The sequence below is a fragment of the Scyliorhinus torazame genome, chromosome 14 (assembly GCF_047496885.1).
Source record: "Scyliorhinus torazame isolate Kashiwa2021f chromosome 14, sScyTor2.1, whole genome shotgun sequence".
Classification (NCBI taxonomy): Eukaryota; Metazoa; Chordata; class Chondrichthyes; order Carcharhiniformes; family Scyliorhinidae; genus Scyliorhinus; species Scyliorhinus torazame.
Window position 1 is genome coordinate 123391405 of NC_092720.1, and position 72089 is coordinate 123463493.

Here is a 72089-nt window from a genome sequence, read left to right on the forward strand (position 1 = left end):
ACAACTCACAATTGCTTTAACTCTCAATCCCCAGACTGTATTAAAATTACATTAAACGTTTCATCTACCTCTGAAGTCTACTGTCCACTTTAAATCTAGTTACTGCAATTGTCTCTTTAACTCAAAACACTTTGTTTACTCTTCCTTAAATTCTTCTGAACAATATCTTGATCTCTGTTCTCTTAACTTCAGGTGCCTTAAATGTTCTTCTGTCCCTATTCCCTGGTTATCTGGATTGTATCTTGTTCTTTAGGAAGCTTGTATCTTTGCAACTCCCATGTCCTATCCAGCTTCTCCTGGCAGAGTTGAGAGATGTTCACTCCTCAGTGTCCTGTCTTCAGCTTCCCCCAAATTCAGCTAAAATTAAAACTTAAACGTTTTTATTTACAATGGCCCTGTTGCACCTCATAATTATGACTTCTAATAATTCTTCACGCCATAGCCCTCTCTAGGCATAATAGAAACACAGGTGGAACTTAATCAGCCCCCACACATACAAATATCTTTCTCCAGCATAAATCTAACTATAGGTTTTACCCTTCCAGGCACAGAAACATTAAATTAAACCCACTTAAAACTATACCTTATTTCTAATGTTTGCCAAAATAAATATAAATCCCTTTGTTTTCCTAACACAATGTCAATGGCTACATACACTTGCTAGAAGCTACAGAAATACATATGTAGGGAACTGTCCTCTGCAGGCACCTTTTTTGAATTAAACAAAAGCTTAGTGGACAGTACCCCCTGGTGCATTCGCCAAGGCAACACCTTGACCAAGTAGAGCTGACTTGCCAACTAATCAGCACACTTTTCTCATGCAGCATAAATTGCCCCCTTTGAAATTTGTATTCTTGCATGTCACGATGAGTGCAATATGAAAAGCTTCAATAGCATGTATCTTTTCTCAGCAATCCTCAAGTTCTGTACTGCCAAATGACTGATCTTGAACATATTAATGGGTGGCAAAGTCAGATTACAGCAAATTTCCCCACACCATTTCCATCTTCTATATGTACAATTGCTGATGTGAAGTGGGGTCAGAAGGAGCTCACCTTGTATGGAGTGTGTCTTTAACCCGTACACGGTGGACAAATGACTGTAAGTCTATTTGTATAAATCAAACAGTAATTATTCACATTCATACAATGTTATAGTTATACAATCACACCATCAATGTAAGTTATTATACAGAGTACTACAAGTTCATACGAGACCTTAACTTAACTTCAGAGTGACTAGCAAGTAACAGATATTGGCCCCTTTATCTGTGTGCTGAATCCTGTAGTCCTCAATGTCTGGTCCTTGGTCTGCTCTGTTCCTGGCTCTGGTCTTCCTTCTGTTGGTAGCGTGATGGTCCTCTTCGTGTTGGCCCGTGAAGGTCACTGTTGTTTCCTTGCTGCTGTACAGAGAGATTCTAAGGTGGTGCAACATCTTTTAACCTGCTTGGATTTTGTACCCCTTTTGGGCAGTCTCGGGGTCATTGCCAATCAATTGATCAGGGCTTGATCACCCTGATCGATCAAGTCCAATCAGGGGCTTCACATCGATTTTGAGGTGGGCACTCATTGGCCATGCCTGCAAGTGATGGGAACAGGTAGACCCTGCCAAATAAGGTGTTTAGGTGCCGCTGTGTCTGGTAAACAAGTGTGATTGACAGGATAGTTCCATTGTTCCTGGAATGGCCTTTTCCCTGTGTATTGTAAAGTCTAGGCTGCAGCCTGCTCATCAATGTTTATTTGAGCTGCAGCATGCTTGTCCTTAAACTTGGCCAATTCTCCCAGCATCCTATGCAGGACACCATCTTAGGTGGCCGTTTGGCCATAGAATCTTGCTGGTGCATGCCTATACCACTAGACATGTGCCTTGAGAGTCCACCTGGCCCCTTAGGGAACCAAAACTCACCAAATCTTTCATCAATTAATGCTATGCATTAATGCGTAACTGGGGCGATGGTGTAACAAAGGCTTTGATTCCCGCTGTACAATTAAATTAAGGAATCTGAATAAGCTGAGGTCACAGGAAGTATATCACAGATATCATTAAAACATGGTTTGAAGAAGTTTAGGAATGATGGTCCCAGCTCCTTGATTTCAGGGTTTTCGGATGGGATAGAGAGTGGGGTTAAAAAGGAGGAGTGGTCACGAATGTTTCCCTTTGCTATTCCGGAGTCTGTTTCTTGCACTTACTGTGGGGTAGACTGCAGCCCGGACACATAACAGCCTCAGTTGGCCGCCAGGTCGTAAGTCTGTCCTCGACCTTCTCACCAATGACTTAATCAGAGGGAGTCAGAAAGGTGAAAGGCACTAATAATAATCTTTATTAGTTTTCTTTACTTCTTCTTTCATAGAGTGGTGAATTTTTGGAATTCTTTACCCCAACAAGCTGTGGAGGCCGGGTCCTTGAACAGTAATAATAATCGTTATTAGTGTCACATGTAGACTTACATTAATACTGCAATGAAGTTACTGTGCAAATCCCCTAGTCGCCACATTCCAGCACCTGTTCGGGTACACAGGGAATGTCCAATTCACATAACAAGCCCGTCTTTCGGGACTTGTGGGAGGAAACTGCAGCACCCGGGGGAAACCCACGCAGCCACAGGGAGAACGTGCAGACTCCGCACAGACAGTGACCCAAGCCGGGAATCGAACCTGGGACCCTGGCGCAGTGAAGCAACAGTGATAACCACTGTGCTACCATGCCACCCTTTCCTTCTTGATTCTGCTACATCAGCTCCTGCCTTCCAGTCATCTCTGAGGTGGGGGTGTGAATTCAATTCTACCTATTTATAGGGTACAGCACATTGACACCAACGAACAGCATAGAACAAATAGCTTGATGAGAACAGAACTTTTATTAAAAGTCACTAATCTAAATCACATACATACAGTAAAAAGTAACTTACGTGTAACAATCATTATTATTACATGCAATCAGAGTTGGTACTGCCATCTTAACACTCAACGAGAGCTGCTGTTTGCTGAACAAGTGGGCTAGCCCTCCACCCAACTCTCCTTCTTCTGGGTTCAGAGAAGGACGCTCCCACAAAAAACAACTTAAGAAGGAAAAAAAGGTTTACGCAAGTTGAAAAATCCACCTTGTGTCAATCATTTCAGGAAAAGAGAAAAAGACCAGACATTGACAGAGGGGAGGACAAATTTGGAAATTCTCGTGAATTCGATTGAACATTACAATCTTTTTCTGCTTTCTCTCCTGCCCCAGTTGGGTCACTTGCAGTACAGCTGTAGCCCACCCAAGTTGGCCAGGACAGGGGCAGACAGGGTTCTGCCTGGAGTCATTCAAGAGTTTCATGGGGTTGATGCAACTATCATTGTTCTCTCTCCATAAGGAAGCTCCTTGTTTTCACTCATTAAAATGCACAGAATCACCAAAGGATGCCAATTGAGTATGGCTTCCTTTCTAAGAGCTCTCTAAATGGTCTCATTCCCATTCCATATCCTGTAACCTTGCAAACATTCCCTTTGGAAGCTACTACTGAAAGTGCTTCCACCCCCTTTTATGATGTGGAGATGCCGGCGTTGGACATGAGGAAGGAGCGATGCTCCAAAAGCTAGTGATTCGAAACAAACCTGTTGGACTTTAACCTGGTGTTGTATACTTCTTATTGTGACCACCCTTTTAGACAGTGCTATCCAGTACATAACCATCCACATGATAAAAAGAACATAACTCCTCCCATATCCTGGTTGTTTTGCTAACTATCTTAAATCTGCCTGTGAATTAATGACCCTCCTGCCAATGGAAGATGCTTCATCTTATATGGTCACCCAAATCCCCTCGTAATTTTGAAGTGCAGTGTTCGTTTTAAAGTAATATTTTTTTTAAATGTAGAATACCCAATTAAGTTTTTCCAATTAAGGGGCAATTTAGCGTGGCCAATTCACCTATCCTGCACATCTTTGGGCTGTGGGAGCGAAACCCACCCAAACACGGGGAGAATGTGCAAATTCCACATGGACAGTGACCCAGAGCCGGGACCTCGGTGCCGTGAGGCAGCAGGGCACCATGCTGCCCCTTAAAGTAATATTTTAAAATGAAGGTCAAATGTACTGACATCAACCATCCTCACTACATTCCATACAAGAGCTCCCATAGTGCACACTGTCTCCAGAGACCGGTTTGTCGGGCTGCAAATTGTGTCTCAGGACCCAATGTCTGGTATCACTGATGCTCAAAGGCAACAACTGCAACATGCGTTTGTATAGTACCATAGTAAAACGCCCCAAGGTGCTTCATAGGAGCATAATCAAACAAAGAGTTGACACTGAGCTAAAGGCAAAAACATTAGGTGGTCAAATGCTTGATCAAAGATGTTGGTTTTAAGTCGAGTCTTAAAAGGAGGAGAGAGAGAAATGAAGAGGTGGAGAGATTGAGAGAGGAAATTCTGAAGTTTAAAGAACAATGGAAGCCACACAGTTGGACAGCTCATCTCACCATAACTCTCAAGACATCCAGGATCACTGTCAGAATTCTATTATTAAACCAAACTGTCTATACATTTCATTGCTGTGATCAAGTTTTTAAAATGCTACACCAACTTGGATTCAAATACAGTTTGTTTATATTCAGCTCGCACTGTACAACGTAAGCATAAAACAAAAGTAAAGCATTTTTCTGTCTCCAGGACAACCCAAATATTACAAAAATAACACAACCACTTTACAATCATTTAATTACAAAAAAGGTATGCCAGCTATTTACAGTATTAAAAATGTCTCATCTAGAGTGGAAACCATTCACTCACTGCTCCTCACGTACAAACTCCAAAACCATGAATGCACATCAAACAACCACACTCAGTGTACAGGTCTCTCACATTCCATGGAGAGAATACTATTTGGGTGCTGGGTGGTTTACAGATTAAAATCTAACCAAAGGGTTCAGGTAATTTATATAAAATGGATATTTGGCAGCAGGCTACAGGCCGGGATCTAATTGACGGGTCCCGGTTTTGCGATAAATCCACATAACATTGGGTTGGAGCGTTTCTGAACCTCTTTGATGGGGGAGCGGGATCGCATCTTTTAAAGCAGCTGGCATCAACAATGGCTGCGACACGCACTTTTAACTCCGTGTTTTCAAATAACGTACTGAAGGGTCTGCTCATGGGTGTAGTGACTCCTGGAGTGTGTGTTTGCTACAGCTGTGCCATGCGTCAATCGCTGCAAGGTGATTTAACTTTAAATTATGCATTAGTCAGGCAGACTGGACACAGCAATGTACTGTTCACCTGCCAACAATGGTGATCAAAAGAGACCCCCCCCCACTACATCCTCTCTTCCTGTATGGCTGGTGCAGGGCAAACCTCAAAAATGTGGCAACATTCATTCAGCATGATAGTTTTGAAGAAGATACTTAAAAGAATAAATAGATTAGTTAATAAAGGCACAGTTTACAACAACCGAAAACTTATAAATACTTAATAATCCCATGCAATCCTGAGTTGGCGGTGAGAATGACTGCTCATACCAAGGCCATTTTCTCCATGAGCCATGGTCGGTCTGTTTTCAGTTCAGGGTTCCAGCGGTCCTGGGTGACTGCAGTCATTAGTCGAGACTCCAAGTATCTTCGAGTCCATGAGTAAAATCTCTTCTGTGCCATATCTCACCGACTGGTGAAGAAGTTGCAGCGAGATGCCAGTAATACTTCTCTGTCGCACCGCTCTGTGGGAAGTTTAACCACAGCAAAGTTCTCGCTTTTACCTTGGCTTCTGCTCCGTCATTGGTGGATGTGAGAAACACTGGGAGCCACCTTGCTGTCAGACCTTCAGCTGAGCCTTTGGGTTACGCCAGGAACATAAACATGACATAAAAACAACTCTGTGTCCACCACAAGGGCTGATGTGATGACTCAGTGGCATTAATGTTGCCCTTTTGCCATCCATTTTCTTTCTGTCCATCTTCCCTTCCCTGTCTTGCCCTATTTCTCTTTCACCTCAGCAGTTATTTGGCTACGGGAATTAAAAGAGATTCTCCTCACTGGTAAGGAAGAAAAATCAATGCCTTTGTTGAGGCAGGCCCATCCCAGTATCCCAGCCATGAAAGTCCCTCATTAAATGCATGGGGTCTCGTTTGAGTTATGATTGTATCTATCCTTGGTTGAGCTCAGAAATGAAGATGACCCTGACGTGTGAATAACATCACAGCATTTCCTTCTCTGCCTCTCATGACTATTGCTTTTAGTGCCCTAGTCTTGACCTAACTGGCCCCCTATTTCCTCTATGTTCTGTCACAGCTAAAGGTCCCAGACCCTGTCCAACTTCTCATTGGCATTGAGGGGGTCATCCCTCTGTTTGGCTGAGTGCCTGGGCTAAGGAATCCATCTCACTGATAGGCTGATCATCTGGGCTGGGGAGCCAACCCCACTGATTGGCTCTTTGTTTGGACCAAAGGCCCCTCCCACTAGATGGGCATTTTATTCCTGTTCAGGAATTGCTTCCTCGCATGGTAGATTGTCTATGTTGAACGGATAGAAAACTGAGGCCAGACTGGCTGCTTGCCATGGTTGCTATTTCCTAGGGATGACATTTCTATTTGGCCCTCGTGTCTTTTCCACTCGTACTCTATTCTTTACACACCGATGCAATGCTCACACTGAAGCCAGGTCTCAGAATCTCAGCATTTCCTCAGTGGAGAACTTTGGATTGTTTCAATTCTCTGACCTCTGCTCCCTCAGCAAGCAGTGCTCGCTGATACAGTGAAACATAGAAATAGACAGTGAGATGTATTATTCACAACAAATCAGCCCTTTAACTTATCACAAAAATTATTTCAAACTGGTAATTCACATGAAGAGCAATAAAAACTCAAGTCGCCAACAGCCCCAACAAAGTGCATTCTGGGTGTTTCTTTGACACCCAGAACGGGAGGGCTGAGGGAAAAGGCAGAAGGATTTGGGGTCACAGAGTGAAGGTCGGGGCACACATATCCCATTTGTTGCAGGAACAAGGTAATCCACTCAGATAAACACAGACGTTAACTTGGCGAGGTTTCTGCCACAGGTAAAACTGGGTGCCTTGCATATTTTAGATTGGCGGTGGACACCCTAAATGCCTTATGGTCGGGGTGAATGTGCAGGAGCTACAACAAGCTCTCTGGGCTGATTGGGACGGGCACACTGACTGGATCACCATGATTTTGTTGACCTTTTTCCGAATCAGAACTCTTTGGCACATCCTTGCTTAATAATGTGGAATTAATCTCATTTAACAGAATAAAGCGCTTGCAAAATACTGATTTTCTCCTCTTAAAAATAGATCTGTGCACAAACCAGAGTTCCAGTGTCCATTTCATTGATTATTCACCCCATCCCGATGGCTTTGGACTCCACCTATTTTCATCCAACCTTCAACCCCACAGGCCACTCACTTTTCAACCTGTAACGTCCTGGTTTTACAAATCTAATCTGCAACCATCCGCAAGTTCACAGTGCTGCAAGATTTTAGCTAACCTTATTGCAATTACAATTTTCTTTCCCAAAAAGTCTCCCTTGCAGGATCAGAGGATAGATCACAATAATTGAGTGATTCACAGCAAATTGAAATGAGTTAGTTCGGATTGAGATACCCTAGGTTAGATCACCGAACTCCGGAAAGTAGTGATCAACCCTTTGATTTCCTGAAACCTCTAAAACAATGAGACATTGTGGCTGCTATGATGATAGATTGCTGGGAGGTTCACGTGATAGTGAATCAGTAGCTTGCTTCACATTGCTCTTCACTTTTATTTTCCTTGACTACATTGGAGATAAAACAATGGGAGTTTTAGGAAGAAAAGATATGCCATTTAGAAGTGCTACAATGGCATGTTCTTCTCTAAGGGGCATTGACATCTTCCACTAACTTGGCAGAGGGTTACACCTCATTTATGCAGTGACACAGGGGGTGGAATTATTTCATCTGGGGACTAAGTCCTGTGGCGGAGGTGGGAACACGCCAAATCTTCCGGCCCTGACCTCGTTGGATCTACAACCCGGTGTTTTGCACCATTTTCCATGACGGGGCATACCCGATGGTGAGTAGTCCACCCTCCTATCCTGACGCTATATTGTAAAGGCGCCTAACCTCACTGACCCACTATTGAAGGAAGAAGATGGATCTCCTGAAAATGAAGCTGGATCTCCGGGAACATCCGCTGGCTGGAAAATGGATCTCGTGCAGGACAACAAATCTGGAAGGTCCAAGTGCAGATACTTCATCTGCATCTCATAAGCGGGATGCAAATGAGTTTCATGCTGGACTCCAGCGTGTTTCCTGATCTGACATAGCGGGTACCAACAGGAGATCCCACTGTAAATTGACACTGGCGTAAAACCGATTCTTGGATCTCCTGCCGAATTCAAACCACCCCACCTCCCCTCTCACCCCCTGCCTGCCATTGAACCCGGAATACCACCGGGGGGGTCTACGTGCACAATCTGTTGTTCATGAGCTGACAGCTCCACATCTCTCTATTTCCCTTTTTGGTTTCTAAAGCTTTCATCTCTCATCCCAGTAGTATGTCTGTTACATACTTGCTACATTACTGGGGAATAATTCACATACCATCCAGCAAAGGTACATATATATACATGGTATATATAAGCCATGGTATATATAAGCCATACGCTGTATACATATTGCTGGGCTACAACCCACTCAGCAGGGTATATATACACAGTATATAACCAACTCAAACTCAACATTGTATGGAAAATAACCCATATCCAGTTGCTTCAAATGCCTAACCACTGTTGGAACTATGATCTGAAGCCAGAAATCCAGTCAGGCTTTGACAAACCAATTTCCAGAAGTGTAACTCTGGGTCTCATGATTCAAATTGAAGTAGCTGAGATACTGCCTATGGAGTGATCTTTGTAAATATCAACACTATGGCAGCACTCGTTATACTTTAGTCTGATCAATCTAATCACTTTAAATCTGTTCTCATGGTCTCTGGTTGGAAAGTCAATTCACTGAGTGCATAGGCGGGGTTGACTGTACAGTGCATATAACCAAATGCTTGCAACAAATCCTATTCACACCAATACCAAGGCAATGAAGCCCAGAAGGCACATGCCCTGTGGATCAATTCGAACTGCTCTAAGTGACAGCAGGCATGCCTCCTTAAACGATGAATGACAAATCTACCAACTGCCTCTCCTGTGAAAGAGGCAGATGTTGTTTCCCAAAATGAAGGTGCAGCAATCTCTGTGCATTTGGTGTAGTGCATCACCTCTGCACTCAGAGAGACATCTGGGAATTCAACAACAAAGCAAAGACGTTTACAGATCGTTTGAGAACATGAAAGACCCAAGATATACGAACTGGAAGGATTGGGGTCTGGTGTTAACACAGGGGATAAACCTGGCCACTGGCTCTGATGCTCTTTGTAATCCAAGACAACCAGTGCCGAGGTTTCATGCAGTCTGTATCAATTACTTATTTTGAGTAATGTGCAGGAGTTAAATAATTTGTTCCTCATGGACGTCAAAAAGACTAAATGGCGAAAGAGGAGGACATTAAGTCGGGGCACTTTTACAAGACGGTAACAACACAGTTCCACTTTACTGGGGTGAGGCCACATAGCAACAACTGATTAATGTCAAAGTGACATAGACGCTCTGATATGAAACTCCCAGTCCTGAGCTTGGAAAAGGCCTCGGCAGCTATGGTTCCTAGTTGTCTCTGACTGACTCAAAAATCAAGACTTCCGCTTGGATATCCCACTTGTTTCCTGAACCCAGAAAGTTCTATGCCAGAACGTGAACAGGTTTTTTTGTATTTATGTATTTTTTAAAAAATTATCAATTACCTTCTGATGGATGGTGTTTGATCCTATGGTATTAGATGGTGGCACTAAACACACCGCTGACAATCCAGTACCTAGCTATGGTTATCTGAGGGATGCTGGAATAATAATTATTATTATATGTGCAAATGGCATAATTATTGCCTGCAATGCCACAGCTTTGGTACACTTGTCACTGTGACCTCAGTACACAAGAAAGACATTGTTGATCTATACCTCTAGTGTTGCAATAAACATTTAAAAAAAACAAGGCTCAATGTCTGGAAGAGTACGCTACAGTAAAACAATTGTCTAATATAGAACCTGCAGAGGCCGACTCTGGTCCCTCCATAGGAAGTTATAGTGTGGTTGTGCCTCTTTGCCACTCAGTTTTGGGTGGGTGCTGGAGACCCCTGCTCAGGGCCTGTACTTCTCATTATATCTGTGGATTGTCACACAGCCGTGGTAAGAGATGGGCCTGGGCATGGCGGCCATTGCTGTGATGATTCCCGTGGCTGGGTCGTAGCACGTGATGGTATCAGTGGCCTCTCCGGTTTCCTTTCTGCCGCCTAGGACGTAGACCTTGCCGTTACACACAGACATGCCGCAACTCTCCTGCATGACACAGGGAAAAGGAACTTGCATCAGGAACAATCATATCACAGAAAGACATTCGTACCTTCATTATCTATTACTGGGGTAACAGTGAATGCATTAACAGGCAACATTGACGCTGTGCAGTCTGGTTTGAACAGCATTTCCTATCATTCTATCTTTACTGAGGACACTGTAAGTCGTCACTAACCCCCAATTGGCCACTGGAGTTCCTCAATCAGACTGTATCAGTGGAGACACACAGTCAGTGACACAGAGTGCTGGGGGAGAAGGGTTACTGAGCGACAGTGTGAGGGAGCTGGATCATTGTCAGTAGAGATACAGGACGGAATTTGCCAGTTCCCCCATTGCCTGGATATCTGGTCCCGATGAAGTCAATGGAATTTTGAATGGATCACACATTTGCTGCCCCCTCCCCCCCACCGTGACAGGGCCTTAAAATTCACTCACAGATGTGTTTAATCTGAGCAGCTTCATCGCACACTGGGCTCAGTAAAACACATAGGACAAATATTTTGTAAGAAAATTGAATGGAAAACGAAATACGGAACAGGCTTTAATAATTTACTGCAGCTCTTCTGTGTGATTCAATAGCCTCTAATGAAGGTAGTCCTCACTGTCTTGCTTTCTCTTTCTCCCTGACCAGCTGTTGTCCATCACTGTGTGCCACTCTAATCCTCTCACCATGTGTGTTTCTCTCTTATCTAGTCTTGTTCGCTGTCCCTTGCACTAATAGAACAAATAAACAGTCAATAGTGATAGACCGAAAGCCCAGGGCCTAACCTGATCTTACCTATTTGCCTCTCTCAACACAGATTCCCAGCTTAATGGCACCATGGCTGAGCTTCCACTCCCTAATCCTGGAATTTGGACTGGGAATTTCTGATTCAGCATTCTTGGCACACATTGGGAGCAGATGTAAGGAAACCCTAAAATGTACATCCTTGATAGACAGATTTTTAATCAGGAAAGGAATCATGTGTTATGGGGATAAGGCAGAAAGTGGTGTTGAGTATTATCACATCAAATCAGTCATGCTCACTGAATGGGGGAGCAGACCGAATGGGCCGAATGGCCTACCTCTGCTCCTACGTCTTATGGATATTCTCCGTGTTGAAAGTTGGAAAACCAAAGGCAGTAAGTTCCGAATTTCCTACTTTATACTTCCCAGAGTTCACCCAGCACTAAAGCACGAAATGCCATTCATTGAACTTAGTTCAGTTGACCTACTGTCGCCAGGCTGGTATCAGTGAGTTCAGCACAACGGAGGGAGGACTGAGACCAAACCACCCGGTACAGACCATTTCAGAAACAGCAAGATCAGCTGACATGGTGGACACAGCCATCGTGGATGTGCTGAGGAGGGTTTGACATAGGTACCTGTCTGCTGAAGGTATTCACCACATGCATCCAGTAGTCCTCCACTGGGTCATAGCAGAAGATGGCCTTGGTCAGACCCCCGGCCACGTACAAAAGGCTGTTCAGGGACACTGCGGTAATGCATCGTTTAGCAACGGGAATGGGTGCTCGCAGCAGCCAATCATTAGTGGTTGGGTCATAACATTGAACCTGTCAGAGAGCAGCAGGGAAGCCAATTAATGCACATATGGTCACTGTAACAAACATGAAAATACATATAACATACAACAAACACAAAAATAAACACATGGGTATGTAGCCAGCATTCAAAATACACGGGGACAGTGGGCGAATTTGTCTCTGTGAGCCCCCAAAGTTCAACCATGGAGGTGGCCAATCAGAGAAGATTCACCCCGACATGTAGAAATGACAGATTCTCTAGGAATTGTTCATCCAATCACAGGCTGTTTCTCTCCCATGATTGCTGCTGATAGGCCTACTAGTGTTTCCTGCAATTTTGTTTATTCGGCATCGGTGCGGCCAACATTTGTTGCCCATCCCTAATTGCCCTGGGGTAAGTGCAGGTGTGCCCCCTCATTGAATGCAGTCCAGTAGCTTGCTCGGCCATTTCAGAGGGCAATCTAAAGTCACGCCCATTGCTGTGGACCTGGAGTCACATGTTTGGCCACACCAGCTAAAGAAAGCAGGTTTCTATCCCTAAAGGACATTAGAAAAGCAGAGGGGCTTAGCACTAATCGATGGTCATTTCATGGTCACCATTACTGAGACTGGCTTTATATTCCAGATTGAGTACAAATTCCACCAGCTGCCATGGTGAGATTTGAACCCCTGTCCCCAGAGCATTAGCCTGGGCCTCTGGGTTACTAGTCCAGTGACATTACCACTACACCACTGTCTCCCCGAAGATGTGCGAGTTTAGACTTGGGCATGAGATTTTAAAAATTATAAATAAAATGGTGGTACATCAAATGCCAAATACATGAGAGGCAAGACTCTTCAAACAGGGATTATTTGATGCATACCTTATCAGAGCATGTGTTGTCATCAGGCCCTCCTCCAATCACAAAGAGCTTACTGGCACAGCTGACGACAGCCGGTGAGCTGACTGCCTCTTTGAGTGGCGCAACCTCGACCCAACGGTTGGAGAAAGAGTCGTAACACTCTACGCTGCTCAGTCGATTCTGACCATCATAGCCTCCCACAGCATACACCTGGAGCAGTGCAAAGTCAAGAAAAACTGCTCAAGTCAATGGAGAACTTTCGAAGTAGCTTTCACCAAGGTCCCTGAAAAAAATAGGAATGTCCCCCTTGGTTCTGTACCTCTAACCCAGACTCCTATTCACGCAGGTATTTGAACAGGATCTTCAGTTAGAAAACTGCAGCTATTCGTAAATAGGCCACACTTACTGCTGGGTGCACTCAAACACTTTGGCAGGAGTCTTTCACAGCTGCAATGGGCAGGCTCCAATTTTCCTGGCATAGTTGTGGGGACTCCTGTTCCAGTGAGGGGGCATGTTTGCTGGTACTGTTGGGGACGGCTCTCATCATCTATGAACCTTAAAGACTTTATTCTTTTGAACTTTGACTCACTAGATTCTCATGGCACAGTTGACAGATGAGGATGCCATATTGTTACATTTTAATCTGCCTACTTGCCTTTTCCCACTGGGAGAGTTAGAGCAGGTGTGAGCATATCATCTTTCCTCCATGTTGGAGATAGCGGAGGTGGGGTGCTTCACAGTGTATAAATATTATGGGGTGGGGAGGGGGTTGCCGTGACAACGTATGCAGCAGCACCATATGCTACATTATCAAATAACATCACTTTTGCATCAAATATCCTATTATTTTAATTAAAAAGCAAACACAACCACATTGTCAGTCCCAGTGGCTCAATCTTGGTGATATCTGTTTTTATATCCCTGTGGAAAATGGGGAAAGGGCAGGGAGCAGGATACAAGCAGATAGTTCCATCTGAAGAGTTGAATGGACTCTGCCTGTACTGCAATTTATTCTTGAGGGGTCGTTTCCAACAGGAAGAGCTAATAATACAATCACTTTAATGAATTTCTTTCATCTTCATGGTAAGGAATGTAAAGGACCCCCTCCATTCAATCCCGTCAAACATTCCCTGATCAGATACAACAGGGGTTAGATATAGGGTAAAACTTCTGCTGCACTGTCCCATCCCTCAAAATGCTCTCTGTATGCCAGGAAGTAAGAAATACAACAGATCTGAGAACAAAGACAGGATCAACAGGACACGAGGGACTGAACGACATTTGAAAGACTGAAGACAATGGGCGGGATTCTCCGTTAGTCGATGCCGAAATCGGGAAAGGCGATTGGGCGGAGAATCAGTTCCGACACCAAAATCGCGGATGGCGCCAATTTGATGGCAAATCGCAATGCTCCAGCACCTCGACAGCAGTATCAATGCTTTCCAGAAAGCACGTACAGTAGACACTATTTGCATATCATTGTGGGCCCAACCCGATATTCTCCGGGGCCTCCGTGATTCTCCGCCTCCGATGGGCCACGTTCCCGACGGCATGGTTCGCTTGTGCTTTTCAAAATCGTGAAACCAGCGTGGCGGCTGCTGAGGCAGGGAGAGAGGGTACAAACAATGTCCAACATCACCATAGTTTGCTGACAGTTGTGCCGCTGGCCGGGGTGGGGGCTTCTGACAGGGCCGGGAGAAGTAGTGGGGAGTGGCCGGTGGATGGGCTCTGGGGTCGGGGTGGACGGGCACGTAATACCATTGCCGTAGCCGGCAAGGCAGCTAGCCGGCAAGGCAGCCATAAATCTGCGCACATCGCTAACAGCACACTTTGAACTTAGTGCCATGGGTGGTATAGATGTCCCCCCAGATCACCCTACTAGGTGCCCTCTGGCCCCAGCCAACCCATCAGCTGTATGGACGTGCTCCAGCATAACCAGTGCCATCTTGTTGGCTGGGATGAGTGTGTGTGTGGGGAGTGTAATGTGTATGTGCGGCTGCAGCTTGTCAGCCTCCTGAGTGTCAATCACGGACCCGGCGAATCCCACACCATTTCTCATTGGGAGCGATTATGTTCCACGCGACACCGGTGATAGCCCCTTAATAGTAGCGGAATCGGTCCACGTGTGGCGCCAGTTTTTCTTTTTTTTAAATAAATTTAGAATACCCAATTATTTGTTTTCCTAATCAGGGAGCAATTTAGACTGGCCAATCCACCTAGCCTGCACATCTTTGGTTGTAGGGGTGCAAACACGGAGAGAATGTGCAAACTCCACATGGACAGTGACCCGGGACCGGAGTTGAGCCTGGGTCCTCAGCGCCGTGAGGCAGCAGTGCTAACCAGTGCACCACGGGCCGCACAATAGCGCCAGTTTTTCTGTTGTGAAAGTCCACGAATTCTGCGTTGGCGTCAACACTTCGCGTCAGAAATGGAGAAACCCGCCCAATGTATTGTCAAAACAGTGCAGAGAGAGAGACGAGGACTAGCTGACAAACAGCCAATGCTGAACAAAGAAGGTAAGGATAAATTTATGTGTGCTATTGTCTAAACAGTTATTATATTACCTTGGTGCTGATACGTTAAAAAAAACTATCATTATAGTTTTCTAAGCCATGGTAACTGGTTTGAACTAATTGGTGTTTCAGGTTTACATAACCCATGTCCCTGAAAGAAACTAGAATATTCCAGATGATTTAACACGTACAATTGGATGTTGCAGAAGCCTATCAGGGAACCTTTGGCACACCCGTTGCTAGGTGTTGAGGTTTTCCTTTCAAACCTTAATTAGCTCCGGCCTCTTCACTTACTGAACCTGCAACGACCTGCTCACAACAACCAGCGAGAAACTCCCTGCTGCTTTCTGAACTGGGACCAGCGCAGGGAAGCAGGTTGACCAGGAGGAGTATGGTCGGGGAGCAGTGGATAAGGCAGGGCTACTCAATCCATGGTCAGCTGCGGGCTCCCACTTCGCAACAGCAGGTCTTAACCCTCTAATGCACACTTGTTCTCCCTGGTATTGTTTTCCCAACAGGAAGTGGAGATGAAGGGGCCGGTTTTGCAAGCAGCACAAGCTGCCACGGTTTAAGTGCTCTGCGGATGGCAGGTGATACACCTGGGCCCCTTGAAGACAGTGTTAGACGGTTAATCAGATAGTGGAGGAGTGATGTTACATGTATGCCAGCCCCAGGAGGGGAGATGCCCAAGAAAGGACATTACTGAAACAGTTAGGTTTTTATGATGAAACAAAATCTTTCCTGATCTCTTTTTTGCTGGTATCAGCCACGGATGAGCAGATATATACTTATAGATCATAGAATTTACAGTGCGGAAGGAGCCATTCAGCCCATCGAGTCTGCATCGGCTCTTGTAAAGAGCACCCAATTTAAGCCACACCTCCTCCCCATCCCCGTAACCCCACCCAACCTAAGGTCAACTTAACATGGCCAATCCACTTAACCTGCACATCCTTGGACTGTGGAGGAAACCCACGTTAACCCACCTACTTAATCTCACAATTCTGCAGGGTGAGGTTTGAAGCACCAGGTTTCTTGATTTGTAATTCCTGGCCCAGAACCACCACCTTGGTCTTTACCCAGAGCCGTGAAATTGTGGAACTCCCTACCACAGAGTGATTGAAACAAATTGTATGGATGTGTTTAAGGGGAAGCTAATCAAGCATATGAGGGAGAAGAGAATAGAGGGTTACAATAGTAAATGTAGATGAGGAAATTTAAGAGGAGGTTTCAGTGCACTGGCATTGACTGGATGGGTTGAATGGCTAATTTCTGTGCCATTTATCATGTATAATCCTATGTAATGTCAGGGTATCTATCCTAATCACACATTCTGTACTCAATGGGAGCATGGGCCAAAAGAACTGGGGGGCAGGGTTCTCTGTTTCTCCTGCAGCGCACCCATGCCCACGGGCTTCCTGGCGGCGTGGGGTGGCCATAATGGGAAATCCTATTGGAAGGTGGTGGGAGCGGAGAATCCCGCTACCAACGAGGGTGCGCTACCGAGGAACACGTGGCTGGCAGACCAAAGAATCCCGCCCTTGATTCTCCCTTCAATTCAGCTTCCCTAATGCCGATATGGGTTCACTGGAATTAATAGGGAAACAGCAGCAGAAATTAGGGGCTAATAAAAGGCAAAGGTGACAAGTGAGCTTATTGTAAAACTATATTTTCCCCCTACTCTGCAGCTGAATCAAGGAATGCCAGCTTAAAAACCCATTGTCCTCCTATGTCTTTCTACGTGGTCCAGTGTTACAACTGATCAAGGGGTCTTCAGCAGCACACTTCAAACCCAAGACCTCCTCTGCCTAAAGGGAAGGGCGACCATCCTCAAGTTCCACTCCAAGTCACACACCAGCCTGATCTGGAACTACATCGCCGTTCCCTTATTGTCGCTTTGTCAAAATCCTGGCACTGTGAGAGCACCATCACCGCACAGAATTCACATGTTTAAACTGACAGAGCACAGTTAATTTTGTTGTCACCATTTGAAAAGTACTTGCTGCAGTGTAAAAGACGCTTTTCTCCTCTCCATATAACTCCCAACTCCAGGCTTTGAGTTTTGAAGAAGAGCAGTGGAGGTATCCAGGCTGGCCTGGCCAATATTTATCCCTCAACCAAAATCACAAAAACGCATTATCGGGTCAATCACATTGCTGTTTGCGACTGCCCATGTTTCCAACATCAGTCACGACACTTCAATGATACTTCATTGATTAAAACACTTTGTGACATGCTGCGGTTGTGAAAGATGCTACAGAAATGGCACTCTAGCACACCAGCTAAGAGCTGACATAATGTTAGTGAGGATTCCAAGGAGTTGCCTGTCCATGTTAAGGTTGGTCCAACCTGTCCTGTTCTCGTTCTAATTAATGCCTGGATCTGCACTGCCATGGGAATCATTCCCGGATATCTTCTCTTCATTCACTCCAACCGTTCTATGAGCTAGCATGTGATACACCTTTCATTTTTGAGGCCTAAATTGATCATAGTCTTGAAGGTATCAAATGACAAAAACATGGCTGAAAAGATGAGTTTTAAGACAGGTGGACGTATTTAGAGAGGCAATGCAGAAAGTAGGCCTAGGTGGCTGAAGACACTCCCATGACTGTAGGGGGCGGACTGCACAAGAGACCAGAGTTGACGGAATAGTGAGTTTGGAGGGAACAGGATAGTATCACTGGAGGAGATAGTAAAGATACTGGGTAGGGGGCAAGGCACAAACTGAAAACCAGCAGTCGATCATCTCGCCTGTTACTTTACTAGTCAGTGCACGTCCCACACAGCCATTAAAGGAGCTCGTTCAGAGCTGTTTTTGAAAGAGACAGGTTCAAACAACTATCATTCACTACAACAATAATTTCTTTGAATAATCATCTCTTTTGAATTAACTCTCAAATTGCGTTTAATTGAAAAAATTAAATGTTTGAAAGGTGTTTGTTTTTTTATTTGGTGTTTAGCAAAATTAGAGTTAAAAATTCTGGTTGGCTTAAAATCTCTTGTTACCTTGCCAAGAAGGACAGCCATCTTGTGGCGCCACCTGCCTTTGTTTAAACATGCTACTCGCATCCAGATGTTCAGCTGGGAGTTGTACATCCACACATCACGACTGTTGATTCTGCCACCTGTTAAACACAAAGCGTGAAACTAAACACCAGGCTTGAGGTTAGGCTAGAAATAGAGCTTGTGCTATGGTTTTATTGCCTTGGGACTTCAAGTAAAGAAATGGCCTATTCACTATTGTTAGTCTCAGGCCTTCATTTGACTGGAGATGGGTCTTTGCTGGATTTTTGAGGAGCCCATGGGCCTCATCTGGACTGTGGAAGAAACCTGTGTTAGGTCTCCATTACCCATGGAAGAAGTGAAGAAGATGATAAGAAATATTATACAATCTTCAACGATTATGTTCAGTCACAAGGCTAGTAGATTCATAGTGAAATGCATTCTTGTGCTACATTGTCAGTACAACATAAAGGGATACATTTTCCGGTCCCGCCTGTTGTGGGAATCATTGCAGGTGGGACGGAAAGTTTGACGGGCCATTGAAAGATCTGTTGACCTCAGATGGGAATTTCTGGTCTTGGCCCTGTAATCCAGTAACCCCACCTAACCTTTTGAATACTAAGGAGTAATTTATCATGGCCAATCCACCTCACCTGCACATCTTTGGACTGTGGGAGGAAACCGGAGCCCCCGGAGGAAACCCCCGCAGACACGGGGAGAAAGTGCAAACTCCACACAGTCACACGAGGCCGGAATTGAACCCGGGACCCTGGAGCTGTGAGGCAGCAGTGCTAAACACTCTGCCGCCCCCAAACATCTTCAGTTATTGCTGGTCATTTCCCTTTCTTTGCCATCCACACCTGAGGTAAAAGCACCAAGTGGGATTTGGGACGCCTATTTTTCTGTTTATCCTCCCCCAGCATGAACCATTTGTATCATGTCAGGATTCGATTCACGATCCGGGATACATGGTTCATGGTTCATATTTTGTCGTAACTCCGGCGCCGATCTAGCCCCCGAAGAACAGGAGACTTACTGGGCCTGGAGGCCCATTGACGCCGGCGCCGCTCACACCGGTTTTGACGCCGACGTCAACACTTGGCCGCGATATCGGAGAATCCTGGCCACGGATCCGTTCTGAGACTGTGGCGTGAATTCACACAGAAACACATAGATGTGGCCGTACACAACTGGCATCCCCGGAAACAAAGAGACACGCTGGCGAAGCTTTTCATTTGTGCACTCATCAGGACAGATGCAAGAAGGCCAAAATTCAAAAGGGAACAACAATTTATGCTGCATCAGAAAAGGGGTGCTGATTGGTTGACAAAAGTGGCCTCTGATTGGTGCAGCCATTGTCATGGAGAAGGAAATGACTTCTTAGCAGTGTTGCGTTATTGGTGGATCCCATTGAAACCAGAGCACCAACAATCAGAGATAAGACTTTTAATGGGAACTGGGATTTGAACTGAAAATGTGTTCTCCAAGGCTCCATGATGGTGCGGCCAAGATAAGAAGAGTCTAAATACTGCTTCACCACAGTGTAATGTGCCTTTTCAAAAATCGTAGGAAGCAGCTCACAGGAGAAATTTAAAATGATCTTTTGTCTGCCAGTTAGAGCATTCTTGTTCCAGTTTGTGAATCAATCTCCATCTTCAATGAACTGATCCTCTCCGTGGATTGCCTCTTCTTGCCCCAACCCCAACACCATATTGCCCCTGCACCTGCTCGGCTTCCCGGGCTGCTGACCAAATTTCTTGCTTCTTCTGAGCAGTTTGCTGTTGCAATGCAGATGAGGTACAACCACTAAAATGTTTCAGGCCTCCACCCACCTCCACTGAGTGGTCAGTGGACTCACCCTCCCCACCTCCTGCCCACGGGAAGTGGTCATTTGGAAGTTGAGAACAGTGTGTTCTCCTTAGCTACTGTTAAGGACATGTGTGTATGAGAGGGAGGGAAAGAATGGGAGCGAGGTCAGCTGGAACGAGGAGGGTGAAGATAAGAGGAAGGGAAGGTCAGAGAAGGTGAAGCAGAGGGAGCAGGGAGAGCAAGCAGTATAGACACTGAGGGGGAGAGAGAGACAAACAGGCAGGGTGAGAGAAATGCGATGGTAGTGAGTGGCAGGGAAAGAGCAAGTGTCAATTCAGAGAGTAGGCAGACAAGGTGCTAATAAAGAGAGTGAAAATAAGTTAAAAGAGGGGTAAAGGGGTTGAAAGGGAGTCCCAGAGTGTGAAAGGACAGTGTCTGACCCACTGTCCCACCCAGTCCCAGAGTGTGAACGGACAGTGTCTGACCCACTGTCCCACCCAGTCCCAGAGTGAGAAAGGACAGTGTCTGACCCACTGTCCCACCCAGTCCCAGAGTGTGAAAGGGCAGTGTCTAACCCACTGTCCCACCCAGTCCCAGAGTGTGAAAGGACAGTGCCTGACCCACTGTTCCACCCAGACCCAAAGTGTGAAAGGGCAGTGCCTGACCCACTGTCCTACCCAGTCCCAGAGTGTGAAAGGACAGTGTCTGACCCACTGTCCTACCCAGTCCCAGAGTGTGAAAGGACAGTGTCTGACCCACTGTCCCACCTAGCCCCAGAGTGTGAAAGGTAGTGTCTGACCCACTGTCCCACCCAGTCCCAGAGTGTGAAAGGACAGTGTCTGACCCACTGTCCCACCCAGTCCCAGAGTGAGAAAGGACAGTGTCTGACCCACTGTCCCAGCCAGTCCCAGAGTGTGAAAGGCGAGTGTCAGGCCCACTGTCCTACCCAGTCCCACTGTGTGAAAGGGCAGTGTCTGACCCACTGTCCCACCCAGTCCCAGTGTGAAAGGAGTGTCTGACCCACTGCCCCACCCAGTCCCAGAGTGTGAAAGGGCAGTGCCTGACCCTCTGTTCCACCCAGTTCCAGAGTGTGAAAGGACAGTGTCTGACCCACTGTCCCCGTCCCAGAGTGTGAAAGGGCAGTGCCTGACCCTCTGCCCTACCCAGTCCCACTGTGTGAAAGGACAGTGTCTGACCCACTGTCCCCGTCCCAGAGCGTGAAAGGGCAGTGCCTGACCCTCTGTTCCACCCAGTCCCACAGTGTGAAAGAGCAGTGCCTGACCCACTGTCCTACCCAGTCCCACTGTGTGAAAGGGCAGTGCCTGACCCACTGTCCCACCCAGTCCCAGAGTGTGAAAGGACAGTGTCTGACCCACTGTCCTACCCAGTCCCACTGTGTGAAAGGGCAGTGCCTGACCCACTGTCCTACCCAGTCCCACTGTGTGAAAGGGCAGTGCCTGACGCTCTGTTCCACCCAGTCACACAGTGTGCCTGACCCATTCAATCTCTGTACATGGATTCACTTACCTGACACAAGAATGTCATTCCTCAGGGCGCAGACAGCATATTCAGATTTGGTGAACTCTGGGAGTTTAGCCAGCGATTTCCACTCTCCAGTCATTGGGTCATAGCATTCAGTGTAAGGCAGATTGAAGCCTCCCACTCGCTCACAGCCTCCCACCACCACAATAACCTCGGAGTGACCCGTGGACCTGTGGGGAGGAGGAGCAAAAGACAAAGGTTAGGATGAGTACTCACACTGGATAGCAAACTACTACAAAACACCTATAGGCCAAGAGTGGACATGTGGACACTGCACAAATCCAAGTTAGTCTACGCCAATGTCCCCATTAAACTTGAGAGATAATAAGGTGATGAAATGGCACGTGGCACATCTCTCCTCAGTGAGCAGTACTATTCTGAAACATCTCTGTGACTGAGGTGGGGTGTTGGGAGGGAAGATCAGTGTTTCCTGCATTCCCATTATGAGGTCTTTTAAACACTGGCAGCCCAATTCCAACCCAAACCTTATGCATAGGGCGGCACGGTGGCAGAGTGGTTAACACTGCTGCCTCACAGCACCAGGGACCCAGTTCAATTTCGCCCTTGGGTGACTCTGTGTGGAGTTTGCACCTTCTCCTCGTGTCTGCGTGGGTTTCCTCCGGGTGCTCCGGTTTCCTGCCATAGTCCAAAGAGGTGGATTACCCATGCTAAAGTACCCCTTAGTGTTCAAAGATGTGCAGGTTATGTGGGATAGGGAGTGGGCCAAGGTAGGGTGCTCTTTCGGAGGGTGGGTGCTGACTCAATGGGTTGAATGTACCCCTTCTGCACTGTAGGGATTTTATGATGTACCAGCTATACGCCATTTAGACCGAGTTACCAAATTACAGCCAATTAATAAGAGTGTATCTGATTTAGATGGGTCCATGTGTCCGGAACTGGACCAACAAGATCTAACCACATATATCACAGATCTCCACATCTACTCATTATATGGATACTTTCAGCCTCATTCCCCATCTAACGAGTGGCCACCCAAATAATTCTGCCATGGTTAGGCCTCCAGTCAGCTTATCACACGACAGGGGAGTCAGTGGTGCAGTGGTATCATGCCTGGACGAGTAATCCAGAAACCCAGTGTACTGCTCTGGAGACCTAGGTTCGAATCCCACCAGGGCAGGTGGTGAAATATGAATTCAGCAAGATTCTGGAATTAAACGTCTAATGACGACCATGAAGTCATTGTAAAAATACATCTGGTTCACTAATGCCCTTTCAGGAAGGAAATCTGCCATCCTTACTTGGTCTCGCCTACGTGTAACTCCAGACTCACACAATGTGGTTGACTCTTAACTGCCCCCTGAAATGGACTTGCAAACTGGTTCAAGGCTAGGTCTTGCCAGCGATGCCCACATCCCATAAAAGAATGAAGAAAAAGAGAACATGGTGAATTTGGGGGCATTTCAAACAAGGGAGCCTGGTACTTGTTCCCACCTGCGAGGCCTTGTCCGTGGTGACATCATCTCATTGCCCAGCACATGGTACCTCCTAGCCTCATGCAGGAGTTGGTAGCAGTCAGGAGAGTTCTGGAGTAGCTGGTTCCCTTCCACCGTCTGCACAAAGTAATTGGGATGCAAGAGGGGGAGCCTGACGTGAGTTAGCAGCTCCTTCATTATGGGCCTCCTGCGGTCAATGTCATGATAGATCCAACGCATCACCGACTCGTATGCCATTTCTTCCTTGCCGATGACCAGATCGTCACTGGAGACATAATCGATAAGCTCATCCTTCTCCAGTCCCAGGAACTCCTCGTGCAGGGCAACCTCGGAGAACGTCTGCAGGCCGAAGCCTCTGCACTTGGAGTGCAGTGACTTCAGGGAGTGGGTGTCCGCAAACTTCTGGATGCCCAGGCAGTTGCAGGGGTCAAGCTGCTCCTCCAAGAACTTGGCACAGGCATCGCGGATGGCGCTGATCTGGAAGAGGCTGGATGTCTCGAAGAGGTATTGCACATTGTCCGTGGTGATCCTCACCTTTCCCGTGTAGACATACTGCAGGAACTGGTCCATGGCACTGGCAAAGATTCCGTTGATCTCAACCAGCATCTCCCTGCTCTCGCGGTGGTCATTGCAGAACATGGCCCTGAAGTAGCTGCTGCAGGAGGAGAGGATGGCTCGGTGGCAGGGGAACTCACGACCCTCCACGCAGATAACCACATCAGTGAAGAGGCGGCTGTCCCTGAACTCGTTCAGCATCTCCAGGATGCTCTCGGCATGGGATGGGCCCAAGGAGAAGTCAAAAATGTCTTGGTTCACTATGGGCTTCTGGTCCACTTCAAAGACTTTGCGTTTGGTCACGGGTGAGTCACAAAAATGACTTTCGTCCCTGTTAATCCGCCGTCCTAGTATCAGCACCATGGCTTTACCTGTTCACTTAGTGCAATGAGACACTCCTTTGTTATCCTGAAAGAGAGAGACATATTCAATTAAAATCTCAATGATAATATTTACACATGATACAGTAAAGATATTAGTTCACCATTTCTTATATATTGTATACAGTGGTAGTGTTATCAGGAGCAAAGGGGTAATAATACCACTCTACATCAGGGCAGTGATGTGTTGGGTGCTCTGGATCCGTGGAACACATACAGGCCACCAACACTTAAAATAGTACAACACTATTTTATTAATTTAGAAACTGTTGCACTACTTTCACTGTGGGTTAACACGATGTTAGATTAAACTAAAGACCTATGCCTGTCCTAACCAGTCTATGCACTCAGCGCATGGTGAAGATCTGTGCTGTAAGTTGTAAGCTCTGTCTTTCCAGGAGGCTGCACCCCGAATGAGCGGGAACCCCTGTCTTTATAGTGAGTGTGCTCTAACTGGTGATTGGCTGCGGTGTTGTGTGTGTTGATTGGTCTTGCTGTGTGTCCATCAGTGTGTGTGTGTCTGCACCATGATATACTGGTGTATATTATGACATCCCCCCTTTTATAAAAGAATGTATGCGTGTGGCAATAAATAATGTATGGTGAGAATGTTCCTAACTACGTGTGGGGTGCGAAGACATATTTACAGGACTACGTACATGAGAATTAAGCTATTTAATGGGAAGGTGCCTGGTGCAGAGAAGCAGTATGCAACAAGAATAACGAGACCAACACTATATACAAACCAGGGGCAAAATTCTCCGGAAACGGCGCGATGTCCGCCGACTGGCGCCCAAAACGGCGCCAATCAGATGGGCATCGCGCCGCCCCAAAGGTGCGTAATGCTCCGCATCTTTTGGGGCCGAGCCCCAACATTGAGGGGCTAGGCCGACGCCGGAGGAATTTCCACCCCGCCAGCTGGCGGAAACGGCCTTTGTTGCCCCGCCAGCTGGAGCGGAAATGACATCTCCGGGCGGCGCATGCGCGGGAGCGTCAGCGGCCGCTGACAGTTTCCCACGCATGCGCAGTGGAGGGAGTCTCTTCCACCTCCGCCATGAAGGGAAAGAGTGCCCCCATGGCACAGGCCCGCCCACGGATCGGTGGGCCCCGATCGCGGGCCAGGCCACCGTGGGGGCACCCCCCGGGGTCAGATCGCCCCGCGCCCCCCCCAGGACCCCGGAGCCCGCCCACGCCGCCTTGTCCAGCCGGTAAGGTAGGTGATTTAATTTACGCCGGCGGGACAGGCAATTTATCGGCGGGAATTGGCCCATCCGGGCCGGAGAATCGAGCAGGGGGGCCCGCCAACCGGCGCGGCGCGATTCCCGCCCCCGCCGAATATCCGGTGCCGGAGACTTCGGCAACCGGCGGGGGCGGGATTCACGCCAGCCCCCAGCGATTCTCCGACCCGGCGGGGGGGTCGGAGAATGTCGCCCCAGGAAATGATCAAACAAAGCAACGAAACAATTCAGAGAGTCCATAAGTCTGCAAAGTTCATAAATTAAGTCTCTGAGGTGGGCGACAAATTCTGGTTGACCACCTCAAGGGTGGGTCGAGAGCCGCCGGTTCAGGAGCTGGCTGGACTGTCAGGGGGATTCAGAGTGACAGGGAGCTCTGCATAGTCCGTGTCAGGGTCAGCAGGAGGGCGAGGCGACAGTGGAGGATCACGTGGCGAGCGTGGAACAAGACGTAGGGTGCGTCGATTGCGGCGCAGAATAGAGCCATCCGGTAGACGAACCAGGAAGGAGCGGGGGGCCACCTGCCGAAGGACAACAGTGGTTGCAGACCAGCCACCATCCGGAAGATGTCAACACGTTGTCATCTGGAGCCAGAGCCGGGAGATCAGCTGCACGGGAGTTATGAGCCGCCTTGTGCTGTGCACGAGACAGCTGCATCCGGCGACGGACCAGAACGTGGTCGAGGTCTGGGACATGGATGGACGGCATCGTCGTCCTCAGGGTACGACCCATGAGTAACTGGGCTGGCGACAGGACAGTGGACAGTGGGGCGGAGCGATAGGCCAGGAAGGCAAGGTAGAAATCAGACCCAGCATCGGCAGCCTTGCATTGGAGCCGTTTGACTATATGTACCCCCTTCTCTACTTTGCCGTTGGATTGGGGGTACAGGGGACTGGACGTCACATGGGCAAATGTACCGCCTGGCAAAGTTGGACCATTCCTGGCTGGCGAAGCGGGGGCCATTGTCCGGCATAACCGTGAGCGGGATGCCGTGTCGATCAAAGGTTTCTTTACAAGCACGAATGACTGCAGACGAGGTGAGGTCATGCAACCGTATCACTTCCGGTTAATTCGAGAAGTAGTCCACGATTAGGACATAGTCTCTACCCAGCGCGTGGAACAGGTCGCTGCCCACCTTGATCCATGGTGACGTGACCAACTCATGGGGCTGCAGGGTCTCACGTGGTTGGGCTGGCTGGAAGCGCTGACAAGTGGGGCAGTTGAGCACTGTGTTGGCTATGTCCTCATTAATGCTGGGCCAGTACACTGCCTCTCTGGCCCGTCGGCGGCACTTTTCCACGCCAAGGTGGCCCTCGTGTAGTTGTTCCAGGACAAGCTGGCGCATGCTATGCGGGATGACAATGCGGTCCAGTTTTAGAAGAACCCCGTCTACTACCGCCAGATCATCTCTGACATTATAGAACTGAGGGCATTGGCCCTTGAGCCACCCGTCTGTTAGGTGGCGCATGACACACTGTAGCAAGGGGTCAGCCGCGTCTCGCGGCGAATTTGGACGAGGCGTTCATCCGTGGCAGGTAGATTGGAGGCCGCGAATGCCACATGGGTGTCAACCTGGCAGACAAATCCCGCTGTGTCACATGGAGTGTTGACTGCCCTGGAGAGAGCGTCAGCAATGATGAGGTCTTTGCCTGAGGTGTATACCAGCTGGAAGTCATATCGCCGGAGCTTGGGAAGAATACGCTGGAGGCGAGGCATCATGTCGTTCAAGTCTTTCTGTATTATATTGACCAGCGGGAGATGGTCGGTCTCGACGGGGAATTGAGGAAGTCCGTGCACATAATTGTGAAACTTAACCACACCGGTCAGAAGGCCCAGGCACTCCTTTTCTATCTGCGCGTAGCGCTGCTCCTTGGCAGTCATCGCACGTGATGCATATGCAACGGGGGCCCATGATGAGGCCTCATCACGTTGAAGGAGCACTGCCCCAATGTGGGATTGACTGGCATCGGTCGAAATTTTGGCCTCCTTTGCTGGATCAAAGAAAGCTCAGACTGGGGCCGTGGTCAGTTTTATTTTGAGCTCTCTCCATTCCCGCTCGTGGGCAGGGAGCCATTGGAAGTCTGTAGTCTTCCTGACCAGGTTCCTGAGAGCCGCGGTATGAGAGGCGAGGTTAGGGATGAATTTCCCTAAAAAAGTGACCATGCCCAGAAATCGGAGGACCTCCTTCTTGTCCTCTGGTGTTTTCATAGCTTTGATGGCAGCTACCTTGTCCGCTTCCGGCTGCACACCCAATTGGGAGATGTGGTCCCCCAGAAACTTGAGTTCTGTCTGACCAAAAGAGCATTTGGCCCTGTTGAGGCGGAAGCCGTGCTCATGTTTTCGGCTGAATACGCGCTGGAGGCGACTAACATGCTCCTGCGGGGTGGTGGACCAAATGATTATGTCATCGACATAGACGCGAACACCTTCAATGCCTTCCATCATTTGTTCCATAATCCTATGGAACACGTCTGAAGCAGATATGATCCCAAACGGCATCCATCTGCCAAAGGGGATATTAAATGTGCAAAGTTTCCTGCTGTATTTATCGAGCTGGATTTGCCAGAATCCTTTTGAGGCGTCGAGTTTGTTGAAGAGCTTGGTGCGAGCCATCTCACATGTGAGCTCTTCGCGCTTGGGAATTGGATAATGCTCCCTCATGATATTGCGATTTAGATCCTTGGGATCAATGCAAATTCTCAATTCGCCGGAAGGCTTTTTTACACATACCATGGAACTAACCCAGTCGGTCGCTTCCGTGACTTTGGAAATCACTCCTTGGTTCTGGAGGTCCTATTGCTGTTGCTTAAGGCAGTCCTTAAGGGGTGCTGGGACCCTGCGAGGTGCGTGCACTACAGGCGTGGCATTCGGTTTTAATAAAACCTTGTAGGTGTACGGGAGCGTGCCCATGCCCTCGAAGACGTTGTGGTACTGGTTGATAATGGCATCGAGCTGCGCCCTGAAGTCGGTGTCCTGAAAGGCAGACGTGTCAGCAGGAGAGAGAGTGAACTCTCTGAACTAGGTTCAACAGCTTGCATGCCTGCGCACCAAGCAGGGAGGCTTTCGAGGAGCCCACGATTTCAAAGGGAAGGATGGCTTTGAGTGACCTGTGCGTCACTTCAAGTTGGCACGAGCCACTGGCAGCAATGGCATTGCCATTATAATCTAATAGCTGGCAGGCTGATGGGAGGATGGCTGGTTTGACACAAAGGCTTTGGAGGTCAGACCTGATTGGCGGAGGCACCAGTGTCCAGGCGGAATCGTATTTGGGACCGATTGACCGTAAGGGTGGCACACCACTCATCGTCTGGATCGATGCTATATACATATAGAGGCTGGATTCTTTGCTTCAGGGACACCCTGTTTTTTGTAACGATACCTACTCGCAAAGGCGCCTTCGGGTCCTCGGTGTCAATATCGGGTAGTAGGTCCGCATCGGACTCGGTGACCGTGGGTTGAATGGCCTGGACATTCCTGTGAGGCTGGCTGGAGCGATATGAGTTGGCAGGCTGAGCTGATCTGCATAAAGCAGCATCGTGGCCAAGTTTGCCACATCTCAGGCATCGTCGGGATTTGGCAGGGCATTGCCGCTTTAAGTGGGCGGAGCGACAGTTGCCGCACGTTGTAGCGTCAGTACGTTCGCTGTGCCACCGCGCATGCGTGGTGCGGTCATACATGGTGCCTACCTGCGCAGTACGTTCGGCGACGTCGCCGTCCCCTCGTTCGGTGCGCACAAGCGCGTGAATCCGCAAAATGGCCGCCCTCATCCAGGCTGAGGCCCTGGAGTTGCTCGATTGCTTGGACCCGTTCTGCCTCGTGGGGACCTTGCAGCGCTGTTTCAGCCGCTTGGATGTGGGAATACCGACTAGTGGCGTGTTCGTGTAGCACGCAGGTCTCCTTGGCGGTCGCTAGGGTGAGCTGTTTTACCTTGAGGAGCTGCTGGCGTAGGGGGTCCGACTGAACACCGAAAACGATCTGGTCGCGTGTCATGGAGCCGGAGGTGGGCCCGTAATTACAGGACTGCGCAAGGATGCGGAGGTGGGTGAGAAAGGACTGGAAAGGTTCATCCTTACCCTGCAAACGCTGTTGGAATACATAGCGCTCAAAACTTTCATTCACCTCTATGTTGCAGTGAGTGTCAAACTTGAGGAGGACCGTCTTGAATTTTGATTTCGCTTCATCATCAGCAAGGTGAGAGAATTGAAAATGTGGATGGCATGTTCCCCGGCCGTGGTTAGGAAGAGAGCGATCTTCCTGGTGTCTGAGGCAGCTTCCCGGTCTGTGGCTTCAAGGTAGAGCTGGAAGCCTTGTTTGAATATCTTCCAGTTGGCCCCTAGGTTACCAGTGATGCGGAGCGGCGGCGGCGGGCGGCGCTGTCCATTTTGCAGGATGGCTGTATGCTGGTGGAAGGCAGATCACTTGCAGGTAGGCCTAAGAAGTTCTAATATCCCTCAACTCTTGGTACCATGATGTGTTGGGTGTTCTGGATCCGTGGAACACATACAGGCCACCATCACTTAAAATAGTGCAACACTATTTTATTAAGTTAGAAACTGTTGAACATACTTTCACTGTGGGTTAACCTATGCCTGTCCTAACCAGTCTATGCACTCAGCACATGGTGAAGATCTGTGCTGTAAGCTGTAAGCTCTGTCCTTCTAGGAGGCTTCATCCCGAATGAGCGGGAACTCTGATGCCCCCTGTCTTTATAGTGAGTGTGTTCTAACTGGTGATTGGCTGCGGTGTTGTGTGTGTTGATTGGTCTTGCTGTGTGTCCATCAGTGTCTGTGTATCTGCACCATGATATACTGGTGTATATTATGACAGGCAGTGTTCTCAAGAATAATGGAGTGGTACAAATCTTGTTGCATACAGTAAACGGGGAACATGGACACTGGTGCAATGATTGTTCCCAATATGGACCTGATAAGAAAAAAGGACAAGAAGTATTGCATTTGTTCAGGTGTGACAGTCTTATATTGCATCAAAGGTCCCTCCGAGCCTTTCTGAAACTGAACTACCTCCTTAATATCCAGAGCATTCACAATGCTCTATTCAAAAACTGCTAAAGATCTTGTAATCTAAATCTTACCCTTCACTTTCATCCAACCCTTTTGATTTTTATTCCCGTTTATCTACAGTCCAAGGAGCTGTTTCTCCTTTGCGGACATTCCTGGGGTAGAGTCCTGGGAGAATTTGGGCTCAATTCTTTGTTTTTGGGACTATGTCCCGACGCCGTTGTGGAAACTGCGATCTTTTACGCCAGGAAAATTAACATCAAAAGGCCACAGATTCACAGCCTTGCGGGGGGCTAGCAGGCAGCTGTCGTGGAGCTCGCAGCTTCAGCTGCCGATACCACCCCCCCCTCCGCACTTCCGGGTACAGGCCGCGCATGTGGATGGCGTGCTCCAAGGCGGACTCAGACTGGGGAAACAGTGCCCCCGATTGGCCGCGCGCCCAATCCGGACCGCCCGCACAAAAAAACCCAGTCCCAAATGAGGCACCCTGCCCTCCGATTGGTCCTCCCCCGACTGTGGTGGACCCGGACTAAGTCCGCAGCAGCCACGCAGGTATCACGGACGGTGGGACCATGAGTGGTCCACACTGTCGGGAGTTCGGCTGGTCGGGGGCAGAGAATAGCGGGGCAGGCCTCAGGCCTGACAGGCTGCCTTTTGGGGGCGGAGAATCGTGGAACCGGTGCCGATCCTGATTTCATGAGGGAAACTGGATTCTCCGCTCTGTTGCCAAACGCGATTTCGGCATCGGGGTGCGGATAATCCAGCCCTTGATTCTTCATTGTTTACAATGCTGGAGGAATTGATTATTCAGTGGGTACAGTCCTGGGGGAACTGATTCTCCATTTAGTACAGTCTTGGGTGGACTGATTCTCCATTGGGTACAGTCCTATGGAACTGATTCTCCATTGGGTACAGTCCTGGGGAACTGATTCACCATTGGTTACAGTACTGGAAGAACTAATTTCCCATTGGATACAGTGTTGGAATAACTGATTCTTCATTGGGTACAATCCTGGAGGGGCTAATTGGGTAGAGTCCGAGGTGCTGATTCTCCATTGAGAACAGTGCTCCGTTCTTCCTGTGGTCTGTCCATTTTCCTCTTCATTTCAATGTTGCTCAGAGAACAGCTATGTGGGTGAGATAAGCAGACTGTTGCTGCATGAACCATTCCACCCCTAGCCTAACACTACTTCAGTAGCTCTGGTCTCCATTCACGGAGAATGCATTCCAACAGTGATCGATAAGAGCCATGAAACAATGTTGTCCGACTTCCATAGTTATGGGCGAATTATTATTCCGAGGCGAGGACCCAATTCCCGAAACATTTCCAGGCCCTGACCCTGTATCAGCAGCAGTGATACAACTTAGTTTTCAAAGTGGCAGCACTTAATTGGTTCGGAGGTGAGGTCAGTGCCCAATTAGGGGCATTGGAGATAGTCATGGAGGGATAATCTAAAAGATAAATGGGAGCCATGGCTGGGCTTGCCGTTGCCTTTGGAAATAGATCAGCAGGGAGGACAGAGGGCCATTAATGGTTTGGGCCTCCCCATGTTTTCCTAATTCCTCCTTTGAGGCGCTGATCAAGGTTGTGGTGGTCAGGGGAGTTATACTCTTCCCTCCAGGGAAGCGCCAGTGTGGCATTCCAAGCAGGCTGGAGGTGGCCATGGATGCCAGCAGCCTCAAAGTCCTCTCTGGAGTCCTAACACTCTCTCCTCACAAAATCAATCCTCTCAGCTCTGGTGATGGCAACTTAGTGCCACTGCACAAGCAACTTGAGTTTCACTCTCCCTTTGTGTACAACTTTTTCACACTGTGATTATCATAGAATTTACAGTGCAGAAGGAGGCCATTCGGCCCATCGAGTCTGCACCGGCTCTTGGAAAGAGCACCCTACCCAAGGTCAACACCTCCACCCTAACCCCATAACCCAGCAACCCCACCCAACACTTAGGGCAATTTTGGAAGGGCAATTGATCATGGCCAATCCACCTAACTTGCACATCTTTGGACTGTGGGAGGAAACCCACGCACACACGGGATGTGCAGACTCCGCACAGACAGTGACCCAAGCCGGAATCGAACCTGGGACCCTGGAGCTGTGAAGCAAGAATGGCTTCCCTCTGTATTTGTGACAGCAATGTTCAAAGGTGTCCCAGTGCCTCCATTTCCCCATGCTGGCAATTTCAAAATCTTAACCACTGCTTCCCATCCTGCTTAACGAGCTCAACAAGCAATTAATTGGCGGCGTGATATACAATATAAGAGCAGAGAGGTTATGATGGAGCTGTATAAAATGCTGGTTAGGCCACAGCTAGAGTACTGGCCCACACACTATAGGAAGGAAGTGATTGCACTAGAGAGGGTGCAGAGGAGAATCACCAGGATGTTGCCTGGGCTGGAGCCTTTCAGCTACTGAGAGAGACTGGATAGGCTGGGGTTGTTTTCCTTGGTGAAGAGAAGGCTGCCCCAAGGTGTATAAAATCATGAGGGGCTTAGCTAGGATGGGTAGGAAGGAACTTTACCCCTTAGCGGAGGGGCCAATAACCAGGGGCATAGATTTAAGGTAAGGGGCAGGTGGTTCAGAGGGGATGTGAGGACAAACCTTTTCACCCAGAGAGTGGTTGGAGTCAGGAACTCACTGCCTGAAGGGCGTTGGATGCGGGAGCCCTTAACATTTAGGTGAGCACTTGAAATGCCATAGCATATAAGGCTACGGCCCAAGTGCTGGAAAATGGCCGGCACTGACATAATGGGCAGAATAGCCTATTTCCATGCTGTAAAACGCGATGACTCATACGATTTTCTGGTTCTCCCCTCCCGTGCCTTTGAAAATCTAATTGTGTTACTGAGGCATCAGGAAGCCGTGACTCCTTCCAAGTGTGCAATTCTCCAGGCCTGCCCACACATTTGGTGAGGAAAGTGGAAATGCAATGCATCAGGTCCCTGCCAGCTCCAGCGCAATCCACCCGTCCCATTTCCAGAAGATTTCAGTAGTTACTGATTAAGGGCTAATGGTATGGCTTAATTTCTCTTCTAACTTACAGCAACGAAGACACTCTGTATCACTACCACCACAGCGGTGATCAATTTTGGTAAGATGAGGAGCGGTAGGGAGGGCTGGTAACCAGAGGACACAAATTAATTTAATAATCTTTATTGTCACAAGTAGGCTTACTTCAACACTGCAATGAAGTTACTGTGAAAAGCCCCTAGTTGTCACACTCCGCCGCCTGTTCGTGTACACAGTGGGAGAATTCAGAATGTCCAATTCACCTAACAGCACGTCTTTTGGGATTTGTGGGAGGAAACCGGAGCACCCGGAGGAAACCCACGCAGACACAGAGAGAACGCCCACACTCTGCTCAGACAGTGACCCAAGTCGTGAATTGAACCTGGAACTACTATGCTACCATGCCGTAAATTTAAGGTATTTGGCAAAATAATCAGAGGTGAACATAAGGAAACATTTTTTACACAGCAAGTTGTTATGACCTGGAGTGCACTGCCTGAAAGGGTGGTAATAAGTTTCAAAAGAGAATTAGGTGAAAGGATTTACAGGGCTATGGGGAAAGAGTGGGGTAAGTGGTGGGATTATGTTGATTGTTCTACCAAAGAGTTGTCACAGGTATGATGGGCCAAATGGACTTTTACTCTGCTATCTCATTCAACGATTCTATGAATTAATTTAGTATTGCCCAGAAATGTATCCTCTTGGTAATAGTATCAACGTGCTCAATAGTATCAACCAAGTAGTGAGAGGAGGCTGTGACATCATTGAATCTGGTTTATCTGTACTGGGGAGCAGTAACTTTGTGTAACAGATTATCCTTGTTTGTCTGGGGAGGCTAACTATAGATATTAAGTTATTTAATAGGAATGTACGTACCTGTTTTGGAGGTGGAGTTTATACTGCTGTAATTTAAATCAGTCCACAAAAATAGGAAAACAACTAGGGTGTTGAATAATCTTCCAAACAACGAACCATAACACAAAGCCCCAGTTGAACTTTTGTGACGGGTTTATGTTGCTTAACTGCAAGGGTGTGACATATAGCCCGGGGTCTGCATGGGTGAGATTTATAGATTGGCAACATTTCCATTGTTTCATTTAAAATTCGATCATATGATAGGTGAGTGTGCTATATAATGGCCCTAAGCTTCACGACCGACTTGAAGTGGATCAAAGTGATAGCTGCAGCATCAATCAAACCAGCATTTGATCACATGTTGTATGTACAAACATAACTACACACAAACATAGCTCTATACCCAGAACTACAGACACAGAACTACATTTAGAATGTAACTTCATTAAAGCCTCCTTGTGACAATAAGCGATGATTATTACATTCAGAACTAAATACAGAACTACAAACATAATTATAAAGAGAACTACATGATGGCAGCGGTTAGCACTGCTGCCTCACAACGTCAAGGACCCGGGTTCAATTCCGCACACTGTGTATGTGGAGCTTGCATCTTCTCCCGCGCCTGCGTGGGTTTCCTCCGGGTGCTCAGTCCAAAGTTGTGTAGATTAGGTGGATTGGCCACGATAAATTGTCCCATAGTGTCCAGGTTAGGTAATGGGGTTACGGGGATAGGACAGGGTGGATGGGAGGGTGGACCTGTGTAGAGTGTTCTTTTGAAGGGTCCATGCAGACTCGATGGGCAAAAAGGCCTCCTTCTGTACTGTGGGGATTCTCGGATTCTACACACACTATGCACAGAATGATCCAAAAATAACTATGCACAGACATAACTGCACACAAACATAGCTCTATACCCAGAACTACAAACACAGAACTGCACACAAACATAACTGCACATTCAGAACTTTCTACAGAACTATAATAACTATAAAGAGAACTATACACGCAACTATACACAGAATGATCGAAGCCTACCAAGTGCTGGAAATTGGGATTAGGACAGGTGTTTAATGGACGGCACAGACACGATGGGCCGAATGGTCCTTTTCTGCCCTGTAAAAGTCTGCGACTCTACACAAGAAAATAGTCACACACAGAACTACGCACTGCAGGACATACAGACATAATTAACATTAACACAACACAAACACAACTACAAATTCAGTTCCGCATTCAAATTCGACACACTCAAAACACACATTTGGACTTGCGCAACATTTGACAGACAGGCCATTCCAAGGTTAGACATCCATCCCCCATTGACGTCAGGCAGCGTCCCCTCACATGTTTACCAACACAAAGAGAAGTGATCGTTGCATTCACATCATAACATGCGCTCCTACGTGGAAAAAAACTTCCTAAATGGTGCCTCTCCCTGACATTCAGACTTTAACCACGTTTGTACTTTTACCCAGTTAGGACTGGCTCTGACTCATTACTCGGTGCTTGACTCTCGGGGAGAGAGAGAGGCCAGAAATATGAATTATGTTTAAATTCCTTCAGCATCGGCGGCCCCCCTCAGCTGGATCAGCGCGTCTGAACCGAGAGCCCTCAATCGGTTTGAGGGAAAGAGAGGAGGGGGGGATGAGGGGAGAGAGAGGTGGTGGGGAGAGAGGGAAGAGACGGTGGAGAGAGAGGGTTGTGAGGGGAGAGAGAGGGTGGCGAGAAGGAGACAAAGAGGGTGGTGAGGGTGGAGAGGGGGACAGGGAGGAGGAAGAGAAGGTTGTGAGAGGGGGAGGGTGGGAGAGAGGGTGGGGGTACGGAGGGTGGCGAGAGGGGGGGTGGGGGTAGAGGATGGAGAGAGTGTGGTGAGAGGGGGGAGAGCTAGAGAGGGGAAAGGGGAGTTGAGGGGAAAGAGAGTGGGGGGAGCAAGAGAGGGAGGAGTGGTGGCGAAAGACAGAGAGGGGATGGAGTGAGAGAGGGGAGCAAGAGAGAGAGAGAGATGATGGCGAGCCCCATGCTGCGGATGGACACACAAAGGCTGGGGACTGAAATATTCCTGAGACAAGGAAGCTCGGCTGTTGCCAGCCTGGATCAGCTGTTTGGGATTTGGGAAAGTTCGAGTCAGCAAAGGACGTGCTGAACAAAAACAACCCCTTCCCCCACCTCCCTCCCATATCCGCCTGGCAGCCGAGCCGTCAGCTGGTAAACAAAGCCTTTGAGCAGGGACGCCGCGCCATCTCTTGATCACTCCAGGGATACCACAAGGAAAACATTGCTTTGTGTGTGTTTTTAAAGACAAGTCCTCATGTCGACACACGAATGTTATTTTCAAAACGGAACGGATCACTGTAGTGAAGAGCTGCCCTCCTGGGCGCTTGTGATTCCCAACCCCATAGTTAAATTAATTTTCATATTGACACCACCAAAAATAAATGTGTCCCTCATGCACAATGTAAACAAAACCCTCCCTCCCCACCATACCCCGCTCACATGGAAGGACATTCGGCGTCAACGTCTTTACCCTCTGGTGCCTGCCAGCTCTGTGGGCTGCTGGAGCAGCCAGTGCCACCCTCCATGGGCAGACCTCCCCACACAGCTGGCCAGTGTCACCTCCAAGGTTGACAAACAATCAGAGGTTTTCTCACTCCACCACTTCCCAAAAACAAACTGAAAACCGGGACTCAATCCAAACAGGATCAACATCCTCTCAAGCGGCCACGCTGCAAACCGTCCACAAGTTGACTTTTGTTTGTCTTTCTCGCTTGCTAGCCTCCACGAGTTGGTGTGAGAGAGAGAAACCCCCCTTCTTTCCTCCTGCACACCGTCTTCCCTTTCTGTTACTTTCTGACTCAAACCAATCGATGTCCAAAACCTGCCGGTGTTTCCAAAACAACCCGCACTCACTTGTCGCACGTTTCGTGCCTGTGAACGATAACCAATCCTTACCGACGAAGGGCGACGCTCTGGTCCACAAACCCGGGCAGACAGTGATAAATTTCCTCTTTTAATTTCCTGGTTGCCTCGATGTGTTTGTTGATTTCTGGATTAACGGAAAGTTTAAATCCGCTTCCTTGGCGGGGTAGTCCCCCAACGATGGACAATTTTGTCCCCCACCCCCCCACCGCTGTCTCTGTATATACGGTGGACAGAGAGTAGTGGTGGTGACTCGGTTTATTTACTGCCGCTCAACGTGGCCGGCACTCGTCACTCAATTCCCCTCTCAATTCCCTGCTCTCACTGAGACGGAACAAAGAGCACAGCAACATCAGCACCGACAACATTGCATCAGCGAGAGCAAGCCGGGAATTGTAGTCCCCGAATGGTCGTCACCCCCCTCCCATGGACACCCCTGCATTTCGGGTAAAGACTACAATTCCCAAGTGAGCCTGCAAACCCCTCCCGCTCTATCCACCAAGCTCAGATTCCCTGCCTGCAGGTGCCAGGCGAGAGGCAGGGCTCCCCGAAACCGTAACCACCTATCTCGTCACAGAACGGGGGCGCGAATCAGGCCCGCCCATTGACTGCTAAAATAAAAGCAAAATACCAAGGGTGCTGGAAATCTGAAATAAAAAAAAATAGAACATGCCCGATAGACACAACAGCCTTGGCAGCATTCCTCCCACAGTTCAAAGGTGTGCGGTTTAGGTGGATTAGCCATGGTAACATGGCCCCTTAGTGTCCAAAAGATGTGCGGGTTGGGTGGGTTACAGGGATGGGGCAGGGGTCTGGGCTAATGGTAGGGTGCTCTTTTGGAGGATCGGTGCAGATCCGATGGGCCGAATGGCCTCCTTCTGCACTGTAGAGATTCAACAATTCTATAAAAATCTGGGGAGAGAGGCGTGGGTGCGATTTAACGGGGGGGGGGGGGGGGAGAGTCCAGTTGTGGGCGGGTTTAGTGGGGTGACCCCACTATTGAACAGGACTCGTTATTTTTCGGGCCTCGGTATGGAAGGTCTCTCCAGGGGCGCACTTACCACTCGTCAGTGCAGGAAAATGGGTCTCTGATACACAATCCCCAACACGACCCGGATCTCCCCCCCACCAATCATACCTGTTGGGGGAGTCCTCGAGTCCCCCGCACTCCATCTCATAAGGGCAGGGCACTCCCGCCCCAATCCCTGGTGCGGGCAAAGTACCACCTGGGCACTGCCAGCCTGGGCACCTGGCACTGCCAGTCTGGCACCCACATGGCACTGCAAGGGCACTAGGCTGGCACCCACATGGCACTGCCTGGGTGCCAGACTGGCAGAGCCAAGGTGCCCAGGTGGCATCAGCAGCACCATGGTGCCACCTTGCCCAGAGGCCAACCACCCCGGGGACTCCGATCACCTTGGAGAACCCCCCCAAAATTCTGTTCCATCTGGTCCCTCTTTGTGGAGACCAATGCTAAACGACACCCTGCTGGGGTCTCCTTGGCAAGGCCATTAGATCCCAGGGGGCTGGTTAGTTCTGCTGGAGACATAGGGTGCAATATACCGCCCACATTGCACCTGAATTGGAGCATGATGCAGCCAGTAAATGCTAGGAGAGGCCTCCCGCAGGCTTCCTGACAGCCAGTATGTCTCGCAAGATCCACCCAGGTCTCGGAAGGCGTCGCAACCAGAATGCCAGCCACAATGGGCAGGACGAAGCCTCGCATACCTAAGTAGGCTTAAAACCTGCTTAGGCATGCTGACTCAAGATCTATTAGGCTTCCCTCCAAGACCAAGTCGAGCGCCATTCAGTCCTGGTCCACACAAATGTGGACCAAGCGGAACAGCACCGGGGCGGGGGTCTCCCGGGCCATCGGAGACCCCTGGGTGGTCAGGGAAAGGGAAGGGTGGTGCCCTGGCCCTCCCCACTGAATGCAGGCATCTTAGCACTGCCAGGCTAGCACCTTGACACTGCCACCCTGGCACTGCCAAGGTGCCCAAGTTGCACAGATAAGCAGGCAGGTGCACTGCCAAGGGCCAGTGCCAGGGTGTCCGGGTACCAGGGCAACACTGCCAAGGGTCAGGGCCTGAGGGGGGTCCATGCCCATTAAAAGGGGGTATGAAGGTGAGAGGGTTACAGGGTGGTTATGAAGGGACCAATGGAAGGTTGGGTGAAGGGTGGGCAGGAGGGTTCTGGATGGGAATGTCCCGAAAGAGGACGTAGAAAGGCCTGAAAAGGGGAGAGGCCCTCAGCGACTCTAGAGTGGTGTGTCATCACTTGGGGGGGGGGGGGGTGCAGAAATGCCCATCTGTTTGTGGGGGGGGGGGGGGGGGGGGCGACATTTCCCATGGATGAGGGACACACCCACTTAGAGATCGGGGCACCGTTTCAGAATGGTGGCCTGATCTCTGAGGAGCCAGTCTGGCCAGTGAGTTGAACGCCCCAGTGACGAAAATAATTCTAAATGTGGGCTTGACAGGGCAGATACTCTCCAGGGCCCCAAAAAGTGACAAAGCGTGGATAGATAGTGGTAGAGAACTTGCTGACAGAACCGGGGTGAAACCCCCAGCAAAACCCACCTGAAAGGACACTTTGATCGCACCCATAAAGTGTGCCTAACTTCACACTTAAACATGCATATTTAGGTCCTGCCGCATACAGACCCCATTAGACCTCACAAGATGTGGTGAGCCGGATAAATCTTGTGAGTGGTCTCTCGTGAGATTTACTGGCCGTGTTGGCGCGACACGGCCGTTTCATCACGCCAAAAGTTAAAGTTTTGGATCCGTATTACTCTTCTTCATCAGACAGGATGAAATAAGATGGACTTTATCCTGTATTAGAGGGGGTGCAGCAAAATATTAAATCGGTAAGAGGCGGGAGCTAGGAGAGATTGGACAAAGATGTGTAGGGCACAAAGCAGTGGGAGTGTTCGGAGCAATAGAAGGTGCTGATAGTGGCATTAAAGGTAAGATAGTGTTGCTCTTTCTAGCTTTATTCTATTTGCTCTGTTTAGGTCACCTTTGCTCATAAGTCGCCAGGTATCTTTATGATACCGCCACGTGGTTCAAGGTTAGGTTATGATTAATAACACAGCACACCGCTTAGTAAGGATTAAAACAACGGTCATTTATTATATACAACAAGCAATATTAATACCCTAATACTACTTTCTATACAATAAACCTATCACTACTGGCCAATACTTAACTTAGGAAGAGCCCACCAGGTCAGGGAAACGAATGGCTTGTCCAATCAAATCTGGCCCGCGGGATTCAAAAGGCTGCTACAGGTCGGTGGCTAGGTGTCTCGATCGGATAGCGATCGTTGGATTCACACTTACTGCTACCGGTGGCTGGTCTTCCGAAGGTCTCGAGCAGGTGAAGATGAGAGAGAGAGCGATCTGAACTTGGACCTTTACTTTTATAGGGCCCAGGGGCTTCCCGCCTCCCGGGGCGGCCCTTGACCCTGAGTCCCAAGTGATTGGATTCTGTCCCCAGTCTCTGGGGTCGATGTGTCCAATGGTAAAGCGATTCCTCGATCGGGGGGTGGTCGCTCACCTGTCTTTGTTTCGGCCACTGCAGGCGCCGACAGGTCTGGCCCGGTATTCAATTGCTAATATGTTGCAATTGTTCCCGGGGAAAGCCGATTTAACTGTGGATGTCTGAGTTGATTAGGTGTAAACAGTCCTGAATGAAACTGCGGATACCTGGGTTGAAGGGCTGTTGATAGCCCTGAGTATCGATCTGGGCTACGTTCCCAGAGCTGAATATGCAAACCTGTCTGCAGCTGCCTGCCTGTGTCTTCTTGGCTGATTTTCCCAGCAGCCTTTTGGGTTAGCCATTTTAAACTGGGTTTTGGCCAGATTAATCGGAACGCAGCCATTTTACATGGCTACAATAGCAAAATGTGTTAGTAGCACATTAGCCCTGAAGAAGTCATACAGACTCGAAACATTAACTGTGTGTGTGTGTGTCTCTCTCTTTCTCAATTACTGCGAATTGACTGGTTGTCAATTGTAAAAGTTAAACCAGCCCACAGCATTCAGGGCAGAAAGCAGGATGGGGAATACAGGACACAGCAGTTAGTTATTCGGAGTGGCAAAAGATGGGAAGTGGCGTTAAGATCAGGGCTTGACCACTGCTGTTCATAATTAATCTTGACGTCGAAATCAAAAGCATAATTTCTAAACTTGAGGATGCCACCAAATTTGTGGGACAGGGGAGGTAGTCAGTACTGAGGAGGACTGCAATAAATTAAAGGAGGATATCAGTAAACTTGCAAAATAGACAATTAATTGGCAAATGAAGATAAATGTGAGGTAGTACCTTTTGGTAGGAATAGTAGGGAGGCCACTTATAACTTGAAAGATGCAAGTCCAGGTGCAGGTCGAGGATTAAAGCAATCTCAGAGTACAAGTACACCAACCACTAAAAAATCAAATCAAGTGCTCAGCTTTATTTCTAGGGGAACAGAATTGAAAAGTAAGAAGCTATGTTGAACCTGTGTCAGACCTTGGTTAGACCGCACTTAGAGCACTGTGTGCAGTTCTGGTTTCCATATGGCAGAAAGGATACAGGGGCACTGGAGGAGGTACAGGTACAAGGGTGATGCCAGAAATATATATCCCGAAAGGATTGGCATCCTGGGTCTCTCTTGAAAAAAGACGTTTGAGAGCTGACCTCTCGGAGGTCTTTAAAAATTTGAAAGATTGTTTCCATTTGTGGGGAAGAGGAAAGCTAGAGGCCGTCAGTGTCATGATATTCAAACACACACATCATGATGGACACACCAACAGGCAAATCAGAGCACACAACACCACAACCAATCACACACAAGAACACCAACCACATAAAAAGCACGAGCACGACACCTGGTGGTCAGTAGGTCTGGGGACAAAGACACAGAGAAGAGCTGTTACAAAATCACAAGCAGGGAATCCCCACGTGCAGAGTGTCAAGACAAAACTGTACATAGTAAGTTTAAATAAAATAGCGTTGTACCATATACAACCGTGTTGGCTCATCTGTGTGTCAGAACACCCAACACCACATGGTACAGGAGTGGATCGATACCTGCCTACTAACCTGCCATTCTGGACATGGACCGCACCGACAAACCGCAGCCGTTGCAAGTCGCGGGGAACCTAGGTACCAATTGGAAGCTCTTCAGGCAGCGATTTGACCTGTACATCCGTGCCACCGAAAAACAGAGTGCCTCGGATGAAACGAAGATTGCAATGCTCCTCTTCTACGCAGGTCAGCACGCCGTCGACGTCTTCAACTCACTGGTGTTCGAAGAAGGCGAAAACCAATCCAAATATGACACGGTCATCCTCAAACTGGACCAGCACTTTAAAGTTGAAGTAAATGAAAGTTTTGAAAGATACCTCTTTCAGCAACGCCTGCTAGGTAAGGAGGAGCTTTTTCAACCCTTTTTGACGCACCTCCGGATTCTAGCGCAGTCCTGCGGTTACGGCACCACCACAGAGTCCATGATCAGGGACCAGATTGTTTTTGGCGTTGCCTCTAGTGGCCTACGCCAGCAGCTTCTTAAAATAAAAAGCCTCACCTTAGCATCTGCTGTGGAAGCCTGTGTCCTCCACGAAAATGCTACCTGCCGTTTTGCCCGATTTGAGGCGTCCGAGTTGGCACGGAGGGGGTCCCCAGCCGTCGAATCGGCAAGCCAGGCCGCCCACGACGTCGAACGCATCCAGGCCGTCGATTACTTCCCGACCCACGGCCCGGACGACAGCGGCCGCTTCCCGCGCTTTTCGCGGTCTCCCGCGCAGGTGCGCGCCAAAAATAACGGCCACATCGAGGGACGCACTGCGCAGGCGCGCCCACCGCAAGATCGCACTGCGCATGCGCAGTGGCGCAACGAACGCCGTGACGTCATGACGTGCGGCAATTGTGGAGCTCTACATTTAAAAGGGCAATGTCCTGCAAAAAACCGACAGTGCCTCAGATGTGGCAAGATGGGCCACTACGCTGCCCACTGTCGTTCGGCTCAACCCATGGATCCGGCACATCCCCGACAATCTCGCAGACAAGTCAGGACCGTCCAGCCCACGCATCAAGACTTCCAGTTAAGTGATGCAGATTACCAGGATGCCTTCCGCGTTTCCGTCATCGATGTTAACAAGGTCAATGCCATCAATCCAGCCGATGAGTGGTGTGCCACCCTGACGGTCAACCGATCGCGCGTCACCTTCCGTCTGGACACCGGCGCATCCGCCAACCTGATTGCATATTCTGCAGTCCAGGCCATGAAGGTCAAACCACCCATCACGCCATCCCGGCTCAAGATGGTTGACTATAACGGGAACGTCATCCCGTCCATAGGATCTTGCCAGCTACAGGTAACTCACAAGATGCACATGGCCACATTCCCCTTCGAAGTTGTCGGCTCATCAAAAGACTCGTTACTGGGCGCACAGGCGTGTAAGGTCCTTCACCTGGTACAGCGCATTATGTCTCTCTCTCCAGATGAGATATCCGACTTCCCGGATGCTGAGTTCCACGCAAATCTCCATTCCCTCCTTGCTCACAACCAGGAGGTTTTTGAAGGCATGGGGACATTGCCATACACGTACAAGATTCGACTCAAACCGGACGCCATCCCTGTCGTTCACGCACCTCGCAGGGTTCCTGCGCCACTCAAAGACCGCCTCAAGTTACAACTGCAGGTTCTTCAGGACCAAGGGGTCCTATCCAGGGTCACGGAGCCCACGCCATGGGTCAGCTCCATGGTCTGTGTAAAGAAGCCCTCTGGCGAGCTCCGCATATGTATAGATCCTAAAGATCTGAATAACAACATCATGCGGGAACACTATCCCATCCCGAAACGAGAGGACCTCACCAGCGAGATGGCGCAAGCCAAAATATTCACCAAATTGGATGCGTCCAAAGGATTTTGGCAGATCCAACTGGACCCGGCCAGCCGAAGACTACGCACATTCAACACCCCTTTTGGCAGATTCTGCTACAACTGGATGCCATTTGGCATCATTTCAGCATCTGAAGTTTTCCACCGCATTATGGAGCAGATGATGGAAGGCATCGAAGGGGTACGTGTATATGTGGACGATATCATCATTTGGTCCACCACTCCGCAGGAACACATGCATCGTCTACGACGTGTCTTCACCCGCATACGACAAAATGGCCTGCGTCTCAACCGTGCGAAGTGTGCCTTCGGCCAGACGGAGCTGAAATTCCTCGGGGACCACATCTCACGGTCAGGGGTCCGTCCCGATGCAGACAAAGTTAGCGCCATCACAGCCATGCCACGACCGGCTAACAAGAAGGCTGTCCTAAGATTCCTGGGCATGGTCAACTTCCTTGGGAAGTTCATTCCCAACCTGGCTTCTCATACAACGAATATGCGCCATCTCGTAAAAAAATCGACAGAATTCAACTGGCACCAATCGCATCAGCGGGAATGGGAGGAGCTCAAGCACAAACTGGTCACGGCACCAGTGCTGGCGTTCTTTGACACGACTCGCCCTACAAAGATCTCAACAGACGCCAGCCAATCTGGTATTGGAGCGGTACTCCTGCAAAAAGACAGCACGTCGTCATGGGCCCCGGTTGCATATGCTTCACGAGCCATGACCCCTACCGAACAGCGCTACGCGCAAATAGAAAAAGAATGCCTGGGCTTGTTAACTGGACTGGACAAGTTCCACGACTATGTGTATGGCCTGCCACGATTTACGGTTGAAACTGACCACCGCCCCCTGGTCAACATCATTAACAAAGACCTGAACGACATGACCCCTCGCCTCCAGCGCATCTTACTTAAACTCAGGAGGTATGATTTCGAACTGATCTACACTCCGGGGAAGGATCTCATCGTGGCGGACACTCTCTCCCGAGCAGTGAGCACACCACCAGATGCGGAGGGGTTCGTGCGTCAAATTGAGGCACACGTAACTCTGACAGCAGCAAATCTGCCAGCTGATGATCCTAGTCTGGCCCACATACGCGCAGAGACGGCGACTGACCCCCTTCTGCAGCGAGTGATGCGCCACATGACGGAAGGGTGGCTCAAAGGGCAGTGCCCCCAGTTTTATAATGTGCGAGATGACCTTACCAACATAGACGGGGTCCTTATGAAATTAGACAGGATCGTTATTCCGCACAGCGTGCGCCAGATGATTCTTCATCAACTACACGAAGGCCACTTGGGCGTCGAAAAATGCAGACGAAGGGCCCGAGAGGCGGTATATTGGCCGGGTATTAATGAAGACATAGCCAACATGGTGCTCAACTGCACAACCTGTCAGAGGTTTCAGCCGGCGCATCCTCCGGAGACACTTCTACCACACAAGATGGTGACATCCCCCTGGGCGAAGGTGGGTGTCGACCTATTTCACGCGCTCGGCAGAGATTACATCGTTATTATAGACTACTTCTCAAACTACCCGGAAGTCATGCCTCTCCATGATCTGACGTCGTCCGCAGTCATTGGGGCCTGCAAGGAAACATTTGCTCGCCATGGCATTCCAAGGACTGTCATGTCAGACAATGGACCCTGTTTCGCCAGCCGTGAATGGTCGTCCTTTGCCGCAGCATATAGTTTCACTCATGTGACATCCAGCCCTCTACATCCACAATCGAACGGGAAGGCTGAAAAGGGTGTCCACATCGCCAAGCGGCTCCTGTGCAAGGCGGCTGCTGCCGGATCGGACTTTAACCTCGCCTTGCTGGCCTATCGATCGGCCCCGCTATCCACGGGTCTCTCGCCAGCGCAGCTACTAATGGGTCGCTCCCTCAGGACGACGGTACCTTCCATCCTGGCACCAACAACAGACCATGAGACGGTTCTTCGGAACATGCAAATGCAGCGTGATCGCCAGAAAAGTCGGTACGACACACGAGCAACGGACCTGCCCCCCCTGTCCTCCGGAGACAAAGTACGCGTCCATCAACCGTATGGTGGCTGGTCAGCACCGGCCGAAGTCCTCCGACAAGTGGCTCCCCGCTGGTTCCTGGTTCGCAAGCCGGATGGTTCAGTGCGTCGCCGCAATCGGCGCGCCCTTCGCCGACTTCCACGCTCACAGCCACACAGTACGCACACGCCAGATCCTCAACAGGCTTCCGAGGATGACTTTGTGGAGCTGCCGCAGATCACGCCCTTTCCATCGCCACCCATGGCCATGCCTGCACAGCAGCCGGTGGTTCTTGATCCACCCTTGAGGCGGTCAACCCGAACTCGTCACAAGCCCATTAGACTGGACTTATAATACCGTTCATATGTCTAACAAGTTGCACAATTTTACATGATAACCTGTTGTTGTTTATCGTTCCAGATATCGTCTGACTGGACAACTGTTCAAGTTTTTTTCTTCTCTCGTTCGCATTCATGTTATGTTATGGTACAACTTGGTTCATGTGACGCACCCGACATCGCCCCATGTACATAGTTCCGTCATATGCACATGCTGCACACGACACACACACACTCTTAGATGCACTCACGACACGATCATATTTATTACCACGTAGGCACACATCTTTGTAAAAAGGGGGGATGTCATGATATTCAAACACACACATCATGATGGACACACCAACAGGCAAATCAGAGCACACAACACCACAACCAATCACACACAAGAACACCAACCACATAAAAAGCACGAGCACGACACCTGGTGGTCAGTAGGTCTGGGGACAAAGACACAGAGAAGAGCTGTTACAAAATCACAAGCAGGGAATCCCCACGTGCAGAGTGTCAAGACAAAACTGTACATAGTAAGTTTAAATAAAATAGCGTTGTACCATATACAACCGTGTTGGCTCATCTGTGTGTCAGAACACCCAACACCACAGTCAGTGTAAGATAATCACTAAGATATTCAATAGGGAATTCAAAGTAAACTTTTTTCTTACCCAGATAGTGGTGAGATTGTGGAGCGGATCACCACTGGGAGTGATTGAAGTGAATGGTATAGATACATTTAAGGGTAAGCTAGACAAGGATATGAGGGTCAGGAGAAGGGAATGGAAGAAATAGAGAGTCGGTAGATTTAGATGAAAAAAGATAGGAAGAGGGACAAAGCTCACTCTACATCGCATGTTAAAGGGCCATCCCCTGTGGTCCTTCCTCAAACTCACTATTTACATGTTAGTCACTGGGTGCAGGGGATTGCTTCATGTAATCTACTGTATGAGAGGTCATCATGGGAGAAACACAAAAGTAGCAAAAAGGAGAGCATTTGCAACAGGTCCCAAGTGAATGCCTGGAAAAGGAATGCCAAACATGGCACTTTTCAGCATGGTCATCCCAGGGGAGGAGGAAGACAGGGAATCTACGAAAGAAAAGTTGCCTGCACTGTCCTCAAACATTCAGCATTTTGCCAAGGAATAATGGAAGAGTTAAGAGAAGGCTGGGGTGCACAACTTGAACAATGGAGTATGAGTCTGTGGAAGTTTATCCTGGACCTTAGCTCAGATCTCAATTAGAATGTAAGGATCAATGCCCTTGAAGGTGGGCACTGGATCCTGCAATTCAAAGCCATTGTCCTTTAAAAGCGCTTTAAAAATTGTACTCAACTAGCCACAGCTGAAAAAGTAATCCCATTGTTTCCATGACAGGAGCTGCCCAAGATGTGAAACTGGACGTGAAATTGAACGAGAGTGAAGATAGAAATGGAACCCCTTTCCCACTTCAAGATAGACTACTAGGGATGAATTTGCTGCATACCAGGCCATGCCTTTTGGTCAGTAGGTTAAGCAGGTTTACTATAGGTGCTTGTAAAATTCCACACAGCCAAACCACTAATAGACATATGGGGCGACATTCTCCGACCCCCCGCCGGGTCGGAGAATCACCGGGGGCTGGCGTGAATCCCGCCCCCGCCGGTTGCCGAAGTCTCCGGCACCGGATATTCGGCGGGGGTGGGAATCGCGCCGCGCCGGTTGGCGGGCCCCCCCCCGCCCCCGCTCGATTCTCCGGCCCGGGTGGGCCGAAGTCCCGCCGATAAATTGCCTGTCCCGCTGGCGTAAATTAAATCACCTACCTTACAGGCGGGGCAAGGTGGCGCGGGTGGGCACCGGGATCCTGGGGGGGTCGCGGGGCGATCTGGCCCCGGGGGGGTGCCCCAACGGTGGCCTGGCCCGCGATCGGGGCCCACCGATCCACGGGCAGGCCTGTGCCATGGGGGCACTCTTTCCCTTCCGCCTCCGCCACGGTCTCCACCATGGCGGAGGTGGAAGAGACTCCCTCCATTGCGCATGCGTGGGAAACTGTCAGCGGCCGCTGACGCTCCCGCGCATGCGCCGCCCGGAGATGTCATTTCCGCGCCAGCTGGCGGGGCAACAAAGGCCGTTTCCGCTAGCTGGCGGGGCGGAAATTCCTCCGGCGTCGGCCTAGCCCCTCAATGTTGGAGCTCGGCCCCCAAAGATGCGGAGCATTCCGCACCTTTGGGGCGGCGCGATGCCCGTCTGATTGGCGCTGTTTTGGGCGCCAGTCGGCGAACATCGCGCCGTTTCCGGAGAATTTCGCCCATGGGCCGGGATTCTCTGAAATCCCGGCCAAGTGTTGACGCTGGCATAAACACCGGCTGCTCTGGCTCTGAAAGGCGGCCATGTCCGGCGCAAGTCCGCACATGCACATGGTTGCCATCTCCGCGCCGGCGCATGCGCGTGGTTGCGTCTCCGTGCCGGCGTGGAGCAACATGTCGGGGACCTTACAGCGGGCCGGGTGGAAGGAGGTAGGCTCCCTCCAGATCGCGGCCGCCCACCGATCAGAAGCCCCCGATCACGGGCCTGGACCCCGTGGTGCCCCCCTGGAGTCAGAGTCCCCCGCCCCACCACCAGGACGTCCATCACGGCCGCGGGTCCGAGCTCCCGCCGGGTGATACCAGGTTGGAACCACGGCGGCAGAACTCGGCTGGGGTTTGGCCCGTTGCCCACGGAGAATCGCCGCAGGGGCCTATTTCAGCAGCCCCCGACCGGCGCCACGGTGACTGCGAGGGCGTGATTCACGCAGATTCTCCGGTCGCCGGAGAATCACGTCAGAGCGGCGTGGCGGGAATTTCCCACGCCCCCGGCGATTCTCCGACCCGGCGTGGGCTAGGAGAATCCCGCTCCCGAGATTTGGATGATTTGGTGGCGTCTGCTGGTTAAGTAATTTGATGTATTTTGTGGAATTTGCACATTCTCCCCGTGTCTGTGTGGGTCTCATTCCCCACAACCCATCCACGGTAGGTGGATTGGTCACGCTAAATTGCCCCTTAATTGGAAAAATATAACTGGGTACTGTAAGTTTTTTTTTTTAATAAGCAATTTTATGTACATGGTGCTCCAATGTGTCTTTGGACTTGTTTGGCTGCCAGTTTTTTCATTAAAGACTGCATGAATGGAATAAATACCATGCATTTCACTCAGGTCTTCACTTTAAGTTCCGTTCAAGAGAAAATTGGATGATGTGTAATCGGCAAGAGTTTTTCATCATCATTGTAGAACTATCACATTGTGAAGTTTTAAGATTGAGTCATTAAAAGGTTTTACTGCATAATGGGTTGTATAGAAAATGCTTTTGAAAGAATACCTTCACTTTCTATGGATTGATTCTATCTTTGTACAATTAGTTTGTTCGTTTACGCCATAGCCTTAGTGGGACCATTGGTCATCTTGCTTCTTTCTCGCTTTCTTTCTCCTCCCGCAGTCTACCTCTAAATATTTTCAACCAATTCACTTTTTCAGCTTCCATGCTTAATTTATCCTTCAGTTGTTAGCTGGACAAGGAATGCCTGGTTTCCAATGTCCATACTTGACTATCTTTCCCTCTGTAACAGTCGTTAACCGTTGGTTTAGCACACTAGGCTAAATAACTGGCTTTTAAAGCAGACCAAAGCAGGCCAGCAGCACGGTTCAATTCCTGTACCAGCCTCCCCGAACAGGCACTGGAATGTGGCGACTAGGGGCTTTTCACAATAACTTCATTTGAAGCCTGCTTGTGACAATAAGCGATTCTCTTTCATTTCATTAACCACCATTTAGATTCCTGAACTTCTATTGTTGATTTAACCTGATTCTGAGCACCCTCCGCCATATCCACATTTCATCTATCTCTCATCGTCTTTCGTCATGTCCAATTCTCACATCGACAGAGTGCAACACTCCACACTAGTGACTGTACTAGATGTTTTTTAACTTGCTGATGATGATTTTGGACTTCAAGATGCACTTAAGTCACTGGTCATACCTCTTGCCATCGCAAATCTAATTTGAATTTCATTCTTGAATGTAACTTTATTGTCTAGCAAAGGAAGTTGAATTTTTCCACTGCTTCTATCTTGATGCTTCCATTTTAGACTTTTCCATATCCATTTAGAGCCAAAAGGTCGGTTTCTACCATATCTATTTTCAGTCCAGAGGATTCAGTATGTCTTTGGAATATGCTTGCCATAGTCTCCAGCTCTTTCTTTGTTCTGATTATGAGTGCAGTGTGTACAGAAACCTGAGATTGCAAATGCTACAACCTCCTGTGGTGCAGCCACATCTCTCTTGTAACTCTTCCTTTACCATCTTCACTATAGAATCATAGTTTACAGAGCAGAAGGAGGCCATTTGGCCCAATGAGTCTGCATTGGCCCTTGGAAAGAGCACCCTACTTAAACCCACACCTCCATCCCAAAGCTTCTCTCCCGGAGCATGGGGGCAGAAAACATCCCTTCCTGACTCCCTTCTCAAACTGGAATTGGTTTGTATATCCATCATCAACTCTGAAGCATTTCTGCATAGCTCTTGTATTAGCCACAAGACGTTTGAGTCCCCCAAAATCTAACAGTGTCTTTCATAGAGCATCTTGCAGAACAGTGTCAAAAGCTTTGGCATAGTCAATAAACACGAGTCAAGGTGGGGTTCCTCTTTATTATCATGTTTCTCCATGAGATTTCTGAGCATGACCATTGGGTCAGTTGTACCCTCTCCAGGAACAAAACCAAACTCTTCCTCTGCCACTTCTCTGTTCAAACAGGGGTTGAATTTCTGGTGCTTTAGATTAATGACTGGCAAGATTTAGTGTATGAGGTTTTGGACAGTCTTTTGTGTCTGCTATCTTGGGCATCATGATCATCTCAGATATAACCCACTTGCTAGGCCAATCACCTGTTGTCTATATCTCATCAATAATCTCTTTCATTGCATCCACTACTCTTACCCACTTTTAGTGTTTCCACTGGGATCTCATCTTGTCCTTCTGCCTTTCCACCCTTGATGTTCTTTACATCTTTTCTTATCTCATCTTTTAGCATCTCAACTCTAGTTCTTCTTCTTTTAACTCCCAATCTTCATTGTTTTACCTTTTCCAGTTCTTCTAAATAAATTCAGATTATTATTGTTAGCTTTAAAACCTTACATGTGGCTTTGCTGCTTTTTAGAATAGACAGAAGTTGGTGGACATCCTCTATGGTTCTCGGGCAATAGATATATTAATTATTCATCAACAAGAGAGAATATAATCACGTCCCATATACAATAGCATTATCATCACTGAATCAAGTACCATCAATGGCCTGGTAGTCACTATTGACCAGAAACTGAATTGGACCAGCACTGTCCACACCCACAACCTCTATCATCTAGAAGAATAAGGGCAACAGACATATGGTAACACCATCTGCAGGTTCCCCTTGAAGGCCATCCTGACTTGGAACTACAGTACAACAGCTCTCTCCTCAAAGACCCCAATGAATCAAAGAGTAAACAGTATGCTTGTTGCAAACCTCAATAAAACAGGGAGAAACTTGGGCTGATCTTCTTTGCTGATTGTTCATTGCTGCTTTGGGGAGGCGGTGGTATAGAGAGGTTTTCACTGGATTAGTAATCCAGAAACACAGGGTATTGCACTGGGGACCTGGGTTTGAATCCCACCATAGCAGATGCTGAATACAAATCTGGAATTAAAAGTCCAATGATGACCATGAAACCATTGTCGATTGTCATGAAAACCAATCTGGTTCACTAATGTCATTTAGGAAAGAAATCTGCTGTCCTTACCCAGATCCACACCAATGTGGCTAACTGAAATGGTCTCCGTCCAAGGGCAATCAATAAATGCTGGCCTAGCCAGTGATGACCACATCTATTCAATGAATAAAATAAAATCCCGTAACTCCCACCCTAACAGCACCATGGCGATACCTAAACAATAAAATCTGCAGAGATTCAATAAGGTGCTTACCATCACCCTCTTAAGAACAACTAGAAATAAATGTTGGCCTTGCCAGTGATATCCACATCACAGGAATAAAACAAATCAGTTGTTAACATTACAGCATTAATGAGAAGACAAGTTTCAATCAATAGGACATTTGGTCTGGTTTTGAGGATTACTTTTCTAGGGTGAATATAATTTATTGGTGGAGAGCCTGAATCCCAAAATACAAAAAAAAATGATGCAGCATCATAAAAGATAAATGCATCAGGAAAACTCAATTTGATGTGTATTTAACATTATGTACTAAACAAAATAAGTAAAGATCCCATTTTATTCATTTGATTGGCTGGGACAGAGGGTCAGACACTGTCCTTTCACCCTCTGGGACTGGGTGGGACAGTGGGTCAGACACTGTCCTTTCACACTCTGGGACTGGGTGAGACAGTGGGTCAGACACTGTCCTTTCACCCTCTGGGACTGGCTGGGACAGAGGGTCAGACACTGTCCTTTCACCCTCTGGGACTGGATGGGACAGTGGGTCAGACACTGTCCTTTCACACAGTGGGACTGGGTGGGACAGTGGGTCAGACACTGTCCTTTCACCCTCTAGGACTGGGTGGGACAGCGGGTCAGACACTGTCCTTTGACACTCTGGGACTGGGTGGGACAGTGGAGCAGACACTGTCCTTTCACACAGTGGGACTGGGTGGGACAGTGGGTCAGACCACACTCTGGGACTGGGTGGGGCAGTGGGTCAGACACTGTCCTTTCGCGCTCTGGGACTGGGTGGGACAGTGGGTCAGACACTGCCCTTTGACACTCTGGGACTGGGTGGGACAGTGGGTTAGATCCTATTTGTTCACGGTGCGCATCTAACCTATAATATACCTGACTGAATGGTATTTGATGGGACAGTATAGTAAATGCAGTCTGCTGTACCTAACTCGTGCTTCAGTGATAGCGGGTCTTTCTGTTGGATTTTGTGATGTCATGAAGCAACGTGATTATTTTGTAATGTTTCTAATCTTTAGTGCAATTTTTAGATCTTGGAGAGATTACATTTTGGAGAGAAACTCTGGCATCAGTTAAGACCTGATGACAGTCTGAATGTCTGCACTCTGCTGGAAAGATTGCTCATGTGAACACCAAGAAGATAAGTAGCAAACCGAAAGTAACTAGAGATAAGGAAATTCGAAGAACACCAAGTTCAAGAGTTCCAGGTACTCACACTGGAACTGGTGGAGGTCATATCTGAAAGCTGAAAGCTGGTTTGTTGCAAAATATGTGAATCATTTCAGCAAGATTGCTTTGAGGTGCATGCAACTTTTATTTTCATTATCAGATGAATGCTTAATGACAGATTAGGGAGCCTTTGAAATCTGTAAAACATGTCAATCATTGAGCATCCATGTACACTGACATGCTTAAGCTCTTGTGCTTTAACTTCAATTGGTAAAGCTACGATTCCCTGTGTCTATTTTTCCATTCAATCTTTTCTTGTCTTCCAGGTGCCAATCCCCTGCGATGGTATGGTTTCACTGGCATCAATACCTCGTTCCACAAGATCCCAGGCGGTGGGCATCAGCGAGATGTCGAAATTTCAGTCAAACTTGCTCCTCAGCCCAACAGAATTCACCATATCTTTTTTCTCTGGAATAACCACAAGCAATTACACACAGCACTGTAAGCAGTCCGAAACAGCTCACGGGGATGTTGTGAAATATCGTTTGGATGAGAACTGAAAGCATGAGGTGTGATAATTGTAGGAGCATTAGAATTAAGGACCATGATTCCAGTTAACAAAGGCCAACTGCAGGAATTAAGATTGTTGCAATAATGAATTCAAATCAAATATGTTATTGAGGCAACAGTCAGGAAAGTAATCAGGAAATATCACACTCTGGAGACCTTGGTGCAGAAGGCAATCAGGAATGGAGAAATCCTAGTTCCTCCGGGGCCAGGAAGCCCTTCAGATATGCACTGAGAAGACAGTAGGAGTTGGCGGTGTCGGTCAGTTCCTGCACTCCAGCCCTGAAGACTTGGATGCAGTGCACAAAGAAGTTCAATTACCTCACATGAGCGGTTAAGGTAAGCAAATGCATCCTTACATGCCATACCTTGCCAACCGCACCACCAGTCTCAGCCAATTCATCACAATTTCTTCACTCGCCTCCAACATTCTTCTTAATCAATGACTCAAACCTCACAGTCATATTCTCCAGCTCACCCTCACACACAACACTATTGGAAGCTTTGCAGCCTTCGCTCACAGCTTGCACGGCCACCTATTCAACCATGGCAGGTAGATCGCATGAACACATTGTACTGTATTAGCTGACAAAACACCCAGCCTTTTGCAGGACAGCCAGGACATAATAAGTGGCAGCAACTGCTAATCAGTGGGACCCTGCCATGGTTATATGTGCTGAACCCCTGCTAGCGCTCCCCCCCCACCCGCGCTACCCCTGTCCCTCCCCCAACCCCCGTGGCTGTAGGTTCTGACCCCCATGCTCTCCCCCCTCGCTTCGTCCTCCCCTGCTGTGGTCAACACCCCCCCCCCCGCCCGCCCGCCATCCTCTGGAGAAGATGATGCTCAACAAAGTGGCTGAAATCATTGCAGGTGATGGTGTGTTCCTGCCTAATTCATCTTCCCCATTCCCATTTCACTCTCATCCTGCAATCGGTTATGATTTTCAAGCTGTAGGTCATGACACCATGCTCCTCTTGCTTTCCCCATTCCCTCATCCAACCCTGCCCATGTGAGCTTATGCTTTGAGGAACCCAAGAACTGTTACTCGGCCAGCCGGTGGTGCAGGATCGAAAGCTGAAGATCCAGATGAATAAGAGGCTGAGGAAGAAACACCATCACTTGATTTGATACTCGAACCACCAGCTCAGATACACGCACTGCCTGTCACCAGACATGAGTAGGCTCAGCTCAGCCAGGGGTGAAAGGTTGTGCATTTGCCAACACACAGGATGGTGAGTGTGCACATGGATTTTGCTGCGGAGGACTCAGGTGAGGACTTTAATGGGGTTGCATATGGAAAAAGGCTGACTGGCATGGTTGGTGTATTGGCAGGCCTGTAATACTGTCCCCTGTCACAAGGCAAAGAGCAGAACTCCAACTTGGCACAGGATCTCTTTCCAGCATGGAGGAGGTGGCTCACTGCATGAGTGCTCTTCCTGATTACAATGCAAATGCCTCAGCTTCCACTGCAACACAAGCAGAAGCCACAACTGCTGTATGCTGCAGTGGAAGCCATGAAATCTGGGCTATTTCCAATGAAAACCCAGCTTGGTGCCATATAGACTCCGACTGCTACCATCCTGGCTTTGAATAACAGCTCTCAAAGGGGCTTGTGGGGTATTACAGCAGTCCAGCAATTTATACTCTTGCAGATTACTCGGATTGCTGAGGTGGCACCCTGGATGAGTGGCAGTGGCTCTGTGGAGTATGAATCCTCTGTCCTCACCCAGAATAACAGCATTCATCCTCCTACCACTGTTAGTCATCCAGCACAGACTGCTGCCGCCTCGATGCTGGTGATGCAAAACATGGACGTCGAGACTTAGTGGTGCTTGAGAGCATCCTGCAAGGCCTTCAACAAGTCACTGGGGCAGCAATGGTTCGGGACACTAAAACATGTAAAGGCACTCTCAAGACAGACACTAAGGAATGAACAAGATGATTAGAATACCATAAACTCCCTTCAGTACAGAAAGAGGCCATTTGGCCCATTGAGTCTGCACAACCCTCTAAACGGTCACCCTAACTAGGCCCACTCCCCCACCCTCGCCTCATTACCCTACCTAACCTGTACATCTTTGGACACTAAGGGTCAATTTAGCACGGCCAATCCATCCAACGTGCACCCGGAGGAAACCCACGCAGACACGGGGAGAAAGCTCAATCTCCACACAGAGAGCCACTCAAGGCCGGATTTGAACCTGGGTCCCAGGTGCTCTGAGGCAGCAGCGTTGCCCACTGTGCCACCGTGCTGCAACACTGAGTATCACTTGGGATATTGGAGCTTTATTGGATTAAGTTAGTATGGAACGGTTGCTTTGTGATGGCTACTATTTCAGGGTTGTGATGACTTAGGTGTAGAACTTCTGAACAATGGGGATCTGGGGCGAGATTCTCCGACCCCACGCCGGGTCGGAGAATCGCCGGGGGCTGGCGTGAATCCCGCCCCCGCCGAATTCTCCGAAGGGTGAAAAGTCGGCGGGGCGTCAATCGCGCCGCCCGCCTCGGAGAATGGCAGGGACGGGCGGGAGACAATGGACTCCGGGGCTGCCCATATTCTCCCGGCCGGATGGGCCGAAGTCCCACCGACGTGACCACGGGAAATCAAAACACCTTTTTAACGGCGGCAACCAGTGCTGATGGTTGACACCGTCCAGCATGGAGGTAGGTCACGGCCTGGGGGGTGGCCGCAGGAGAGGTGATGGCATGGTCACAGTCTGTGTGTGTGGGGGAGAGGTGTGTGTGGGTGTGTGTGTGGCGAGGGGGAGGCTTCGGGGGAGTGCCGGGGGGGGAGGGGGGGGGAATGAGTGCTGGGTGGGGGAGGGGGGGTGAGTGCTGGGTATGGGGGGATGAGTGCCGGGTATGGGAGTGAGTGTCGGGGAGGGGGGGATGAGTGCCGGGTACGGGGGGATGAGTGCAGGGTAGGGGTGTGTGAGTGCCGGGTAGGGGGAGTGAGTGCCGGGTACGGGGGGTGAGTGGCGGGTACGGGGGATGAGTGCCGGAGAGGGGGGAATGAGTGCCGGGTAGGGGGATGTGAGTGCCGGGTAGAGGGGGTGAGTGCCGGGGAGGGGGGGATAAGTGCCGGATATGGGGGGTGAGTGCCGGGGAGGGGGAGTTGAGTGCCGGGTACGGGGGGATGAATGCCGGGTAGGGGGGGTGAGTGTCGGGGAGGGGGGATGAGTGCCGGGTACGGGGGGATGAGTGCCGGAGACGGGGACGGGGGTGAGTGCCGGGGATGGGGGGATGAGTGCCGGTGAGGGGGGGATGAGTGCCGGGTACGGGGGGAATGAGTGCCGGGTAGGGGGGGGATGAGTGCCGGGGACGGGGGGCGGGTGCCGGCGAGGGGGACAGGGGGGGATGAGTGCCGGGGATGGGGGGGATGAGTGCCGGGTACGGGGGGATGAGTGCTGGGCAGGGGGGGTGAGTGCCGGGGATGGGGGGTGTGAGTGCCGGTGAGGGGGACGGGGGGGATAAGTGCCGGGGACGGGGGGGGGTGAGGGCAGGGGAGTTTGTCCGCCTGGGCAGGTGCCATCCTCCAACAGTCGCGCCCATGCAGCCCATGCCACCTGGCTTGGGGGAGGGGGGGTATAGGCAATGATGACATGTCGTTGTTCCCCCCCCCACCCCGCAGGCTATCATGTTTTCTGATCAGCCAGCGATGTTGGCCGCCGTGGCGGCAGCTGCTATTCTCCATGTTGCCCTGGATGAGGAGGAGGAGTGTGCCAGAGAGGCGGCGCAGGCTGCCGCAGAGGAGCATGCCGCAGAGGGGCAGGCGGCAGCCGCCCAGGCTGGAGGGACACCCGCCCGACAGGACGAGGAGGAGGAGCAGGGGGAGCACGTAGTGGAGGAGGAACATGAGGAGGGGGAGGAGGACCTCATGGTGCCACGGCAATGGAGGCACCCGAGGAGGCCCCGTGTGTACCGGCCCCGGCTGTTGTACCAGGACCTCACGGACAGGGAATGCAGGAGGAGACTTCGGATGAGCCGGGAAACTGTGGCACACAACTGCCACATGCTGGCACACCTGGCACCGCGTTGCACTGGGGGGGGGGGGGTCACCCTCTCCTTGTGTCTGTCAAGGTTACGGTGGCCCTGAACTTTTATGCCACGGTGTCATTCCAGAAGCCAGGTGGGGACCTGTCCGGCATCTCGCAGACATCGGTGCACCGGTGCATCCGGGCAGTGACAGACGCCCTATGTGCCATTGCGGACCGCTACATCCACTTCCCTGTGGACCGGGACAGCCAGGATGCCCAAGCCGTGGGCTTCTCTGCCATGGCCGGGTTTCCCATGGTCCAGGGCACGATCGGTGGGATGCACGTCACCGTGCGGCCACCTGCAGATAACAGGGCCGTGTTCACCAATAGGAAGGGCACCTATTTCATGAACATCCAGATGGCCTGCGATCACAGCATGATTATCCTGCATTTCTGCGCCCGGTACCCGGGAAGTGTACATGACTCATACGTGTTGTCGTGGTCTTACATCCCCGGCATGTACGAGGGACGCCACCCCCGGCTGAGGGGCTGGTTACTGGGCGACAGGGGTTACCCGTTGCGGTCGTGGCTGATGATGCCTATACGGAGGCCACAGAATGACGCGGAGAACAGCTACAATGATGCCCATGCAGCGACAAGGGGAGTGATAGATAGGTGCTTTGGCGTGCTCAAAATGCGTTCGTAGGTGCCTGGACCTCTCTGGGGGCACCCTCCAATATCCGTCAGATAGGGTCGGCCGCATCATTGTGGTGTGCTGCGTCCTGCACAACATAGCCCAACAGAGGGGCGATGTTCCGCAGGCAGAGGAGGGCGGAGTGGAGGAGCAGCAGGAAGAGGCGCAGTCCTCCCCAGATGAGGGGGATGGGGGCAATGGTCAGGGCAGACGGGCTAGACATGGGCAGGTGGCTGTCCACCGTTACCGGTTGGGCCAGCGGGCACGGGACAGGCTGATAGCCGCCCGCTTCACTGACCAGGGGGCGTGGGAATTGGCGATTCTCGCAAACCGCTCCCCATGTCTGACACCGTCGCACCCATTGCCTCCATCGCGGACGCCACCCGTGCGGTGTCGGTCTGGGTGGCACGCATGACCGGCACCACTACCTGCTCCTGCACGCGGGTGGACTTCTCCACCTGCGATTGCAGCCGCCGCAAGTCGGCCGTTACCCTCTTCGCTCGTCAAAGATTCGGTGGTTGCATCGGACCTATGGGTGGGTGTAGTAACTCCAGGAACCCGGGATCCATCTGGGCGGCAGATGTTCGCTTGGGCTGGGCTGCCCTCCGACCGCCCGGCCCCTCTGCTGCTCCTACCTCCACCTGCTGTACCGGGATGGCTGTGTTGTGCGCACCAGTGAGCCTCATCACTAAAGTGCCCAACCGAGGTGAGTGTCTCTGCGATGGTGGAGGGTGTTGGTGACAGCAGTGGCGTTGTGCGGTGTGCATCGTCCGACTCTGAGTCCATGGTACTTTGAGGTGGCGGTTCGTCTCCACGCATCCAATCTGTGTCACTGTCCTGTATTTCGGTTTCCTGGGAAGGGGTCTCCTGGGTAGGGGTGTCCTGGGTAGGGGTCTCCTGGGTAGGGGTGTCCTGGATAGGGATCTCCTGGGTAGGGGTGTCCTGGGTAATGATGTCCTGGGTAGTGGTCTCCTGGGTAGTGGTGTCGTGGATACTGGTTTCATGGCTCGGCTGCGATGGGGGCCTGTGGCTGCCCCGCTCGTCGCTAGGTGGCACACGCCTGCGTCGCCGCAACTGCACGAGACGGGGTCGTCGCCTCCCTATTGCTCCAGGTCTCTCTGTCTCCTGTGGTCACCCTGGGGCATCCTGCGGGTGTCGCGTGCCAGAGGGTCCGGGTCTCTCCGTATCCCATGGTCGCCCTGGGGCATCCTGCGGGCATCGCGTGCCAGAGGGTCCGGGTATCTCCGTCTCCTGTGATCGCCCTGGGGCATCCTGCGGGCGTCGCGTGCCAGAGGGTCCGGGTATCTCCGTATCCCGTGGTCGCCCTGGGGCATCCTGCGGGTGTCGCATGCCGGAGGGACCGGGTCTCTCTGTATCCCGTGGTCGCTCTGGAACATCCTGCGGGCGTCGCGTGCCAGAGGGTCCGGGTCTCTCCGTATCCCATGGTCGCCCTGGGGCATCCTGCGGGCATCACGTGCCAGAGGGTCTGGGTTTCTCCGTCTCCCGTGATCGCCCTGGGGCATCCTGCGGGCGTCGCGTGCCAGAGGGTCCGGGTATCTCCGTATCCCGTGGTCGCCCTGGGGCATCCTGCGGGTGTCGCATGCCGGAGGGACCGGGTCTCTCCGTATCCCGTGGTCGCCCTGGAACATCCTGCGGGTGTCGCATGCCGGAGGGACCGGGTCTCTCCGTATCCCGTGGTCGCCCTGGAACATCCTGCGGGCGTCGCGTGCCAGAGGGTCCGGGTCTCTCCGTATCCCATGGTCGCCCTGGAGCATCCTGCGGGCGGTAGGCATCTGCGGGGATGGATACCTCAACGTTTGTTCCTGCGATACACAATGAAGCATGCATGGTTAGACACGCAGGCGGTGATCAGGTGATATGGGGGAGGGGGGATATGGGGGATATGGGGGGATATGGGGGAAGGGGGATATGGGAGAAGGGGGATATGGGGTAAGGGGGATATGGGGAAGGGGGATATGGAGGAAGGGGGATGTGGGGGATTTGGGGGAGGGAGGATATGGGGGATATGGGAGAGGGAGGATATGGGGGATATGGGGGAGGGTGGATATGGGGGACATGGGAGAAGGGGATTTGGGGGAAGGGGGTTATGAGGGCGGGGGATATGGGGGAGGGGGGATATGGGGGAAGGGGGATATGGGGGAAGGGGATGTGGGGGATATGGGGGTGGGGAGATATGGGGGAGGGGGGATATGGGGGAAGGGGATATGGGGAAGGGGGATATAGGGGATGTGGGGGATATGGAGGAGGGGGATATGGGGGAAGGGGGATATGGGGGAAAGGGGATATGAGGGAAGGGGATGTGGGGGATATGGGGGAGAGGGGATATGGGGATGGGCTGTCAGTGGCTCACTTGCTGGTGGGCCCCCGACCTCTGCATCAGCAACCTCCCGGTCCTCAGGTCTGCCAGCCAGTTCCAGGGCCCTTTCCTCATGTACGGTGAGTGGCCTCTCATCAGCTGGGCCCCCTGCAGTCCTCTCATGCTCCCTATTGTGTGCGCGCTTCTCCTGTGGGGGGCGAGTGGGTGGCAGGGGTAAAAGGCAACAGTGTTAGACGGGTATATGAATGCACGGCATCGGTTGGGAGTATATTGCAGAGGTTAGGGTTAGGGTTGGTTTCACCTGGGGGTGTGCCGCACATCGGGCAGGGAGGGGGGGGGGGACTCACACTGGCTGCCCTGACGAGGTCGTTCACCTTCTTGTGGCACTGGGTGCCTTTCCGTGGTGTCAGAGCCACAGCGCTGACGGCCTCTGCCACCTCCCTCCACAGACGCCGGCTGAGGTGTGGGGCGACCCTGCGGCTGTATCCGGGGTACAGGGACTCCCTCTTCTCATCCACTGCGTCCAGGAGCGCCTCGATGTCGCGGTCCTGGAACCTTGGGGCTGCGCGGCGGGCGGCCATCCTGTCTGGTCTTCCGGGGTGGGAGGGGGCGCGTCTTTTGAGCTGTCACGCCATGCGGCGTCAATGACGCCGCACGGCGTCACCGTCCACGTTGGGTGACGCCATCGCGAATGGCGTCAAGCCGCTGCTAGCCCATTCGGGGCTGGAGAATTTCTGTTGTTTGGGGGGGCCCGACGCCAGAGTGATCCGTGCCGTTTTTGGCGCCGGGTACCGGACATCGCGCCAGTTTTCGGAGAATCCCGCCCCTGGAGTTTTATTCAGGGGAACAACAGTTTCTGCATCTTCTCCTCCTGAGGTATTGGCTGAATCCCTGGTGACAGGGCTGAACCCTCATAATGACCAGGTTGTGGAGAATGGAACAGATCACCATGAATTGGGATAACCGCTCTGGTGGGTACTGGAAGGCTGCTCTGGAGCAGTAGTTGCATCAATGCTCCAATCCTGCTTTCACTGATGTTCCAAGTAGCAGCTTCACACTCTTTATACGAGTGCTGGCCACAAGTGACTAAGTTGCAGAGTGGAATCACTAGCCTTGTGCAGAGTTGGACTGTCCGTGGAAATAGTGCGAGTGAGATGTTCCTCCTACTTGGATATACAGGCCTGACTTAACCAAATGGGAACGGAGTCCCATCGCAAGAACATTTCGCCATGTTTTCCCGGTGTTCACAGCACTTAGTCTCTTTCCTGCACTGAGAAATCCCCCTCGCCAGGACCCCTCAGTGCGGGGAGAGATTGGGATTCCATTTATAAATGGCTTCTCGAACCCCTGACACAACCCCCAACACCCCTCCCAAATCCCCAAGTAGCATATAAGGGGTTCCTTGACACCCCACCGACGCCCCACCGCACGTACACATGGCATCCCAGGGCCCGATCCCCATCAGTAAAAAAAGTGGCAGCTTGACACCTTAGCAGTGTCAGCCAGGCACCTTGGCAATGCCCCTGCCAGCTGGCAGTGCCAGGGTACCACCCTGCCCAGAGGGCTCGCACCTGGTAGCCTTCGATCCTCTGAGAGACTCCCAAGAGTGCCGATCTGCCTGGTCCCTGTTTGTGGGGACCAGCACTGAATAGCGCTCACCTGAGGTCTCCGAAGGTGAAGGAGGTAGATACCAACACCGCGGTTACCTCAGGGAACTGCATATTAGAGTGAAACTAGCTGTCTCGATCTAAAATGCAGATTTGGCAATAAGTGATCCCGCCCACAGAGATCGCGTTAGATCTCGCGCGGCGTAGCGAGCCAGTTAGATCCCGCAAGTGGTGTCTCCTGGCATTTACTGATCACATTGTGCCGCGGTGCGCTGACTTCCATCGCGCAATGTGGCCGGTAGATCATACCCTCCATGTTCAGCTGTTCACATTTAAGAGAAAGTGTCGAGTAGAATGGTGAGGACAGGTCGGGCACCAAAGTAGCGTTAGATGCTGGCTGATGTCACAATCTGTCACTCTGCACATGGGTTTTATATATGTAACACTCACATTAATGCCCTCACCTACATGACATTCAGCATGAGCGATGCTGAGAGTGGGCAGAAGCAACGCAGATATAACGTTTCTACTAAAGCAGCACCTGTAGTGCTGAACCACCAGCAGTTTATCAATCATTTGTGGTAATCTCGCCCAGGCCAGTCTTCTGACACCATACCCTTTTATGTATATAACGGAAAAGGCCACAGCCACGGCTGACAGAGCACAAGCCGAAGCTCAGGGATCTACAGAATACCTACTCGGGTTGAAGCAGAGGGTTTTAAACTCCCCCTGCCCGTTCCCATTGGCGAGCTCAGCCCGTTCAATAGGGGAGTTCATATTCCACAAAGTCCACAAAGAGGTCTACTGATGATTCCCCCTTGACCTTAGTGGGCACCATAACACCCCTCCCCCTTAAAGACCATTTTTTTCCCCTGTACCCTCACTGTGAGAAAGTACCTTCCATCGTAGGCGAGCGGCCTGAGGTCAGTGGAAGGTAAGACCGGCTCTGAAGGTGTGAATCAAATTTGGGACCTTCACTTCTGAGAGTGTGCTGAAGAGTTACTGACGCTGATTCCTCTTCAGGGTCCACTTCAGTCGAGGAATCAACTTCCTCTGCTTCCATCTCAGAGTCCATGTCCCTGTTATCCGGAGGGGCGGGCGTTGGGTCGGCTTTGAGCTGTTGCCCGGGTACTGGGGATGACCTCCTCCATGTCCAGTAACGAGGCTTCCTCGGAGGTGGGCTCCCTGCTCCTCAGGTGGTCCAGGCGTTTCTTTATGACTTTACTGTGGACCTTCACTTTGGAAGAAACTAGCTCCGTTTTCTCCATTATGATCCCAAGGACCCAGCGAGAACCAAATCCAAAGTTCTTCAAGTAAACCCGATCGCCCATTTTGAATGTTCTTTCTGTTCTTGCAGAGTCATAATTTCTTTTCTGGTCCTCTTGTTGGGACTCCGCCCTCCCCGCCAGGTTTGGGAAGAATCGGCTTAGTCCCAGACAATGTCCCCATCATACTAACAGTTCTGCTGACATGATTCCTGTTGTTGTGTGAGGAGTGGTTCTATAATTGAATAAAAAACGAGCCGATTTGGTCTCTATGGATGCGATCAGTTGTTTCTTTATGCTGGTTTTAAAGGTCTGCACCACCCATTCCGCCTGCCCGTTCAATGATAGATGATAAGGTGCTGTTCTGATGTGTCTGATGCCAATGGATTACATGAAGCTTTGGAATTCACTCCTGGTGAAGCCAGTGCCCTTATTAGTAACTCAGGCTTCTGGTATTCCCTGCGTGCAGAAACTGTTGTAATTTCTCAATTGTAGTGTTGGAGGTAGTGGAGCTCATGCAGTGTATCGCCAACCATTTGGAGTGTGCATCTACCAGGATTAAAAACATGGAACCCATAAAAAGCCTGGCAAAGGCCGCGTGCACTGGCACCCATGGCCTGCCTGGCCATTCCCATGGATGTAGGGAGGAAGTGTTTGCTTCTCCTGGCAAATTGTTTGTACCCAGTCCGCTTCACTAAGTCCGTGATGTCTGAGCTGAGGCGGGGCCACCAGGTGTAGTTCCTGGTGAGCATTTTCATTTTCAATATGCAAGGGTGGCCATTATGTATTTTTATAAATATTGTTTGCCGCTCTGGGCGAGGGACAATTTCTCGGGATCACCAAGAATTATGCCATCCTCAAAATTGAGCTGACCATGGCGCTTACTGATGAGGCCCCAAAGGGCAAGTGAGGGTACTCAAATAGGCTCTTGTGTGTGTTGATTGTAACATACTTCCGGGAAACCTTATCCAATTCAAGCTGAAGGCGTGGCTCATATCCAACTTACTGAACATTTGGCCATCTGCTAATTTGGCGCACAGGTCTTCGATTCGAGGTGGATTCTCCGCCCCGCCGCGCCACATCTCTCCCCCACCGGCCGGCGGGATTCTCCGTTATGCCAGCTGGTCAATGGGGTTTCCCATTGTGGGGCAGCCCCACGCCATCGGAAAACCCCCGGACGCAGGCAAAATGGAGAATCACGCCGGCGGACAATCCCAGCCAGGGTATCTATCTCGCTTGGAAACCCAATTAACTCTTACTTCTAATCTCCACAGGTGCAGAGATTTGACTAGCTCTAGGACAGGTATGATAGGCACAGCCCACTCAGTGAACTGTCCGGCTTTATGGTGCCTAGATTTTCCAGGTTCCCAAGTTCGGTCTCCACTTTTCCAATCAGGAGTATGGAACCGGTCTCACTCTAAAATATTTAGGCGAAGCAGCAGGGTTGACATAACTCTTGGCTTTGGCTTCTCTTATTTTCCCCAGGTCCATCGTGGAAAACCTCAGGTTATTTGCTGATGATTTCATACCGTCATTCCACGCCCAGACTGAAGATCTCCAACCAGTTCAGCCTGATTCACTGGAGCCAATCTCTCCCCATTAGGTTTGGTCCTTGCCCCCACCCAACAATGAGTGGGAGTCAAGCTGATTGCTGCCTGTAAGTCACTGGGGTCATTGTGATGCCCTTTATTCATAATGGTTCCCCCGTGTAGATGGCTAGCCTGTCCTTCATGTGTTCTAAGTTCAAGAGTGAATACCAGTTTGGAGGTGATCATCTATCTGCTCCCCGATAACAAAGACCGCAGCTGCTGTATCCATCTTCATTTTCAATGGGTGACCGTTTACCAGCAGTTCCACTATTATTGGGGCGACTTTGGTCGCAACAATGCGGTTTAGTTGCTTTGTCTCTGTTTCTGGTATTGGGTATACTTGCATGGTGTGGACCAGTGCTGGCTTTGGCTTCTTCCCTGAACAGCACCCATTTTGCCTGTTCCTGTAACATTATCTTGGCTGTGCCTTTTGACAATGCTCGTAATAATCCATCATCTGGCATCTCAACCCTCCGGAACATATTTCCTAACATTCTTGGGGCCATCGTTGCATTTCCTTGGCTGCCAGGTGATGCGAGTTGAACTCTGATATTGCAATGGACTATCTAACATCTTACTCACACAAGCGTCCTCAGTTGTGGAATGGTCACGGTTACACGGGGCCCCTCCCCCGAACCGGAGGACATTGCTGCCTGACGCTCCTTGGAACTCCTGAGTCCCTTTTTCGGCATTTTCCAGTGATAAAGCTATTTCAATGGCTTTTTAAAATCCAGGTTGGGTTCTGCCCATAATTTTTTTATTGGTTGTCAAATTGTTTATCCTCCATATCAATCTGTCTCGCAACGTTTCGTTCAGGAATGGCCCATATTCACAATGTTCTGCCAATGTTTGTAATCTGGCCAACATTCTGGTGACAGGTTTCCCAGGGTTCTCCCTGGTGTGTGAAAGCGGTACCTTCAAATCATAGTGTTTTTTCTTACCAAGTCTACTAACTCGTTAAAAGTCTTTGAGTCAGGGGGACCTGGATCGGTCCGACTTTTTATCACGCTGAATCTCGGGTCTCTGCAGCTGTCAGTAAGATCACTTGCTGTTTTTCATCTCCCGCAATAGTATTAGCCTGGAAGAAGTAATGCATGTGCTCTGTGTATTGGACCCAGTCTTTTCCACTTATATCACAGATTTCAGGTCTACCAAAGAGAGGCATTTTTTTTTCATACTGGAGAAGCCGCTTGTTTTCGACAATGAATATTGCTCGGAGAAAACAAACTTGATAACTCCTCGTCGCTAATGTAATAATCTCGGCAAGACCAGTCTTCCGACACCAGACCCTTTTATTTTCATAACAGAAATGCCGCAGCAGTGGCATAGATTTAGATTTATTGTCACGTGTACCGAGGTACAGTGAAAAGTATTGTTCTGCGTACAGTCCAATCAAATTGGTCCATACATGAGACTTCCGGTGACGGCGGGCGGGAGGCAGCCGCACATTGGAGGGCTCCCGTTCGGGAACGGCATTTTCGGGGAGTAACGCCCGGTCCTAGGACCATCGACGGCAGTAAAAGTCGAGGGATAGCGCAAGGAGAAGAAAGATGTCGAAAATCACCAAAAAAACGGCCGGGAAATAAGCGGCTGAAAGTCTGTTGGAGAGGGGAAAAGTCACCGCGGGGTCAACAAAGAAAATGGAGGCTGGAGCACCAGGGGAGGCCGCAGTGCTTATGGCTGAAGAACTAACTAAGGTGATGGCTGCGGAATTCCAAAAGCAGTTGCCGCAGATTGAGAAATGTATGGAGATGGTGAGGAAGGAGATGAGGGAGGTTTTGAATGTGCTGGTGGAGGAGGCGGTTTCCCCGGTGAAGACGGCGGTGGCGAGCGCAGTGGCGGAGGTGCGAGAGCAAGGGGAGGTGCTGAAGGAAGTGGAGGAGATGGTATTGCAGCACGGTGATCAACTTGCCTCGATGGGGAAGGAGATGCGGAAGGTGATGGACACTAACAAGAATCTGAGAGGAAAAATGGAAGATCTGGAAAACAGATCCAGGCGACAGAATTTGAGGATTGTGGGGCTGCCCGAAGGGGTTGAAGGACCGGAGCTGACTGAGTATTTTGCCGCGATGCTGGCAAAACTACTGGGGGAGGGGGAGGACCCCTCCCGATATGAACTGGATCGGGCTCATCGGTCGTGGAGGCCTGTACCAAAGGCGAGTGAGCCACCAAGGGCAGTGACTCTGTGCTTCCGTAGGTACAGTATGAAGGAGAGGTTCCTGTGCTGGGCCAAGCAGAAGCAGGTGGTGCAGTGGGCTGGAGCTGGTATACGTGTATACCAGGACTTTACGGTGGAGCTGGCGAGGAGGCGGGCTGCCTTCAACCGGGTGAAGAGGGCACTGTACATTAGCAAGGTGCAGTGTGGCATTGTATATCCAGCGAAGCTGAGGGTGACTTACAAGCTCAGGGACTTTTATTTTGGAACGGCGGAAGCAGCAGAGGAGTTTGCGAAGGCAGGAGGACTGTGGCAGAACTGACAAATTGAGGAATGGTCATGTGCCGATGTAACCTCATGACTGTATTTTCTTTTTTTTTTGTATCAGTACGCGCGGGTGTAGAGGCTAAAGGAGCCAATGTGGTATATATTTGGACAAGGGAAGGGACGGGACTTTCACTCGAAAGGAGGGCTCTTTGGGGTGTAGGTGGATATGCGGGGTTTGTGTGCTAAAAGGGGATCTTTGGGCTTTCCTAGGGCCGGGCAAGGGGGAAAGGGACCCGGGCGGGGGCCTCCACGCTGGCCAGTGTGTGCCGGCCAGTGAACGGGAGTGAGGTGGGGGAGGGGCTGCGGCCATCGGAGCCTGGCAGAACGGGGTCTGAGTGGTCTAGCCGGGGTGGAAAGTTGGGGGGAGGGAACCGAGGTTGGGGGAGGGAACCGAGGTTGGGAGGAGGAGTTTTACAAGAGGCATTGAACGGGAGGAGCTGGAGACTTGGGTGGGGGGGGGGGTACAACTTTGGGGTATCATGTACGGTACTCTCTTAGAGGCTGGATGGCGTTGGTTGGGGGTGGCTGGGTGGGTGGAGAGCCGTGTAGATTAAGGGTGACTACGGGTAATCCCTGATTCCTTTTTGTCGAAAGGAAAACGTGAAAAAGGAGAATACATTTTTTAAAAAAATGTTTTTAAAAATTGCTCCATACATGAAAACATAGAGCATACGGTAAATACATGAGGATACATGATGAAAATACATAAACATAGTAAACATAGACAGTGGGTGAAGTATACAGTATCTGGTGCTACAACTGTGGAGAAGATGCGCAGAAAAATCAGTTCAGTCCATAAGATCAGTTCAGTCCATAAGACGACCATTCAGGTGTCTGGTGACAGCAGGGAAGAAGCTGTTTTGAAACTATTGGTGCTCGTTCTCAAACTTTTGTATCATCTGCCAGATGGAAGAGAGAATAACCCGGGTGGGAGGGGTCTTTGATTGTCAAATCATAGAATCTCTACAGTGCAGAAGGAGGCCATTCAGTCTATCAAGTCCGCACTGACCCTTCGAAAGAGCACGTACACCCAGCCCTATCCTTGTAACCCCATGACCTAACCTGCACATCACTAGACACTAAGGGGTAATTTAGCATGACCAAACCACCGAACACGCACATCTTTGGACTGTGGGAGGAAACCAAAGTGATGCGACCATCAATTCACACAAGAAGAGTTGAAGTGAACAGTGGTTTAATCAGCTAGATCTGTGCCTGCCTGCGACTGCTCTGTACTGAGTGCCACCTACAGGCTGCAGCTCTATATACCTCCCCCGAGGGGGCGGAGCCACAGGTGGAGCCCACAAGGGCATCAACATAATACAATGTAATGCAATACAATGGTGAATGGTAGCAGTAATACATTCACCACATTAACCACATTCCACCCCCTGTTAAAAAATTGAAGTCCAGTGGGGGTGAAGTGGGCTCACAGATTGAGTCTGTCCGGCGCCTTGATCGTTTGCTGCGATTGCCTGAGCTCTGGCTTTGTTGCGGGCACGGGTGTTGAACCCGTCGCTGCAGACACAGGTGTTGAGTTTGTTGACTCCGGGAGCGTGTCGTCTGGAGCTTCATCACTGTAGGTCGGCGATGTGGGAAGGGGGGGGTGTAGGCCATGTAGGGGTGGGGGCGGTGCAGGGTGGGGGGGGGGCAGATAATGGTCTCAGGGGAACTGGCGGGTGCCAGGTCCCGGAGGGGGACTGTATCTTGTCAGCCGTCGTGGGTCGCCATGGAGGCATACTGAGGGTTGGCGTGAAGGAGCTGGACCCTCTCGACCAGGGGGTCGGACTTATGGCTCCTCACCTGCTTTCGGAGGAGGACAGGCCCCGGTGTCGTCAGCCAGGACGGAAGCGAGACCCTGGAGGTGGATTTCCTGGGGAAGAAAAAGAAGCGGTCATGAGGGGTCTCGTTCGTGGCTGTGCAGAGGAGCGACCTAATGGAGTGGAGCGCGTCGGGGAGGACCTCCTGCCAGCAGGAAACTGGGAGACTTCTAGACCGTAGGGCCAGGAGGACAGTCCTTCCATACCGTCGCGTTCTCCCTCTCCACCTGTCCGTTTCCCCGGGGGTTGTAGCTGGTAGTCCTGCCCGAGGCAATGCCCTTACCGAGCAGGTACTGACGCAGCTCATCGCTCATAAACGAGGAGCCCCGGTCACTGTGGACGTAAGTGGGGAAACCGAACAGGGCGAAGATGCTGTGCAGGGCCTTAATGACGGTGGCCGCGGTCATGTCAGGGCAAGGTATGGCAAAGGGGAAATGGGAATACTCGTCAACGACGTTAAGAAAATACACATTGCGGTCAGTGGAAGGGAGGGGTCCTTTGAAATCGACGCTGAGGCGCTCAAAGGGGCAGGATGCCTTCACCAGGTGGGCCTTGTCTGGCCGATAGAAGTGTGGCTTGCACTCCGCGCAGACTCGGCAGTCCCCGGTCATGGCCCTGACCTCCTCAGTGGAGTAGGGCAGGTTGCGGGCCTTGATGAAATGGAGAAGCCGGGTGATCCCCGGATAACAGAGGTCATTGAGGATGGCCCGGAGTCGGTCATCTTGCGCGCTGGAGCATGTGCCGCGGGACAGGGCATCTGGGGCTCATTGAGCTTCCCCGGACGAATAACAATATCGTAATTATAGGTGCAGAGTTCGATTCTCCACCTCAAGATTTTATCATTCTTGATCTTACCCAGCTGTGTATTGTTGAACATAAAGGCTACTGACCGTTGGTCAGTGACGAGGGTGAACCTCCTACCAGCCAGGTAGTGCCTCCAATGCTTCCACAATGGCTTGAGCTTTTTTTTTGACCGAGGAGTGTCAAATCTCGGAGGCGTTGAGGGTATGGGAAAAAAAGGCCACGGGCCTGCCTGCCTGGTTAAGGGTAGTGGCCAGGGCGACATCTGATGCGTCGCTCTCCACCTGGAAGGGGGTGGACTCGTCCACCGCGTGCATCGCGGCTTTGGTAATGTCTGCCTTGATGTGGCTGAAGACTCGGCAGGCCTCAGTCGTCAGGGGGAAGATGTTGGCTTTAATAAGTGGGCGGGCTTTGTCCGCATAGTTGGGGACTTACTGGGCATAATATGAAAGGAACCCGAGGCATCTTTTCAGGGCCTTGGGGCAGTGGGGGAGGGGGAGTTGCAGGAGGAGGCGCATGTGGTCGGGGTCGGGCCCTAGGACACCGTTTTCCACGACAAAGCCGAGGATGGCCAGTCGGGTTGTGCGGAAAATGCATTTCTCCTTCTTGTAGGTGAGATTGAGGGCTTGGGTGGTTTGGAGGAACTTCTGAAGGTTGGCGTCGTGGTCCTGCTGATCATGGCCGCAGATGGTGACGTTATCCAAGTACGGAAATATGGCCCGCAGCCCGTACTGGTCCACCATTCGGTCCATCGTTCTTTGGAAGACCGAGACCCCGTTGGTGACGCCGAAGGGGACCCTGAGGAAGTGGAAGAGGCGGCCGTCTGCCTCAAAGGCAGTGTAGTGGCGATATTCCGGGCGGATTGGGAGCTGGTGGTATGCGGACTTCAGATCTACCGTGGAGAAAACCCGGTAGTGTGCGATCTGATTCACCATGTCCGCTATCCGGGGGAGGGGGGGTACGCATCAAGTACCGATTTATGGTTTCGCTGTAGTGTACAACCATCCGGTTCTTTTCCCCGGTCCTGACGACCACCACTTGGGCTCTCCAGGGGCTATTACTGGCCTCGATGATCCCCTCCCTCAAGAGCCGTTGGACCCCTGACTTGATAAAAGTCCTGTCCTGGGCACTGTCCATCCTGCTCCTGGTGGCGATGGGTTTACAGTCGGAGGTGAGGTTCGCGAAGAGCGAGGGAGGGGCGACCTTAAGGGTCGCGAGGCTACAGACGATGAGAGGGGGTAGGGGTCCGCCGAACGTCAGGGTCAGGCTCCTGAGGTTGCACTGGAAGTGCAGTCCTAACAGGAGAGGAGCGCAGAGATGGGGAAGGACATATAGTTTAAAATTGGCATACTCGGCGCCCTGTATCACGAGGTTCGCGACACAGTAACCCCGGATCTGCACTGAATAAGATCCGGAAGCGAGGGAGATTGTTTGGGATGCGGGGGAAATCTGGAGGGAACAGCGCCTTATCATGTTTGGATGTATGAAGCTCTCCGTGCTCCCAGAGTCAAA

The 72089-nt window shown here is 50.4% G+C and overlaps 1 protein-coding gene across 3 annotated transcripts; it reads right to left on the reverse strand.

Moving 5' to 3' along the window:
• Positions 1–2838: 2838 nt before the first annotated feature.
• Positions 2839–37446, reverse strand: klhl24a (kelch-like family member 24a). Of its 3 annotated transcripts, none has more exons than XM_072474761.1 (7): positions 37072–37446; positions 23107–24071; positions 21640–21824; positions 18307–18425; positions 12809–12997; positions 11787–11975; positions 2839–10406 (listed from the first exon to the last, which is right to left on the reverse strand). In XM_072474761.1, the coding sequence occupies exons 2-7, from the start codon at positions 24024–24026 to the stop codon at positions 10209–10211; spliced, it is 1800 nt and encodes a 599-aa protein (XP_072330862.1). In that variant the 5' UTR covers positions 24027–24071; positions 37072–37446; the 3' UTR covers positions 2839–10208. The 3 variants fall into 3 exon arrangements, with proteins under 3 accessions (XP_072330862.1, XP_072330861.1, XP_072330863.1); XM_072474760.1 differs by having other exon boundaries at positions 37114–37445; XM_072474762.1 differs by lacking the exon at positions 37072–37446 and adding an exon at positions 36658–37003.
• Between the last annotated feature and the right edge of the window lie 34643 nt (positions 37447–72089).

What these genes read in the sequence shown, in the direction of transcription:
- klhl24a (XM_072474761.1), bottom strand. Translation starts at nt 24,026, where the DNA reads ATGGTGCTGATACTAGGACGGCGGATTAACAGGGACGAAAGTCATTTT. An exon ending in TGGCTGTCCTTCTTGGCAAG is followed by an intron (nt 12,998 to 18,306) that starts GTAACAAGAGAT and finishes GCACTGCTCCAG; the next exon opens with GTGTATGCTGTGGGAGGCTA. An exon ending in ACAACACATGCTCTGATAAG is followed by an intron (nt 11,976 to 12,808) that starts GTATGCATCAAA and finishes GCTCTCTGACAG; the next exon opens with GTTCAATGTTATGACCCAAC.